This window comes from Cheilinus undulatus, linkage group 8, assembly GCF_018320785.1.
Source record: "Cheilinus undulatus linkage group 8, ASM1832078v1, whole genome shotgun sequence".
Classification (NCBI taxonomy): Eukaryota; Metazoa; Chordata; class Actinopteri; order Labriformes; family Labridae; genus Cheilinus; species Cheilinus undulatus.
Window position 1 is genome coordinate 33,670,986 of NC_054872.1, and position 60,948 is coordinate 33,731,933.

At 40.6% G+C, this 60,948-nt stretch overlaps 1 protein-coding gene across 1 annotated transcript; it reads left to right on the top strand.

Moving 5' to 3' along the window:
* The first annotated feature begins 27,632 nt into the window (after positions 1-27,632).
* pou2f2a (POU class 2 homeobox 2a) lies at positions 27,633-54,903 on the top strand. Its single transcript, XM_041794228.1, has 15 exons — positions 27,633-27,741; positions 33,203-33,268; positions 36,793-36,827; positions 38,369-38,425; positions 39,178-39,297; positions 40,174-40,279; positions 40,392-40,483; positions 40,587-40,736; positions 40,844-40,985; positions 41,079-41,227; positions 44,499-44,696; positions 44,846-45,051; positions 47,697-47,765; positions 48,056-48,129; positions 54,332-54,903. The coding sequence occupies exons 1-15, from the start codon at positions 27,687-27,689 to the stop codon at positions 54,658-54,660; spliced, it is 1,848 nt and encodes a 615-aa protein (XP_041650162.1). The 5' UTR covers positions 27,633-27,686; the 3' UTR covers positions 54,661-54,903.
* Positions 54,904-60,948: the final 6,045 nt, after the last annotated feature.

Sequence of the window (60,948 nt, forward strand, 5' to 3'; positions counted from 1 at the left end):
AGTTGTGTGAGAGAGGCACAGCTGGGAAATGAGAAATGCAACCCCCCCCCCCCCCCCATATACCACCACCTTACACTCACACATACGCACGATCCCCATCTCTTTATCCTCCCCTCAGGAAAGAAGGGGTGGAGGTGGAGGGGGTAAAGGGAGAGGGAGGGAGGGGGGATAGGAAGAGATGGAGAAGGGGACAGATAGGGGCATTAAAATTCATGGCCTTTTTTTTTATTTTCCCTGCTGAAAATCAATAGTGTTTACTATGAATGAGTGGAACAGTGGACAACAGTGGTGCCGGGGGGACAGAGAGAGAGACAGAAAGAAGGAGGAGGAAGAGGAGGAGGAAGAAAAGAGAGAGAGGAGGGGAGGGAGAAGGGGGGACTTTATTGCGATAGGCAGAAGCACCAGAGGCCAAGGTTAAAGACCAGCAGGGGCAGAGAGGCAGAGAGAGATAGAAGCACTAAGTAAATTCAGTTGTCTTCTAAAACAGACATACTACCCTATAAATGCATATTTACTATTGGCTATCATAAGAACGTAATGCAGTATAAATCATAATCTGACCTGCTGTACTATCAACTGCTTGACCGTCTTTACTCTCCCAACTCTCCATCTCTTTTTCCGTGCTGCAGCTGACTTCATCTCCCAAAAGTTGTTTGTGTGTTAATTGGCACAGAGCGAAAACACTTCTCACAAACATATTGGAAATGCTAGCTTCAACTAAAGGCCGGCTCAGACTGCACAAATTCAGCCAGATCGTCACAGCTTATCGTCAAACGTTGAGCCCAATTATGCACATTGGGAACGACAAACAGTCTCTTAGTGTGACATAATCAGCAACACATTGGAGATGCAACACGACTACAATTCAACAAGACTAGCATGGCAAACCTGACGTCAGGGACATGAATCTTGACACTTACCAATAAGTCCCCAATTTTTCCTACCTCTGGAGATTTATGCATAAGGATGTAATGCTATCAAAATCTCACTGTACAATAATACCGTGGTAGAGAGGTTATAATAGTTTAGGATTTTTCGTTACTTTTAATTTTTATTTCGTTTTCACTTTCTGTGTTCGATTTCAGTTTAGTTTTTATTAGTTTTGACTGCTGGTTTGTTAGTGTAGTTTAGTTTTTGTTTTGCAAAAATGCTTCGTTTTAGTTTAGTTTTTATTAGTTTTAGTGTTAGTTTTAGTTTTTTACAGATAGATGTCGGGGCTGAGTGAGCGTAATACATTTTTTTTAAAACATGTTAAAACAGGCTACTCTTCACTCATCATTTTATTTACTTAATGATGATGTTTGAATACAACTCCAGACATAAAACTACCACTGTGTGAAGTCTTAACCATTCAAATCAGGCAATTTTACACTCCCCAGACTTGTGTGTAGGTGTCAGTCAGTATGGTGGTGTCAAAGACTAAAAATAAGGATATGTTGTCTCCATTTTTATTCTATTTTAGTTAGTTTTGTAGTGCATTATACAGTTTTAGTTAGTTTTTGTTTTTTTGGTAAAGCTTAGTTTTTATTTAGTTTCAGTTAACTAAAATGATCTTTGAATTTTAGTTTTAGTTATTCTGTTAGTTTTAGTTAACTATAATAACCTTGGCAGAAAGTCAATGGTTTGATATTTATTGCAGTATTTTAAAAAGACCCAAAAATAACAAATGAAGACTTAAAAAAGTGAAGTCAGCATTTATCAAACAGTTGCTCTTTGGATATTACAGTGGGTGAAAAAGTGCTGTAGGTGTGCAGTAGCATGTTCACTAACCCTCTAAAACCGCCATTGTCCACCACTGAAAATAGCTGCAGGTCTTTGGTTATATATTCAGCGACTCACCTTTTGATCTGCTGAGTTTTTGTGCTGTTGAGTGGAAGTGGGAATGTGAACGCTTCCTGAAGAGTCTTTTGGCCTGGCTGGATTCTGCTCCTTGCATCTTCGCAAATGTTTTCGAGGGGATGATTTGCAAAGTGGCTCCAAAGTGTAACTCGTACTCCCCATCAAGTGTGCCACAGCGGTCTGGCAGTGTCTGCATATTGCTCTTAGTTTGTCCGTCACATTTTCTCCACATGTCAGATTTAAAAATCCCTGGAGCATCCACAATCTCAAAACCTTTGTCACACAGTTGTCCCTCGCCTCCATAGATTGTTAAAGCTTGCCACTCGCAGCATACACAATTTTTACACTGTAAGATCAAGCCAGTGGGTGGAGCACAAGGGCCGATGGTAACTGTAGTTCCCACTTCCCTTCACTCTCCACCACTTAAGAAAACTACACTTTTTGCCCGTCACATATCCATAACAGTATTGAGACATGCCTATTACATCTCTTGTATACATACATGGATTTTATTGACATATCATCACATTCATACCTCAAGTTCTCTTTGAAAGAGAGCCGGTCCATATTGTCCTCCTCTTGATACATAGGGACCAGTCCATAATTTTTTCTTGTTTTCTTTTCCTTCTTGTCAGAGCAAAAGATGCTAGCATCACATAGGGCTCTTCTGTTGTTCACTCTTTACCCCCCACCACCCCAAGGAGCCTAGACAGTGGTAGATAGTGGTGACATGAGCAGTCGGGATCACACTTGTAGTGTGGCCAGGCTGTCGGCCAAGATGGGACAAGTCTCGTTGCGTAGTCTGACATGGTGCTGTCGTGAAAGACCAAAAAAATCATGTAGTCTGAGCTGGCTTTAACTTTGAGCTAATCTAGGAAATGGCGAAGAGTCTTGAGGAGGGATGTATAAATCTCTGATCTTTACAAAAACTGAAGCCTCCCGGTAAACTGCTACAATGCATCACTCATTGGTCATACGCATGATTCTGGATTTTGCCGATATCCGATATGCCAATATTTCCAAACCCATTTTAGCCAATAATGATACCAGCAACAATATATACACACCTTATTTTTTATTGCAAAGCACACTAAGTGCCTCTCATGCAAAGAGAGGCTGAGTCAAGCAGAGCTAAGAGTATGGAAGTAGACAGTCTGGTAGTTGTTTTACATTTGTGGTTTTATTTAAAACGTTCAGAGCTCACAATAGATGTGTGGCGCCCTGAAGCCAGCTCTACCTGATGGTACGAAATAATATTTTGCCAATATTTAAGGCCAATACATGATAAAAACTGCTGATATGTACAACTGCTATATCAGATTTTTTTTTCATATCCACCTATAGGATATTTACCTTTTCAAGGATATATCTGCCGATAACCATGCCGATAGAATCACGCATCCCTAAAATCAGCCATGCCACATATTAATTATTGGCTATCATTAGAATGTAATGCAGTACAAATCCTAATCTGCCCTGCTGTACTATCAACTGCTTGACCATCTTTACTCTCCCAACTTTCCATCCCTTTTTCCCCGCTTCAGCCGACTCCACCTCCCAAAAACTGCATGTGTGTGTTAATTGGCACCCAACGAACAACACTGACATGGTCGCTCACTAACAAACAGCATCCACACACATAAACAAACACTAACTCCAGACCGGTTCACATCACACTGAGTTGTTCAGCGACCCTGACCCTATTTCCTGTAGCTGAAAGCCTAGAAGTTCAGGATGGCTTACCAGTGCTTTGATTAAGCACTGCCTGTGTGTCTCACACCACTTGATCAAAGAAGAAAAACAGTGTGTTTTTATCCCTTTTTTCCAGCTTTTTCTCGATGAGGGGCCTACATGTTTCATAGCAATCAAAGTGTTTGAATCGGTTTTGTCAATTTTCTGCTGGCAAAATTCTGCCATCCCAGAAAATGGATCATTTAAGGATGCCAAACATGACTTCTACATCACAGAAAAAGTTTTTTTTTTTTTCTTTTCTTCTCCACATTATACACTTTTCTGTTGTTCTTTCTCTTCTACATGTACTGTATCAGATTCTCACCATGGAATCTGTGTCTTCAGGGCTTTTTTGTGTTCAGCCGCATGAGTGCCAGCATGTAGGTGTGCATGGCTATCTTGTGCATATAAGCCCCTGTCATTGTGCACTCACTGGTGTGTTCCTTCATGTTGTGCGAGTGGATGTGTGTTTCTATGAGTGAGCTGTGCAGGGGGTGATATATATTCAGGCAGCTCATGCATTATGGAGAGTGTAGGTGAGAGCATCTAAATGTGAACTGCTGGTATGTGGAGGGTTCAGGGCCAATCTCACCGAAGCCTTTTGTATTCGCATAGCATCTCCATTTCAAATCGGCCTGTCAAAAGCCAGCACCATGTTTTATTCAAGCAACAGATATTGATCACTTATTATGCATACATACCAAATCTATATTGCATGCCAAATTCAAGCCTTTGATATGTATATGGTCCAGCTTTTGGAATATCCTGCATGCAGAATTGGGGTGTTTGATATGTGCATAAACTTTGCAAAGCTTTGGTGATGCAAAATATATTTTTGTTTTCCTGCAGCTGCTGTTTTTTTGATGTGGTAATAGTATGCAGGTATGTTAAAGTTAGGAGCTAGGACTGACTTGTTTACCAGTCAAAGAAGAAGACAGATATAGTCAAAGTGCATCCATTCAGCCGCTTTATGTGGACACTGCATCGTCTGCAGGGATGGGGGGAGGTTGCCGAGGTCGGAGTGGCACATCGGTTCTTTCCTTTGGGCTCGGGCGTGTGTGTTCATTACTTCAACGCCTCCGAAGACCAAAGTGCGTGTTGTGTGCTAACTTCAATTTCTCAATCCACTTACAGAGCTTCTAGCTTCTTGCTCTAAATGACCTCCAAGCAGCCATATACATTAACAGCCAACAATTCACTACACCAGCATCTCTTTGTCCATCAACATGTTTTTCCATCAATAGTTCTCCATGTGTTAAAACCGGAGACCCGAGGCCATCTCTGCCTCTCTATCATGTGCCTGTTTTTACCATCATGCTGCACCGATGCTGCACTAAATCTCCCTTCTCTAAATGACTGGAGTGGATGAGAGGTCACAGTATATATGGGGGAGGAGGACAATGCAGGCGTTAGCTGTAATGGAGCTCGCTTTTTCACCCCTGTATAAGCAGAGGTGGCCCTTTAGCTGAGGAAGGTAAACGGAAATTTTCTCGACTTTGTTCTGACTGAGGGTGAATTCAGTGTCTCATTAGCTATCACTCTTGTGCCTCTTGAATTTTTTCAACCATCTTGACCACCCCTTTCTCTCTCTCTGTCAGTACTCTGTTCCCTTAGCGACCGTTTCCAAGGTGCCCATTCCCAAGGGCTGAAGGAGGGGTCCAGTGATGTCATGCATGCATAACTCTACACCTGTAATTCATGTCCTATCCTGCCTTCTCCTCCATCTTTGTCACATTTTTCTTTTACTGCACCCCCCAATATTTCTATAATTTCACAGCATCTCAGATACTTTCTTACATCTTATCCCTCCCTTTCCTCTGTGGCTTTGTTACGTTCATAGACATAGAAAACATGGGTGTAGTGTTTGAAGTTCTGTCCAAAAATTGGAAATGCTAACTGGCTAGTTTAGCTAGTCAAGGAACTGGCACAGAGCTGAAGTTGAGGAGGGCCATACAAATCTCTGATCTTGACTACATTTAGCTAAACTGAAGCTTTGCTTCATTGCAAACTGATTCAATGCACCAACTTATTAGTCAAATCAGCTAGGGATGTATGATAATTTTGCTGATGTCTGATTTCTCCAGACTCATTTAAGCCAATATTTATACACATACAACTTATTTTTACTGTAAAAACACCAGGTATCTCACATGCAAAGAGAGCGGAATAAGGAAGTAGTTGGAGCATCTACAGTGTTCAGGGCTCACAATGGGACTTTTTGAGTGTGTAGCGCCCTAAGCAGCCCCCTGCGCCCAAAGCCACCCATAAGGGGGATAAAGGGGAAAGCGTTCTGTGGCCCAGCCAAATGGGGGACCCATGGAAGTCTGAAAAATTAAGGTCCATTATAAAGTTAATCTGTGATAACTAGAATTTATATTTAACCTTGTTTTTAACCACTCCTACCAAAGCAACAAAATTTAATTTTATTTATTCATGCTAAAGTACAATATAACAATTTTAAAATGTAAACTCCTTTCTATAAACAGAATTACTATTCTAAGGTAATGTCAACAAATTAAACTAAAACAATAGGAAAGTAATGTCAGGCTTCATAGCTAAGGTGTGATGCACACAAAGGTCAGGAAACCAGAGAATAAAGTAGAAGGAAATAATAAAACTTCAAGAGAAAAATAATTGCATAATGCAAAAACTGGAAAACTCAAAAGATGCCAAAATTAACAGAAATAAGTAGTAAAAATGGTTAAATAGTGGCTAAAGTTGGTTAAATGAGGCAAATGTGGAATAAAGCAGCAAGTACGGGGTAAGAAAGGAGAAAAAAGGGCAAAAATGGGAGGGGAAATGGTGAAAGGCGGTTAAATAGTGGCAAAAATGGCTAGAAAGAGGCAAAAATTTGTGGCTAGAGTAATGAAAAGTGGTTACAAATGAGCAAAAATACTCTGAAGGTGGCAAAAATGGGTGTAATGTGAAAATACATGGCATAATGTGCAGAAAAAAGTGGCACAAATAAATAATTTGAACATCAAAACCCAATAATAGGTTGACACACTTTTCAGCACCAAAATGAGGTAACTGTTATCCAGTATGCAAGCACTGAAACAGTGCAACGTAAATGACACAAATGCATTGATATCATCAATAAATCACAACTGGGCAGGGCCTATTCTCTGGGTTTTTTCAGAGGCCCAGCCAATTCTGTTGGCAGGCCTGCCTGTACCTGATGGTACAGCTCCATTTTACTCATATTTAAGGCCAATATGTAAGTTATACATTGATCTTTATGACTCATACACACCTTTTCATATCCCACAATACAATATTCAACTTTTAAAAAAGATTTGTTTGTTAGTGATTGCAAAAAATATAAATAAAATCCACTTTTAGCACATACAGTTTTTGTGTGTATCAAAAAAGAGAACAAGTAAACATATAAGAGGAAAAAATAATATTTAAAAAATTTAAAAAGGATTTCAAAAATACAGTCATGATAATTAATAAAATGTACGTTTACAAGTCACTATAATATTAAAGTGCACAAAAAAGGTTAATCAATTTTGATGATAATGATTATAAAATATGATAATAAAAAATACATAGAACATTTAACTGCTAATAAAAATAAAAACACACATACACATATAAGACCAGTGTCATCTAAAGTCATGTCTTTTGCAGTCAATGTTTAAGCTGTATGAGCCATTCTTAGAAAGAAAATTTCAAAAAGAAAGGGAAAAAGAAAAACACTAATTAAAACATCCCGCCCACCCTACTGATCGCCTAGTTATAACTATAAACCATCTTGTTCCAGAGAGGGTAAAATCCTGAGAAAAGGATCCCAGACTTTAATAAAAATTTCAGGTTTTCTCCTGACATCATCTCATATCTATCAGTGTAGTAGGATGCTAAGTCATTTCACGTCTTAAGCTAACATGCCAATATTATTATTATGCATCCTTAAAACTAGCTGTGCTAATTATGAATGACTGAAAAACAATGAAAATAAAAAACGTATTTTAAAAAATCAGCCCCATACAGAGTTAACTAATGAAGAAATGAGGTACATTAGCCAAAACTATGTTAAAACATGATATAAACATGTTTTTGCTGGAAAAACAATGATTTTAAAGTGGGCACTAATGGTGCTTCCTTCACTTTCAGTTTCAGTCTCTAGTGGCCAGTCAAGGCATTACAGTACTTTGAACTTTGATTGGCTTCAGTTTTCACCAGAGGAGGTTACCGCTTTGTTTCACTTCCAAAATTGCTTCTTCAGCATCTCTCTGCTAGAAAAAAATCAATTCTTATTTCAGAATCACTCTGTTTTGTTATGTAAACTCCACATTTTTAAATGTTTTATTTCAACAGTTCAGGAGCAGGGATGTTTCTCCTTCACAAGCTGCATAAGAAGCAGACAGCTGAGCCACCCTCTGTCCACAGTGTACATGGCTCTCTACATCTGCTCCATGTTTAAAAGGTCATTTGTCAAACCTGACATTTTCTGCCCTTACTAAAGGTTTCCTCAATATCCAAGCTGGCTCTCCCATTCAGAGTTTATGTTTTTTCATTTATTTATTTGCCTGGTATAAACCTTTTCTGACAATATGCTCCTCTTCAGTGTCAAAAGATATCAGGAGAGTGGGAGGCTGAATTCTATCATCTTGTAACGTTCAATAAAGTAAAGAAAGACAGATGTGGTCCCCCGTGCTGCTATGTCCGTGTGCATTTGTGCTTGTGTGTCTCGGTTGCCTGGGTAATGATGCCAGGGAATCCATAAAATGTAAGTTGCAACAGGAAGTGGAGTGGATGGGCACTTGCACACACTCTCAATGGAGTCTGATTGGGGATTAATGCTCGTGCATGTGTGGTGGGCGCGTTTGTGTGTGTGTAAGCCAGCAGGAAGTTTTTACTCAGCACAGGTTGTCACTCTGCTGTTTCCCCGCATGTCCCTTTTGTTCCACCCCTATTCCACCATTTTGGTTTTTGTCCCATACAAAAAGAGGCCCCAGAGCAAGGCCCCCTACCTGAGCACTGCCCCCCTTCTGATAGTTTTCAAAGCTCCCCCAACACACACTCGGCCCCCCTCACATCAGAGCTCTTCTCTTTCAGCTCTCTGCCTCTCAAATTCAAAACAGCCTGGCTGTCATGACCATAATAAAGCCATGCCTGTGAGCGCTCCATAAAACTTACTGTCATACATAACTATGTCAAAAAGAAAACAAAACAGTATTCTTCTCCAGACAACAACATCTCTCTACAATATAGTCTTGTCTATTTATGTTCATACTTATGTTCATATTTATGTCTGTTCATACCACTTCTCCTGTTAGGGGTCACAGCTGGGATGGAGCCTATCCCAGCTGTCATTGGGCAAGAGGCAGGGTACACCCTGGTCTGGCTGCCAGTCAATCACAGAGTCGACATGCACCAATTCAAAACAAATGTTATCTCTAGGCACCTAACAGCCGTTTAAGGCTGGGTGCATGGCAGCCTCTTAACACCTCCATTTAGGCTTGATTCTCATCTCAGCATGCATGTTAACAAGTGTCACTCTCACCTTACAATGGGGGGGAGGGGCAGACCGACGTAGATCACAACTGCCTGTTTATGCTGCCTATGTACTAGACAGAAAACTGAAATAATCCCCTATTCACTATCTATCTATCTATCTATCTATCTGTCTATCTATAATTATTCATGCATGCATGCATGTATAACTTTTTTGCCTTCCTGCCACACCAGGAGTAACTTTAGGACTGTATCATACCAATATTAAGTGTAAAGTTGACCTATGCTGTCTAAGGGCGCACTCACACTAGACCATCCGTACTGTGCCCTAATCTAACCGTGCTGAAGCCCATTAGACCCCCTCCCCTGTCCCCCCTTTGGCCCGCACTCACACTGCTCAACGCATCCAGGCCTGGGCACGGATACATCGTGCGCCGACGTCATCACATTAAGCATCCATCATTGATGAATTTGTACGTGTCGATGACTCAGTATATATAAGTGTTGTTTTTAAGGCTGTAAAATAGCAGCAGATTTATACGATATCTGATCTGACACTGGAGTTATTCCAGCTGACCTGGGATCGGTAGCTACGTTAACTATAAAGATCACGGTGAGGAGAGAGAAAAAGCAGTTCATAGCGGAGAATTATTGCTCACAACATATAATCTTGCACCTGATCAGAGTTCCAAGCCCTTCTTATAAATGAAGCCCGGACTTTTTAACTCGTATGAGCCCCTACAGCCGCTCTTCTGCGTGTCAATATACTATCTGAATCCCCATGGAATTCTTTTACGTGCCATGAACTGAGCCTTTCCTCTGCGTTTGGATGCCTTTCAGGGCTGCACCAAACAAGCTCTCATGTCACAGGACAGCCTGTGTCCAAAGCAGGATTAAATGATCAGATAAAAGATTTTTTAACGGTGACGAGAGCAATTTTAACCATCTGATGAGAGCTGGAGGTGAATACGCCTCAGGATCAATAAACGATGTTCCGTCCAAAAGTCAGCAATCAAGACCACAGTTTCACTTCTTGGTGACATGAAATAGAATTAGAGGTAAGTTAATTCAGTGGATGATAGTTTGGCATTATAATTTTGTAATAAGAGAGGTTAAATCAGGTGTGTGATTAACCCCGGCACACACTTGTCCGCATATTTGGCACTCTCCTTTACGCACGGAGGATGAAGGGTGATTGTTATCCTGTGAGCTGCTGTTTGTGACTAAATCAAGGGAAGAAGCTTTATTTTACAAACCAAAAATCCTCTTACAGTCATTAAAGCCTGACTTTGCCAGAAAAAGGTCAGAAATGTGGACTGGACTGGGATCCTGCTGTCTCAAGCACACAGTTGCTGCCTGGTGGGCTCTCTGAGGCCGGTCCTCTTGTTGTTTCTTCACGCTACGTCACATTCCCGCGCTTGTGCTCCTCAATTTGCATCCGTGCCGGTTGTAGGCCCACCTCGCCCATCCGTGCCGGGGCCGCGAAGCGTGTCACGCCGAAGCACGAAACGATTGCACTCACACTGGCCAAACGTACCAGACTTTAGGCTGAAATGGGCCCAGGCACGGTACAGATGGCTTAGTGTGAGTACACCCTAAAAGGCCTCCCCATGTGCAAATGAGTCTGACATCTGAAAGATTTAACAAATTAAAAACCAAATAATTATTTAAGAATCAGGTTATTGTAACAAATAATATATTTATAATAAGTAAGCTTATGCATTTTGGTAAATGTTCTTTATGATGAAGCTTGTTTGTCCTCCACAGACTTTATCTACTAACTTTCTCTCTCTTCACTATTACTATTCACACCACTGCATGTCTCTGTCTCCTCCTGTTAGCTCTATGCCTGTGATCTTTTGTCAATACTCCTACATTTATAAAGGTTGAAGAGTTTCTGTCATAACCTGTACGTGGATGAGGTTTATTAAAGAGCATAAATAACAATCATAAATATCGCCAATAGCGTCAGGCGCTATGAGAAACATGCATGCAAGGAATAAAAAGACAAAAGGGTCGTCCACCAGTTTATTGATCCTAGATGAATTAATTTGAAAGTGATAAAATGATCATCAGGTGACCTGCAGATGGGCTGCTCAATCTGTATAGGAGCCCCTCACACCTGTCTCCATACACCTGTGAGGGACCTTGCGTATTTCTGCCTGCTGTGGTGAGAAGATCAAGAGGGAGTTGGTGCGTGAGCCCAACTGTCGCTAATTTTAACCACGTTTCCCACCGGTTTGTCAGTTTGCAGCGTGATTTTCAGGAGATTGCAGTATTTTCCTGCACTACAAGTGTCAGACTTGTTCTGAGAATTTTATGAATTACTCACAATTACTGCAGTCTCGCGCCGGAATTCAGCGCTTGTCCAACTATCTCGGACATAAAACAAGCAGGGCATCGGTTCATACACAACTTTAGAGGATAAGTCAGTTACATTAGAAAACTCTCCCTCATGATACTGAGTCAAAGCATCCCAGCACATGTGACCGCAGCTCTGACATGGGGAGGAGGAGGCGGGGCTGTTTGCTCAGTGAGCTTGCTCAGCTCAGGTTATGAAGTCAGCTGCAACAAGCAGAAAACTGGGACTAAGAAACTATATGCATTCTAGATGAATAACATAGACTGCACCCAGTCTAAAATGAATATAAAACATGACAGATTCTACCAAGGTTTAACATTAATCCTCCATGGCACTTGGTAACATTTGGCAAGGTAACAGGGCAGGGAAAACGTTCTTTGAATGGGCACTAACCTCAGGCAGAACTCTAATTTTATTTACTAGCTATCTGTTGTTGAGACTGGGAAGTAGGGAGGAATACAAAATGATATGGTGCCATGAATGAGAAAAAGTCTATTCATAATGGAAAGTTAGTGCAACCTTTTTATTGTCAAGACCTATGAGGAAGTTCTTAAAAAAATGAAAAAACAGCTTTAGGGTTTATGTTAAGACACTTTAGAAAATGAGTTTAGACAATGCACTGTTATATTACAGACCCCACTTACATCCGCCATGAGTACAGCACTTCACAGCATTTATCAAGTAACCATGATAAGAAAAAACTTTCTTTCAACAGGCAGAAACGATGAGCAGAACCAGACTGCAGTGTGTTGAACAGCCTTCTGCTGCAGAGACAAACAAACAACAAAGCTAATCCAGACTCGTGGCTACAGTGTCAGTAAAAGTATGACTTATATGAACAGGAACATTAAGTAATGCTTATGGAAAGTAGGCTTGACTTTTTCAGTACTTAGGGATAAATGGTGAACCAGCAGTTCTCCATGTTCTGTAACTTTTTGTCCAGGTTGCCAGGTTTGTCTCTGTCTCAGTGGTCGGGATGTGGTCACCTTGTGTATTAACTTAATGTCTCTTTCACTGCTCAGCCGTGTGCTGTGGTGATGCCCGGGCTCTGGTGGGCTTGTTGAATGAACTCTGTGGTTGTGCTGACAAATCAATGATAAAGAGTAATGACATCAACAATGTAATGTATCTCCCTGCGCTTTCATTGACTCCCCCCGTCTCCCCCTGAACTCCCCTCTTAACATTGACGCCACCTTGGGTCCTGGAACTTCACTTTGCACTATAAAGTATGATTTTATCTCTTTATGTTTGTCTTTATATGTATCTTTTATCTCTGTCGTTTGTTTCTCTCTATTGGTCTGTCTATCGTCTAACTCCCTCTCTCGCCCCCTCTCCCTCTCTCCCTCCCTCTCTCTCTGTATTGATCCAGTCATAGTTTTCTCAGTCTTCACAGTACTGGGCCGCTCTAATCAATACAGATAATTGTCTGCTCTCTCTCGATGCCAAACATAGTCTCTCCCCTTCTCCCCTCATCCTCCCTTCCTCCCTTTTTATCAATGAACCCCGGTCTACCCTCACCCCTCCTCACCCGCCCCGCCCTCCCCTCCCTTACAGACGGGGATTCCCCCTCCCCTAATGACGGGAGATAACCTGCTTTCTTTACCGATTTTCTCCCACCCGCCTTCCCCCACGCACATCCCTGCCTCGCCCGCTGCCTCCCTTTCCTCCCTTTCCTCCCCTGTTCATCGATTACCGTGAGAGTCAAGGCCCGGGCCGCCCGCCCTACAGATGTAAACACACACGGCGCTCGTGTTGTGGTTTAGTTGTTGTTCGACGGCTCATTGTGTGCGGGCCTTTTATTTAATCAGCAGAATCTAGAGGTTTTCTGATGCTAAATATGCAGACTGGAAGCCATGATTGTTGAAAGGATGGCGTTGTACCTTCATCCACACTTTTGTTTGTGGCACAAAGCAGATGTCTGTATTTACGCAAGGTCCCAATCCAGATTTGACTTGATCCATTTCACTGCTGTCACAACACTTTGTTGTCTTAACAAGTGAAATTGGACATTGCCAAGAATAAGAGCCTCAAAAAAACGCAGCAGAAATCAAGTTGAGTTCATTTTATTTTTATAACGAAATCAGAGATTTCTCTCTGTGGGCTTTGAGATCTGTGCAACATCTGACACGCCATCTTGAAGTACAGACCCCCCCAAAAAACACAAACCTTTAAAAAACAGGAAAGACCTCAGGAGGAGCAACCAAGGAGGGATCCCTCTTTCAGGACAGACAGAGGTCTGTTTGTATACAAAGAAAGCAGAAGAAGAAGTATTAGAATACCAACAAGAAGAAACAGAATAAAAATACAGAGTAAATAAGGTGCCCAGCATATCAAATAAATATTAAGTGCAATAAAAGCAAGGGTAAAATGTAAAAGAGGAAAGTCTGTTGCGAATGTCCACAGCTAGACCCAGAGCAGCATTCATATTCTGTTTCTACATATGAAATCCTGCGTGTTTAATAATGCATCCAGCCAACAAGACAAGTTATAGGCCTGCAGGTTATTGTGCTGTGTGTGAGCGAGTGCATGTGTTTGTATTCTTCTATGAATCAGACGTGCATCCAGCATCCAGGAGAAGTCTCTGATGTATACTCTATCGCCGAACTCAATCTGGAGCTGTGCGTAAACCACACAGGCAATATCAATGACAATATATATACAGTATATGTATCCTATGTTTACACAAATATCTCATATCCACTCACATCTGCTGCAGCTGATAGCCGAGGAATCGCTCTTTCTGTTTGGTCTTTACCACGAGAGGAGTAAGTGAGATGGAGTTGGAGAGGGGAAGAAGCCCTTTTCATCATGATGTCGCCACAGAAATGAAATGATTTCCAGCATTATGGGAAAACAGAAGATAGCACGAGCAAATCATTTGTATTTGAATTGTTAGGGTTGTATTGGAGTTGTATGTATATGTTTGTGCATGGGTGAGCTATCTGTGCGATCGCATGTGTGCATGTTTGTTTTTGGAGCATGTGTGCGTGTGCATGTGCACAACTGAGACAAACAGAGAGAGTCTGGAGGCTAGGCTCAGGTTTACACGTGTGTGATCAGACTAAGCAGAGCTTAAAAGGGCCAGCAGCGGGATGGAGAGGAGAAAAGAGTGGAGGGAAGTAAAGGAAGGGAGGGGGTGTATTGTCCTGGGGGGGGGGGTCGGATGGGAGACAGCAGCAGGGATCCTCTCTGCCCCCTGGGAGTTGAACCAACAACCCCCTAACCTTCCTCTAGCCCTCTGGTCATGGACTTGAACCCTGTAACCCCCTGATGGACAATCTGTTCTTCTCCCCAGCCTGGCTGCAGTGCTGTGCATGCCATTAACGGATAAATAGGCTGTCTGTGCGTGGACATGTACGAGTCAAGTGATTGGTCAGCTGGCTCTGGCTTTGCAGTTGGGTCTTGCCCCCTTTTTATTTAAGGCTTGTCAAACAGAATAGGTAAAAAAGAAGCCTGAAGCAAACTGATATGTTATTTTAACCCCCTGATATTTCTCCCTGCTTCTTTCAGACTTCAGTGTTTGAAAGCTGGTGTTTTTCTTTTTGTAATTATTGTGCAGTCATTGGTTTATTTAAAAGAGCATTCACTGCAAATACCAAATGCCTTTTCTGTCTCTCCTGACTCTCTTAGCTTCCCTCTAACAAGGGCCGAAGCAGCGAGGTTTATGCATGCTCGGACCCGGCTCATTCTTTATCTGTCAACAAAGTCATTCTCACCTCGGGAAAAATGGAGATGCAGCAGTGAGGAGGACAAGGCAAGGGACAGTTAGTGAGAGACGAGAGAGATGAGGAAGAAAAGAAGAGAACGAGGGCTGATATATTCCCCTTAGCCATTTCTTACTCTCTTTTATTTCTCCATTTTTCCCCTTGTTTGTGTTTGTGGGCTCTGCTTATCAGATCTCGGCTCCATTCAGAGCCTCGTCCAGGAGGGGAAGAATCCAGACGCCTCCGTCTCTCTTTCATTCAATCGCTCTTTCTCTCTAGCTTTTCCTCGTGCTCTCCCTCTCCTAACCTTTGAGAATAAGAGCCTTGAATTTGAATTTCAGAGCAAGCTAGCGAGCAAGAGTTGGGTTTGGAAGGAGGAGGAGGAAGAGGAGGAGGTGGAGGGGGTGTGCAATGAGAGGCTAGGGGGGGAGGGAGGTGGGTTGTTGGAGCAGCGGTCGTTGAGAAAGGTCCTGCTCAGAGCGTCCCCCGGCCTCCCCCCGCAGAGGGGCCCCGATCGATACAAACTCGGAGCAATAAAGCTTTCCCCCTGTCATCTCTGCAGAATACAAAGCAGAATAGAGAGAGGGAGAGAGAAAGAGAGGGGGAGAGAGAAAGAGAGAGAGAGAGAGAGAGGTGAAAAGCTGTTCCGCTAGCCAGACCAATTTCCTAACCCCCCTCCTCCTCCTCTTCTTCCTCACTCACTTCACCACCACCACCTCCTCCCCAACACACCATCACCATCACCACCACCTCTATCACCCCCTTTCCTTACCTTCTTCTTTTTATCTATCGCTCTTTCACCTCTCTCCCCAAATGCACACTATATCCCCCTGACTACATAGCTGAGCAGCTATCTCTCCATAATAAATACAGCATGAATAAAGTATACAATAGAATCCCTGTTTCCCCAACTATTGCAGAGGAAAAGCCTGAAAAGGCGTAGATGAGGGAGGAAAAGTGGTGAAAATTGCGGTGCAAGTGCGAAAGAGGTAAAACAACCAGGGAGTATAGAAAACAAAAAGGAAGTATAGTTATATCTGGGGATGAAGTGTGAGTGTTTGTGGAGGTAAGGGGGGAGAAATAAGGGATAAGGTAGGGAGAAGAGGGAGGTACAGGGGCGAGAGGGATTGCACCTAAAGAAAGATGGATGTAGCGATACAGGTAGAGAGGAGGCGGAGGAATATTGATGAGGAGGAGGCAAACTGCTGGGATGGGGGTGAGAGAAAGAGAGAGAGGGGTGAGGAGGTCAAACAGCAATCCCTTGAATTGAGAGCCAATTACTGTAATTGTAATCCGGATTCAAAGCATAGAGACACAGCAGTGACAGGCTCGTGCAGGCTGTACACACACAGGCACAAAACAGACAAAAGAATGTGAGTGTGTTCTGTGTGTATATCTCTACATGCTGTGAAAGTGCAGACGTGCATGCGTTTAGTGTTTATGTGCGTGTGTGAGTCCCTCTCTCCATTCTTCTCCGCTGAATGGTGGAACAGGAGTCAGCCTGCCAATCAACTATTGTACTCTTGTCAATTTAATAATATTTCTGAGCGCTGACCTCCACACTTACAGCCATAGCTATATACGTGATGGTGTGTTTTTGTGTGTGCGTGTTCCTGTATATTTCTCTCTCTCTTTCTCTTTCACCTCAGTCTAACCCCCACCACCTCCCTCTCCTCCCTTTCCATCTCCCTCCCCCGGTCCCTGTCTCTCATTCTCTTCTTTATTAGAAGAAGATAGTGCGAATCCTTCATCTCTCCTCCACTAATTCTCTCCGTTATTGTCCCTTCGTCTCCTCTCACTCCTTCACTTGTGCCCTCCTTTCCTTTCTGGCCTGTGATCTGAAATGCTTGTAGGGATGTTCCTGGCCATTTAACTTCCCAGATCTAACAGAGGTGGGAGGTAACTATTTACATGTACTCAAATTACTGTCATTGAGTAGCTTTTCAAAAAGCATCATTTTAACTGAGTGAAAAAAAAGTCAAATCAAGGAGGTTCTAGTCTTCTGTCAACAGCATGAATCTGACTACAATCATTAGCACATAGCAACAGACTGATGCCACATCATGCCCCAAACAGCTGCTGCATTTTACTTCCTGGTTTCTCAGTGCTTTAGGTCAACTTGAAATGAAATAATTATTGATTTTACTTTAGTTGATATACTGCCCAATAGATTTACTTCTACTTAAGTACGTTTTAAGCAAAGTAACCACTTTTACTAGAGTACAATAGTCGTGTACTCTTTCCACCTCTGTCGGTTAAAGACAAATTATAGTTGCATCTAGCCGACCAGTCTGAAGTCAAATAAATACATTCTGCAAACTCACTTCACTCTGCAGTTGTAAAATGTCACACCTTGAGAGGGAAATTCAAAAATGCATAAAAGTCGGCCACCAGTGTAGCTCAGTGGGTAGAGCAGGTACTCTTCACACTGGTCACGGCATCGATTCCCAGCTTTGCCACGGTTTGGTGCATGTCTTCACCCAAGCTCTCTCCACCCATACAGCATGTCCTGCCTCTCTTTGGCTTTCCTACATAAATAAAGGAAATAAAGGTGCCAAAAATCATTAAAAAATATACACATACGTATGTATGCAAAAAAAGTTCTCAAACATGACCATGGGAGTGATAACTCAAATTTCTTCCTTTATTAATATGCAGCATGGAGAGAGGATCCAAACCTTCATTTAACCATAACATGAGACTCAAAGTTTTTACTTTTTTATTTTTATTTCATAAATAGAAGATTTAAAAGTAAATGCCTTTTTAAAGACATTAACATCACAAGAAAGTATTGGCATAGCCACCCGTATCTACTTGTTTAAACGGGCATCTGCAAAGTCTCCATTTTCTTTTCTAATATTAATCTCTTAAGATGTACATTATGACTCCATTAACCCTTTCCTACAAATATTAATTCAGTATTGTTGAATGTTAAATGGAGCACCACCAGTTAAGTCAGCACCAGTCAAACCATAACACCCACTCCTAAAACAGACAAAATAAATGTTAAAGGTAAATCTTATGGCTGTGTTTGGTTATTTCTTGGACTTTCAAAAGCATTTCAACATGTATTTAAGTATTTTCTGATCACTTAAAACTTCATTTTAATCTTAAATATAATGTTTATGGTTTAAAGGCCCCTCTCGGCCTACCTACGGTACCCTCAGGGTCCAGCAGTGGGCCCTGGCCCACACTTTGGGAAGCACCACTCTACACAAATAGTCCTCTTAGGAACAGATGGAGAAACTCATGTCCCCCAAAATACACGCTATAAATGCCTGTACAACTTTACGTAGCAAAGTTGGTTTGCTGAGTGTGTCAAACGTTAGCAATCCTCTTTGCAGTCAAAGGTCCACACTCCAGAGCTGAATATCGTCACCCAATGAGTTGATTATATATGAGTGTAACCTGGCACAGCCTCTGGACAACTTTATCCCCCAACAACTGTGTTGTTCCTGTGACATGCAAGAGGTGCTAAAGCAGTTAGCTTTAGCAGTTGTTTCTTTGGAAGTATATTGCAATTGGCAGCCAGGCAGGAGTCAACAACTACAGTTGCTACTAGTGTTGGGCAGATGCATGACCGTTTAGAAAGAGCGTTTGACCAGGATTGTGGGCCTGCAATAATGAAAATGTTCATTATCAGTTCAACCAACTCACTGACAACAAAGGATCCATTTAGCCGCATCCTTTACAAGTGCTTTCTCTCTTTCTATCACTTCTTCACCTTATATTCCTCTTTCTTGCTGTTCTCTCCCTCAGACCTCAACCCTCCACCCTTGCATGCTGACTTTCTCACTTTTTCTCCAGGCCAACTCTTCCAGCCTCATTTTCAACACTTCTTTTTTGCTTCTTCATCATCATTTTAGCTCATTTTGTCAACTTCATGTCCCCCTCTCATTGCTCACCCTCCCTGCATCCTTCCTTCCTTTCTTCCTTCCTCATCCCTCTCTCCCTCCCTCCCCTCTTTCGTTCCCTGGGGAGGTCAGTAATAATGGTAGTGATGGAGTGAGAGAGGGAGGTGCGATTATTGTCTTGTCGGGAGTCAGAGGAATCGATCGGCCCAGAAATATGAGGCGCGAGAAAGAGCCGCTGTGTCAGATACAATAACCACCCGCTCCCGGGGGCTTACACACACACATTTAGACACACACACAACATACAGACACATCCACGCATTCCACACCAACGTACACATTTATTTGGCACGACGCAAGTGCAGACGCCGACACGCACGCACATTTGTGGCATCTTTCTTTTTCATTAACGCAGTGCACACACATCCCTCTTCCTCTTCTTCTTCTTCTGTGGTGGAGGACCATGGTGAGGCAACCCAATCATCTACATGCTTTGATCTGAGACAGAGCGCAGAAGTAGATCTGTTCTGATCATTCTTCATGCACAGATAAAGGGCAAGGCGAGGAAAATCGCTCACACACCTTTCACTCCACGTAGCTATAAACAGACATAAACACACACATTCAACGCGCACGCCACACACACTGAGACCTTTCACTGCTGTTGCCTGGCAACGTGGCCGAGTGTCCAATCCGGAGCGGAGAACACTGGCCGGTGATGTCACAGCTGCTGCTGACCAGCAGGTCTGAGAGAGAAAGAGAGGCAGAGAAAGAGGTGAAGAGAAAGTTTAAATCAGAGGAAGGAAAGGAGGAAGGTCGGGGGGAAAATGAGAAGATGATGAGGTGGTTTTAGGGAAAACAGGCAGATCAGATGAGGGGCGGAGGCCCAGGTGAAAGAGAGGATGTGTGGACGGAGAAAGTGCAAAAAGGTTAAGGTTTCTGTAGCCTGGGTACTGAGCGATTAATCAAAATTTAGATTAAATTGTATTATGGCCTACTGAGATTTTCAAATTGCATATAAGGTGCATTATTTCTTCAACCCGAAAGGTGTCAAAATACCAGTTGCAGCAGAGATGTTATGCTCTATTTTTTTTTAATAGTTTGCGAAAAAATTCCACTTTCCTGAAGTTATGCACCCGTTGAGGGGGAAGGTACAGAACAAGATAAAATTTGAAGAAAAAAAAAAAAAGTTCTTTCCCAGTCCCCAAACTAACAAGCAGGGTCAGAATTCAAAATTTACACTAATTTATTTTCAGTCACTCAACAAAAACAGGTTACTTTCAACAATTTAAACAAAAGACTGAATACAAACTAAAGAGGCAATTGTTGCTTTAGAAATAAGAATAATACAAAACATAATCACTGAAAAATACCTACAAAAATGACGACTAATCAACAAGATTAACAAAGTTTTCTGAATTACCCATTTTTAAACAAAAAAACACCTTCTAAAAAACCGAAGTTTAGAGGCTGGAAACAAACAAAGGTGCTGCTGTCAGAGACGCTACCCAATCAACCAAAGGTTGCCGTATTTGAAAGGCAGAAAAAACAATCAGAGCCTTGCAGGCTACCGCCGCCAGCCCCCACTCCAACGACCCATCACCTACCACTGCCAGGATTTTGTAGATGTCTTTCTTGATCAAAATGAGCAAGATGTAAAAATGATCATTTCCCTTCAGTTCAGTTCATACTGAATTTGCATTATGAGTCAAAATAATCACAATTAGATATTGTTTCAAAATCGTCCAGCCCGAGTCATTACTGACTTACATTGTGATCTTACACAACGGTAGTTTGGCTGAACTTTGTCATAATGATTGCTAACAAGGCTGTTAGTTAAACAAATCATTCAATTTGCTACTGTGACTCAAGCAGATGGATAAACTACATCTAATGTCATGCTGGGCCGAGCCCAACCTTTTTCCTGTTGAGGCTCCCTCTCAGAATTACAAAAACCTCAAGTCCCCCCACTCAAAATGAGCTGATAATCAAACCAACATTTGGCATCCCTCTGACTGCCTAGAACTTTGTGCTGTAGATAAATCTCAAAAGAAATCTCTTTGAACAATTAAAATGCCTATATAAGGGGTCATCAACTACATTTATAAATGAGCCAGATTTTGTTTAGACCGACACTGTGGGGCACAGACTTTCAAATGCACAAACATCGATAAATGTTTGGTCTAATTAACATATTATTGTATTGGTATTAGTATTTCCTTCAATTTTAAGGCATTAACAATGAGATCAGCTCCTATCGCCTGTACTGCACCCAGCCACAAGGAAGCAATTGAAATATTCTAGCACCATATTTCTTAGGTTGCCGTGTTGTCCTTCAGTGGGTTTGACACCACTTTGACAACACGAGCAGGGAACAGGTCTTTTGTTCTTTCTAAACCTGAAGATTTAATCAGGACCTGAATGACTATATGTTTATCATATTTACTGATGATGACTGCCAGGAGGATTTCTGTAAAAATGGGTCAAACATAAGGCATTCCTGATAAAAAAAAAAACTATTGATCAATATTAATCATTTTTGGGGTTGATTTAATAGCTATCAGCATATAAGGACAAAAGATCTCCTAAAAACCCTATATTTTCTGATTTTTATAGTCTTTTGGGGGCTGGATGGGAAGCTTTGGAACTGCCATGCAGGCCTTTAGAAACATGCTTTGACGTGTTTTAGCACACTTGCCAAATTGGGGAAATATAAAATACAAGCTTCCTGCACAGTGTGTCCCTGATGCTGTCATGATGTCAGGAAAAGAGACAGTTGCTTTATTTTTGCTGGGATTGCTGATATCTGCATATTCATGAATAATCTTATTTGAATTTAAAGTATTTTGAAGACACCCTGGACGATGCCTGAAGGTGCCCTGGCACCCTGGTTGAGAAAGGCTGGCCTAGCCAACAGGAAAGAACAGTTTATCTAACCTTGTGTTGCTTGTAATATATAATGATTTATTGCCTGTGTTTGCTGAAAAATATAGAAGATGAGGAACAACAAAATAGTCACATATTCAATACATTCACAGTAATGCAAAAAAAAAAAAAGAAAATCCCAATGAGATTATATTTCCAATTTATTCAGCCCTACTCCACAGGTTTTGCATTTGAAGGAGAATATTAGGCTTTGGTTCACACAACAGTTGGTGTCTGAAGTGGCCTTGACACTCCTTGAGCAATGAAGGCCACCAGTCCCTCCCAGTAGACCCTCTGCTCTTGTGTCAGGTGAAGAGGAAGAAGAAGAAGAGGGAGTGATAGGAGTGAAAGAAAAAGATTTGAGCTTCAACCTTGGTTGCGCCGTGGGAGAGAGCCGTGTCTGTCTAGACAAGCCCGGCTCCCCATGGGCTGAGAGATGATATAGAGAGAGAAGGGGATCGGTGTGAGGAGAGAGAGAGAGAGAGTGAGGGGTGGAGGGGCCGGAGGAAAAGGAGCGATTGAGAGGTATTAGGACAGGAGAGGAATAGGTGTTGTAAAGGTGTGGGTGGTTGTGTGTGAGATGGCGCTGGTCCCATGGCAGCCAACAGTGTGAGTGTGTTTTAGCCCCCGCTGCTTCTCATACAAAACCTCAACCTCTGTAGTCGGCACACTGCTAGACCTACTGTTTATAATCCTGCAGCTCCTCATGGGGCTACACCTGCACACACACACACACACACCTATACACCAGGCTGGATTTGAAATCTCTCACCTTGCAGAATAGAGTCTTGCAGTTGGACTTGGTGGCTCCTTTCACTGAGCAGCTCTCTGTCCCCTCTATAAGCAGAGGAATATGATGGATTATATGAATTAGAGCTTCTGTGCGCTCCAGGCCTGAGGCTGCACTAGTTATAGGAGGACCTGAGCCGTAGAGGGGATGCTGAACTGGTTTGGAGACCCCGCAATTGTCCCTGCAATGACCCATTATACACACAGTCTCCTCCCACTCTCCTCACCTCCAGCTGTTTCCAACCTTTCTTTTTTTATTCTTGTCTTTCACCTTCAGTCCTGTCACTTCTTCCTTTCTCTGTTACCCACATCTTTCTTCTTTCTTGACCATTCCACTTTTTCTCCCCCTCAGTAACCCCCCATCCTCCCTGACAGTGGAGTGATTGATGGTGCTCTGGAGGGCCCTGCCTCCCCCCGATCCTCCTCCCTGGGGTCCCACTATCAGATTGTATGTGTGTGTATAAATGTGTGTGTTGATGTGTTTCTTTATTATCCTACAGCCATAACTCTGGCAGTGACCAAAACACACTCGTAAACATATCAGATATTTCTAAAATAAAGAAAATGATACATCAGTTATACACATTCATTAATATTATCTGTGCTGTATCCCCTGCTTAGAAAAAATCAGTGCTCTTCAGTAATATTTGGTTATATTGCAGCTTTTATTGAGACTATTTTCAGTATTGTAATTTAAGTGGCAAAGCAGTAGTGTGGCTGGGTCTGGTCTCCATAGTAACCAAGGCTCAAACCTCCTTGGGGCAGGAAGGCCCCCCATGGCCATGAACCATACAACACATGCACATAAAAACACACATACATGGAGCGCACATAAAGTTCCCCGCTATATAATGGAGCTACCCAAACAAAAACACACACACACACAAAGACACACACTCGTTGGTAGTAATGTGGGTAGATTGAAGTTTGAATAAAGGTCACGGCCAAAGCTAGCTGCCCAGACGACCTCTGACACCGAGAAACGCCTCCTCTCAACCCGCGGTCTGTCACCGTCCTTAGACGGGACGGGCCCATTCACAGCAGACTCTATGTCCTCTGCTGATTTCAGAAAGCCCAACAAACTCGTCCATTTATGTCCACATGAACACCAAAGTTGTCACAACATTAATTTCAAGATTTTTCCTCAGGAGCTGTGACTTTTCAGTGTCCAGGATGAAGCCGTTTGACTCTTTGTTACTTATGGACCTTAATTCAACACAACCTGCTAGAGCTGTAACTAGGAATAATTTCCATTGTCAGTTTAGCCAGATAAACTGGCCGTCTGTGAGGTCTTAAAAAGTATTCAAATTTGACAAATATGTCTATTTTTATTTTTGGACCATTGTAAAGAGGTTGTAGGATTTAAAAATATATTAAAGAGTAGTATATAATCATGAAATGGGCAATTATACCTTGTATTTTTGTTCTCAAAACCTAAATGAACATTGTTCTACTCTTTTTAGCTTTAATAGCAGTGGTAACTTGACGATTGTGGAAGAATTAATTTTAGGCAGCTTAAGAAAATACAAGACATTTCATTGTCAGCTACATTATGGTATCAGATTTTTTCCCTTATAGTTTAGTCAAAGAAATCTCCAAGAAAGCCTCATTTGCACACAGTAATAAGAAATGTTTATATTTTTTTCTGTTGGTACATTTTTGTCCTACCTTTTGTACATAACAAAGCTGTGTTGATAATGTAATGGGTTAGAAATTAAAGATGTAACAGAGTCTTAAAATGTATGAAGAGGGATTTGGAAAAAGTCTTTAAAAAGTATTTATTTTCATGTCAGATATTCTGTATATTCCCTGCATAAAATATTATAAAACAGGGAAAAACTCCCATCAGGATTTCCCAGGATCTAATATTGGGCTTTACCTTCCTTGTTTTACTACCTTATAAAGCCAAAACCAAATGACATTAAATGTATGATTATTTATGATAATAGATGTCAGATATTATGCTTTTGCAAAGCTCTGCACAGCAGTATAAACTTTTTATAATAGCAGGTTAATTTTCAGTTTGTTTAATCTATCTAATATTGTTTTGGTTATAAAAAAAAAACATTTATTACTTGGGTTTGTTAAAATATAAAAGTTGAGATTCTTGAGAAATTGCTTATTGAATTACGAATATATAAAAACATCGCAAATTTTTTTCCGAAATTGTCCAGCCCTAGTACTCAGAGTTTGCGCTTAAAAAGGAGAAAATTTGTCCCTAGTCTGCACAACAGTTGGAGTCTGAAGTGGTTTTGACACTTTTTGAGCAATGAAGGCCACCAGTCCCTCCCAGTAGACCATCTGCTCTTTGTCAGGTGAAGAGGAAGAGGAGAGAGTGAAAGAAAACATGAATGACACCAATTTAAAGATCTGCCTTGATGCATTCTAACTTGTGATTGTCCAGGATGAAGGTGTCAGACACTGATATTAGCCCATTGTTACTTATGGACCCTTACTAAAAAAAATTTAACTAAACATCTCAGGGACAATAATCTGCCAGAGCTCTAAATAGGAATTATTTTCATCATAAATTTATCTACATTAAATATTATAAAACAGTGAAGAACTCTATCAGGATTTCCCAGAATCCAATATTGTACTATATCTTCTTTGTTTCATAACCTTATAAGATATTTAAATGATTAATTAAATAGCCATTTAAGCTTAAAATCAGTGTTAATTTCATTGACTAAGGCTATGACTAAGAATGTTTACTTTTTTAAGAGGACCATTTAAAAGGATGAGTTAAAAATAGATCTTTTGCAATAAAGACTGGAAAAGTGAGTTTAGTTTTTGCCTAGGAGAATAAACCCAGAGACACTTGTATGAAGTATTTAGAAGTGTCATCGTTCATTTTAACAAAGACAGAGCAGAAAAAGACCCCTAATGGGGTCCTGGACCCCAGGTTGGGAACCAGTGAACTAATTATGTTGTGCTAAAATATGAGTGTTTTAGTTGTATGATAATTTTACATTCTGGCTGATTAAATTAGTCCAATGATTACAGACGTTCTTACTAAAAGTCAGTACTAAAACATCAGAACTTTTTATGACTAAAACTATAAAGGGTTAAAATGACTAAAATGAGACTAAAACATTTTGAACAATTAATCTACAGAGTTTGAAATAGCTGCCAAAATTAACACTGCTTCATTCAACTTTTCTAACAGATAAGATAAGAAACACAATAAAACCGGGCCTAAAATCTGAAACAGCTAAAAACTGTACCAATGGGTTAAGTAAAATTGAGGGTCAGGAGACAAGTTTTCCCTCAGCAAGCACATCTTAAATACAAGTGCAGATTTGAAATGCCAACAATTAAGGAAGTGTTGGAAGTCTTAGAACTAGTTTGTCAGTTTGGCTAACAATGACATTTTCATGCTGTGATGAGCAGGGTACATGTGTGTATTACCATCTTTATCTTTGTGTTTATCCATCATAATACTCAGCTGAATCCTAATTTTTTGGCAAGCTTAAAAGATCCAGGGCTTTTGAGAAAATATTCAGGGCTGATTTACCACACCTGGTTAAATAATTTCAACATCTGCCACATAAATGTGGCTTCCAATAAGACTAGAAGTTAGTTTACTTAAATGGCAGTGTAATAGCTTCATGATAAACATGTGTGAGAAGTTAAGTCTTTTGTATGTATGTAAGGCCACATAAAAGACAATAAAAGATGTCTCTCCATATAAGTTAAGGCCCTTCAGTGCAGTATATGCACTTCTCAGTAAGCGTCTCTGCAGCAGTACATTGCCCTGTTGTAAATCACCACATAAAGTATTTATAAGGTTAAACTTGGGAACTCTGCTGCTGTTAGCTTTTGAATTAGTGAACTTGGACCAAGGGAGGAGGATGGGGGGAGAAGGCGGGAGGAGGGGGTGATCAGTGGTCCACCTTGTCTCCTCTCCTGCAGACAGGAGTGTGGCCGGTTTGTCATGATTAAAGAATCAACAGTGCCACCTTGTGGTCGAGTTGGCACACTGTCAGAGCAGCAGCGTGACACCCTCAGATTTCAAACCCGGGCGGTATTTCTGCTGAAACATGCTTCTCTGCGTCCTCCATACCTTTAGAATTCACTTACTTATCATGTTCTTCTTCTGTGGGAGGCACTGATAGCAGCAATGTTCCACTTTCATACGCACCACATGTTGCAACTCTGTGGTGCTTCAGAGAGAGCAGCCCACACTGTGAGGTGGTCAGCGATACAGTGAGGGCTGTGACTCTGTTTTTCTTTCCGCTCTGTGTCAGAGAGGAGCTGTGGCTGGTAAACTTAGCCCAAGATGTCTCACTTATTCTCTTATAGACGCCGACCACCCTCAATAGACCACCTCACGCCCCCCTGATGTCTCACTGACAACCCCCCACAGTCACGCGTCCACACGAAAACCACTAAACAGAAACTCTCATGACTCATTGAAGGCAGAAAAGGCAAAGAGAGATTGTCAAAATAGCTGGAATATGAGGAAAACTCTAAATAGGTGAAATTTTAAGCTGGTTTAAAGGTACATCGTTTCATACTGGGTGTGAATGTATCACACACTCCTCTCTGAGAATGTCAAGCTTGCTATTTTTTTTTTTTTTGTATGTGTGAGTGAGCGTATGTGTGAGTGTGTGTTTCCAGCCGCGCCATCACTTTCCATCAGCACCAGTCATCCCCCTCTTTTTACACCACATCTATCTCTTCAATCTCCTCACTCACTCCTTCACCCACTCTCTAACCTCTTGTGTGTCCCCTTTTCTCTCTCTCTCTCTCTCTCTCTCTCTTTCTTTCTGTCTTTTTGTTGCTGTTATATTTTTCTCTCCTCTGTGTACTGAGTTCCTACTCTTCTGAGGCTTACTTCCTGTTGTGATGCAGGATGTGGGGGAGGAGGCGGGGCTTGGGGGTGTGGGCTATGCATTTGTAACAGCAAGAGAGAGAGAAAGGGAGGGAGAGAGTGATTCTCTCTACCATTAAACACTCCTCCTTCTGGTGAGAGAGGGAGAGTGAGAGTTTTTCTTTACGTTACTCTCACACACAGATATGACCAAGACAGCAGCGATAGCAGCGAAGGACTTCTCCAGTATGTGGTTGCCAGGTGAGTGACTGTCTGTGCAGCTCTCTCTCTCTCCATCGGCCTTCATTTACAGAGGCCAATTAAGCTGGGTGTGAGTGTGTGCAGTAGAGAGAAGTGTGTTTGGGCTGTTGATTAATGCCACCGCCTCTAACAAGCCGGACTAATTAGAGGACATCAAAGAGCGAGAGATGGGACGAAGAGAGAGATGTGGAGGGATGGAGGGATGGATGGACGCCTGTCACAGGCGGAGGGAAAGGTCAGACACCTCAGCCTAACTGACTGCGTGTGTTGACTGTGTGTGTTTTTGTACTTGAACTGAAAAGGCTTATGGGAAAAATGTTAAAACTTTCCTTAAATTTGTAATGAAACCTAATGGAAGTGACAAAGTATCACTATTGCAGCAGAATTTTTTATACTGTGTTAAAATTAAACTCATTTTCTTTATTGTCCAACACTGCAGCAGTGTTAACTTCATGCTCACTTTATAAATATTTAACTGTTTTGGCTTTTTTTTTTTACCCTTGCAACTTTGAGATCAGCTTCAACTTTGTGTGTGTTTGCTGGTGTTGGTGGGCTGCACTGATTAACACTGCTCCCATTTTCAAACTTTAAACCCTGCAGTCTCTGAAAACTAAACTTCAAAGACCTAAAGTACAAAGTTTTCTTTAACGAAAAGGCCAGATAATCTAAAGAGGAAACACCTAAAATAATCATCATTCTCTGCATTTGACTATTAAAAAAAAGCAGAACAAAGTGCGACTCCTCCGGCCCTGCGGCCTTGTTGTGGTGGTCAGCTTAGCTCTCAGAGAACTTTCAGATTAAGACTCAGATTAATTCTCAGATAACTGACGAAGGCTGTTAGAGAAAGTTCATCAAACTCCTCACTGACTCATCAGACTCATCATTACCAGAAATTATGTTTGAAATGTCACTCAGCTCACATTGTCCTTTTAATGTCCTGATATAGTTTATGATAACAGCATTAATCAACAATATTCCTTGCCTTATCAAGAAAGTGAGTAATTTTATAAAAATCACCAAGTCAATTCTGAACCTGATGCGGCCACTGCTGTGACCTGCTGTGACTCCGACCAGACTGACACATCCTCAGCAACCTAACAAGAGCACAGCAAAGCCAGGCACATCAGCATGATGATAGAAAAGCTTGGAATGATATTCAAATATTTATTTTGGTAAACAATTTTTTGTGATGTTCTAGTTTACTTGAAAGTTTGACAGTTCTGCAAATTTACGACAAAATTTAAGGAGGCTAAAAGAGAAATTTTAGGTTTAAGTTTGGCCAAACAGACTTGTTTCTTTAATATGTGGTAACAATAGTTTCCTGACCTTTTTCCTTTATTGTGTTAAACCAGGAATGTCAAGATTTATTGAGTTAATCTCAGTTATTCAAGGTCCAGAATTAGTGCACTAATTTTTTTTAAATCGCAATTAATTCTCAGTGTCTTAATGCAGTCAGAGTGATGTAAAATAACTCCACCACTGCTCTTTAATGTCTTATTTTACTTTTTAAAAAAAGTTCTTTTATGTCATTTTCAATCCATAACAAGTTCCTTTTCCATGGTTAAGTTCATGTTAAATTTTCAATCCACCAATCAAAGCAGGTCTGTATCCAAACAGGAAGTCAATTACCCTTAGTTTAAGGCAGAAGACAAAAAAAATCACAAAAAACAGTCAATATGCAGAATAATGGAAATTTAAAATGCAATAAAGAAAGAATGTGCTTTATCTCAATTAACTACAGAAAATCTGAGATTAATTGTGATGAAGATTTTAAATCCGACAGCCCTATTTTAAACATTGTCTCACTTTGCATAAAGAATAATTCATACGGTAATCCTGAATGAATAATTCTGCATGCAATTTCTGTTAAATTCAAATGCACAACATCGTCCATATCATGTATTAAGTTATCTAATTTTTGTATTAAATAATGGAGGCAGAAAGTGATTAAATTTTGATAAATCTTCTGACAGTGTCAGCTGTGAAGTTTGCTTCAAAAAGAGTCTGAGACAACGGCCGCCACTAAAATATGTTGAGTCCTAAACCTCAGAGGATCTCTGATCATTTCTTAATAGCATCCCATATCAAAACTATAATCCGGTTTTATTCAATTAGCTATATTCTACGTGCCATTGTCTACATGTACTTATTAATGTCATAGTTAGGATCTTCAGAGTAAATTTTAGGGTATTTTAGAGTCTTGAGGTAATATTCGGAATGCTGGTGGAATTTTATTTATAATTGTTTATATTATTGTATTATCCTATCTGTGCCTCTGTGTACAGGCTCCACATAGCTTCTGAGGAGTCCCATTTCACAAATGAGATTTTTCTGAATATCATGATGAATTGTTTTGCATTTTTATTGGTTTTGTATATAAACTGATTGATTGACTGTGGTTAAATGTCGCACACTTGACAATCAGCTGCTGGAACATCTCAACTTTTCCTTTCTTGTTCTTTTCTCCTCTTCATTCCAAATTCTGCCCTCATCTAGTTATCTCCTTCCTTATTTTTGCATGCCCCCATTCCCTCTCCCTCGTACAGATGTGTTAAAGCTGCTGATCAACTCTTTGATGCTTTAATGTAAAATAATAATCTGCAATCAAATTTGGCATCGTCCATGCTGCAAAATCCGCACCCCTTTTGTTGGGTTGTGTCCCGAATCAAGGAAGTAGAGTTTTGGGTGTTGGGGGAGGTCAGTGGGATGTAGGGGTAGTTGCTGCGGAGTTTCATCTCTGCCAAAATACCCAGAGGAGAATAACAGAAACAGTCCAGACTGAACACACGCACTGTTGTTCCTTATTCCTTTTGCGTTGCATCATTTATTCATGACACAGGATTATACAGCATTACATTTGCTCTGTTTAAGATGTGTGTATTGTGTAACTCAGGGTCTCCCTGGGTCATTGATAAACCTAGATCCTTGTTGCGAGATTAGCATATGCTGTAACAGATTAATGATGGGTGAAGCCAGCATAATAATTCAAGCTTGTACTTGTAAATTATCTTTCCAAGATAAATACGGAGCACATTTAAGGCAATTTACCTCAATTTACCTAATTTCAAGCATATTTGCACAAAAATTTTAAATATGTTTATTGCATTTAACTGTGTCTTTGTGAAGTGAAACTTGCTGTTCTTGTGTGTGCAGCAGTGTGTTTCAAAGAGAGGGAGGGTTTCTATAAGACAGAGTGAAAGAGAGGGAGAGAGCAGGCTAATATTAATAGCCACGCTGACAGTAAGTGTTGGGTTTAACACTCTGTGTTCAACCCGGTACAAGGGGAAGTCGGGAGGGGAAGTGAGAAAAAAGACGCAGCATCTTGATATACTGTCCCACTACTGTATTACTGACCACATTATCCACCATGCTTCTGTCTGTAGGCCATTTTGAGCCATGAATCAATACACACCTTCGCCTGCACTGTACAAGAGGCGGCGCTCAGGGAACTTCACCTCGCAGCTGTTTTATGAGATGGACAATCATTTTATATGGTGGATTTGGCTTTGCTGTTCTGCACTGCACATATAACACAACACAGAAATACAAGACAAATATAGTTTCTTTAATATGTTATAGTTTGGGAAAGTTTTGAAGGTGTTCAATCCAAAGTGGAAGACTTCCCAGTTTGGGGCAGATTCAGTGAAAATTATGCAACAATGGACAGGCCTGTAATACAACGAGAAGCCATTTTTAAGTTGGAAAACCACAAGTGGACTCTAATAATACATTAACCAGATGTTTTGCATGCACATGGTGGGTGACCAAATAAGCTTTTTTTTTTTTTTTCTTTTTGCAGAAGTCCGTTTATTTGAAGGAAATCCTGCGGTCATTTAGTATGTCCATGTGTGTGTGTGTTCCCTGACCCCAGCAGCAGAGAGGAGCTTTTCCTGCTAATGCTACTTCTCTCTTCCCCTGTGATGCTGCAGGCACCAAAACACACTGATCTCATGTTTGTTTGAGGGGGGAGAATGTGGGTTTATGTCTCTTTAGATCAGGGAGATTATTATTTATATAGAAAAAAATGTTTATAAAGGTTTTAATACTCAGATTGGAAAGAGTTCTCATTTCTGTGAACTAAAGAGGTCTTTTGGGTGTCCTTGAGAATTTTGACCAAGTCCAGATGCCTCTTGGAAGCAACTTCAGTTTTGAATTTGAATATTTGAATGTTTAGTTAATAGGGGTGATGCAATGTGGCATGGTTTCAATAAAGAACATGAAACTGGTGTGATGCAGGCAGAGTTCATAACTAATTTTAAACTCTTGCCCCTAATTGGATCATTGAAGAAGCTGTGAAAAAAAATACACATTATGCACATTTTTGCTTTAAAAATGCCACTCTGGACTGATGTTTTAGTGTTTGAAACAGGCATCAGGTCAGTGTTGGTCAGTTGTTCAGGTTTGTGATCTCCTCCATGTGTCACTGCTGCCCCCCAATGGTGTAAACAATGCTTGACCACTAACTTGTCCATACTGTTGAGTCAGATATTAGATCTTTCCTTTTTGGTTTGTTTAGTGTCTAATGTTTCATATTTGTAAAGCACAGATTAAGAGAAAATTTGACTGAACTGTAGTTTAATGATAAACAGGATAAAGCAAAGAGGGGATGAAGAGGTGGTGAAAGGCAAGACAGAGAGGAGGAGGAGGGAGACTGAGAGTTTATTATGCAGGTGGCAGATATAATTAGTTGGTCGTTGGGCAGATTTGCATGCTTTCACAAAAGGGAAGTAGCTCCGCGTGCATGTGTGCGTGTCTGCTGGTAAGGGAGTGAGAGAAAAAGAGAGAAAAAAAGGGTTCAAATGGACACAGCGAAAAGTTCTCTAACAGTTTTTGGTATTAGACATTTTTTAAAATGGATTTAAAGGAGATGTTTTCATTGGTTGGCTGCATTCACACTCAAGAATGGAAATACATACTCTTTTAATCCAAAAGATTACTTGGATTAGACATTAGTATATTTTTCCTATCATCCCTTTAATCTCTCCTGCCAACATACCTCAGTCTTTTTATAACAAAGTTTAAATTTAATGCCAGCCGCCCATCATTGCCATAGGTGCTGTCCCAGTACAGTATAATGCAGGAAGTGATGTTGCCTTTTAATGAATGACACACAACATGAGACATTTTTAGCGCCATTTCTCCCACGTAAACACCTTGAGTTAAATTTAGAACAAGCAAACACCTTCTCTATGTTAAACCGCTGATTTGGAAAGTATGAATGAATGTGGGTTGTATTGAACTTGTGAATGATTCAGCCTTGTTGTTTATTGTACAGTGTGTAGGCTTAGGTTTTGACCTGAAAACACTTAGCTCTAACCATCCTGACCTGTATGCTTTTCCCCTTCTGTCATCGAGATTCTGATCACCTGCTTCGGAAACACTTTTCTTTTTCGTCTGACTGTTGTAAGAAACAGCTTTGCTGGATTATTTGTCCTCATGTGTGTGTGTGTTCCTCTTTCAGATATCAGGATGTCAAAGCCAGCAGAGGTGGAGAAAGTGGGGGCTGACTCACCGTTAGAGGGCACAGGTAAGATGAGCTCCTACTATTGAAACAAAGATAGAAATATAGATCTCTATACTGTGCATCTACACTAATACAAAGAATGAATATAATAAGATACAGTACAATCCCATAGAAATTAATATAAAACAATGCAGCTGTAATGCAATGAAGAATCTAATAGAATAGCACATTTCATTCACAGGGAAACACAGTGCTTCACAATTAATCAGTCTTTCTTAGAATAATTTCAAAAAAATATGATCTCCTTTGCAAAAACAGTGTATAGTATTTAAAAAGACCCAACATTAATAAATCAGGGACGCATGCTAATATTGATAAGGGCTGATAATAACCTAAATAAAGTCTGTTATCAGCTTTAATTGACTTTTTTGCCATTGTTTTTGGCAGAATGTACTATGTCTGTAAAGTTGTAATCACAACCATATATTTATCAGGGCCAAAAAGAAGTATTCAGTAAGTTGCAAGGAAAAACACCTTTACCTGAGAAAAACCTCAGGTCAACTCACGTTAAACAGTCAACTGCCATGACTATGGAGAGAGGGAGATAAACAAAAAGAAAAGGACACCTCGAGATAAAACAAGGATAAATCAATGATCCTCCTCTTGTTTTCCTCTGTGTTACAATGCCAGTAATGATAGTAAAAGTATTCGTTATATTAGCAGGAACAATCATGTAGGCTACAACAGACTGATCATTCTAATACTAACATAAGAAACTGTGATGATAATTACCAGAGAGGATTGATACTGGGTATTACAGTAGATGAAGTAAAGCAGCTTTTAGTTTCACTTTAACATTTACAACAATAACACATGTAAGGCTGATAGTGATAGTTTTAGCAATTAAGTCAAATGGCGATAATAGCAGCAATGATGTCAATGGAATAATGAAAAGAATAGAAAACAGTAGGATATGACAGAATAAATTAGAATATAACAGAGAAGAATGCATGATAAGAGCATAAAAAGTCAAATAAGATATGATGGAGTAGAACAGAGGGTTGAAGAAATTTGCCCAAGGCACACCTAAGATCAAGCCAAACCCTCAAGGCACACCATATTCATACTACACCGCCTGTTTAAACGGCGATACACTATCTGTAGTTGTCGTAATAAGGTATGATTCACAAATTCCAACAGCATACCTGGGCTTGCCCCTGGGCACACCATTTGGGGACCACTGGAGTAGAATATGGCAGAATATAATGGAAAATTACAGAAAGTAGGATATGATGGCATAGAAGTTGACAGAATAAGAATGAAGTAGAGTTGAACAAAATGCAACAGATTATGGTATACAATAGAACCTAACATAATAAACAGAAACTAAGGCAATTTGTGTTTGGTACATTATTTCTTTGTTGTAACAATGTGTCTTGGTAATAAATCTTATACCGTTAGAAAGTCTGTTTTTTACCCTTTTAAATGATGCCACATTTGTAAGGAACATGTATTTGTGGGATGAGCAGCAGAGCTGAGTATGTGGGTTGCGCCCATGAAAAATGTGCCAGATCTTCTCTGCCAATGCTAAACAGCTTATTTTGCTGTTGCTATTGACTCTTGTTTTGAGCTTCTGGTACCCCCAGGTGTTGCCAGTCAGGTGCCTGATTGGCAGCGCCTGTGAGCATGGGCCCTGCTACAGTGGTCGGTAGATGTCTGCTTCAAGAACCGGCATGCCACGTTTGACTGATCTGGATAGGGCCCATCGGTTGGGCAACTTCAAGATGGTGTTCCGCAAAACCAAGTTGCGGCATTGTTTGGAGTGAACCCTAGTACCATCTCCAAACTGAAGGCCAAGTTCCATATAATGGGGGGATGTCAGAGACAGGCCGCGAAGTGGGCATCCCAAGAAGAAAATATCCCAAGAATACTGTTTTCTCACCCTGTCAGCAAGAACTCTATCCTCCAAGATGACAACACTCGCCCCCACAGAGTGGGGTTTATCCGAGACTACATCCAGAATTTGGGAGTGAAGATGATGGAATGGCCTGCCAGCAGTCTTGACCTTAACCCCATTGAACACTTGTGGGATCAGCTTGGGCATGCTGTTCGTGCCAGAGTGACCAACACAACCACGTTGGCTGACTTGCGACAAATGCTGGTTGAAGAATGGGATGCCATCCCACAGCAGTGTGTGACCAGGCTGGTGACCAGCATGAGGAGGAGGAGCCAGGCTGTTGTGGCTGTGTATGGCTCTTCCACACACTACTGAGGCTCCTGTTTGGTAAATGAATAAATTGTTAAATTGTCAGTATGTCTTGTTTCTTCAAACTTCAATCATCCAATCCACCAAACACCAAACAAGAGTCAATGGCACAATCAGCTGCTTGGCATTGGCAGAGAAGATATGGCATATTTTTCATGGGCATAACCCACATACTCAGCTCTGCTGCTCATCCCACAAATGCATGTTCCTTACAAATGTGGCACCATTTAAAAGGGTAACAAACAGACTTTCCAGCGGTATAAAATTTTTTGCCGAGAAGCATTGTTAAAACAAAGAAATAATGTACCAAACACAAATTGCCTTTCTTTTTGTTTTAGATTATAATACAATGTAGCGTGTCAATACCTGCACTGTAAGACTGATCAAAAAGGATGTTTAAAAAGGGTTGTGTTAACTTTAAAATCCCAACCAGCTATTTCAGCTCTATTTTTATGAGTTGGTTGAATACATTTTTAGTTTTAAGTAAACAGCACTTGATCACCTTGATTTGACAATCATCCCTTAATCTGCAGAGTTAACCCAGAATGCTTTTGGGTTTTACATTTTTGCACCGTGAGTGCAAAAATGACTCAGATAAGTCCCGCCTGTGGGGAGCAACTTTAACCCAGCAAAGATAATGTACTAAACTCCGTGGAAGACCACGTCACTGGGTCAAATTGCTCCTCTAAGTCTTTGCTACTTGTAGTAAATAAGAGTAGCTCATTTTTGGTGGCATGATTGTTGGAAATTAAAATATGTGAAATACATGAGGGGATGAGTAACATGTGACTTATTTATTCTAACTTGAGTCATACTCAAAATAATTACTTCCAGTACTTTAAAACTTTTACTTAATCAGTTCTGACAAATATTTTGAGTATTTTCGTGTTCAGTTTTACAGTGTATAACATAATAGGATAGAGTAGAATGAAAATAGAATAAAATTAAACATAATACAAAATATATATATGGGATGGTGGAATAGAATAGAATAGCTATGACTACTTTGTGTATAGACATGGTGAAATGTTTTCTTTAAATTTTATGTGTTAATAAAACCAGGGAACCCCATTTACACAAGGTGACAATAAAAAATCATTAAATATGCTCAAAGCACAATAACCCATATTGCATATTATTATTATTATTATTATTATTATTATTATTATTATTATTTTTATTATTATATTAACAAATTGTGTTCATTAGGATTACAGAAAGCATGGCTTTATCCTTTTTTTTTTATTGACACAAAATATGATCAAATCTATTTAATGTAAACGTGATCAATTCGTCACTTTTTCCTCTTCCTCCCACACAGATTCAGAGCGGAATGGACCTGAATCAAATCACCAGGTATGAGACTCCTGTCCTTATTAGCAGAATCTTCCAACCACTTTCACCTACATGACGGATCCACCCAGAACAAACCACAGATAGTGTTGATTTCTTCTGTTGTCTTTCCTTTATATTTCTAATCTTTTTTTATTTCATCGTGACATTTTTATGGTAGAATTTGATGAAAATGTGCATCAACCTTCTCTCTGAAGTAAAGGTGGCCGTTGTCTTCATTACACCTCAAGACATTCGTATTGATACGGTGACGGTGTGATATTACATGTCCCTGTCTGCCAACTCACTTTACATTACAGCTTTACAGGAGAGGGAGAGTGCAATACACAGATGTAGCTCCACATACAAGCTCACAATCAAGCATGCAAACAAACTGCTGCACTCCTGCCGCTTCATCCCTCCTTTATACCGAAGCTAGGTTAACTTGCTTATGTTCAATTAGTCACAAAAAAAACAACAATTTTTAAGAGACAAAAAGGCAAATTCTTGAATTAAAAATGTGATTAAAAATCATATATATATATATATATATATATATATATATATATATATATATATATATACTTACATAATTTGTTTCTAAAAATAAAAAATAAGTGTGAAATAGTTCAAACATACAGAATTCCTTCCCTTCTTTCTCTGTTGTTTATAATTATCCCCTCACCTATAAACCATTTTTATCAGATTTCCTCAGACTTGTGTAAATACATCACATTATTTCCAATTATCGTCACTAAGTCTTCATGTTTTAGTAGTTTAACCTCCTAAGACCCTGCATGTACATATGTACATATTACATTTTAGCTGTCAAACAACAAAGTAATAATTTATGCTATAAGAACTTTGGAGATAATTGTCCCAAATATTCACGTATTCACGAAAATTAAGTCATTTGGTTGAAATGTTGGAAAAACTGTCGTTTTGATATTCTTGGATTTAAATTTGAAAGACATTTCATGGAAAATTCAAGGAATTTGTTTGAATGGGGGATTTTCCATAATTTTCCTAGAATTTTGGGGAATCTATTTGAAGTTGTTTGGGAACGTTAAGACATTTTAAAGGGAATTTGCTTTGAAATTTGGGAATTTGATGTCTAGGCTTTATGATGAAGTTTCACTGAAACATTTGGGGACTATTTGAAGAAATTTGGTGGTACTATTTTAAGGGGTACTTCAAAATATATTTAAGAATTTTTACAGACAGTTGAAGTATTTCTTTGAGGTTTAAGGTATTCATGTGGATTTTGGGAAGGAAAATTCCCAAGGAATCCCTGTCTAAAAACAAGGCTGATGTTTCAACTGATCAAGTTCTGCTTAGTTTAAATAAGTCGAAGAAACAAAAAATGCATTCCCAACAAAGGCTCAGGTCTCAGAAGGTCAAAGAAATGACTAACTTGTATATTTGCAGTCAATTGCTGGATTTTATTAAAAAAGAATGAGGCAGATTAGAATATTTTATTTTTGTGTGAATCTTTAGTAGAAGCAGTTAAGCTCATTTTTGTGTACATTTCTTAACATAAAGTTGTTTTTATTCTCCTCCTGCAGGCTCAGTCAATGAAAGTCAATCCATTTCCTCTTTCACCAAATCTGAGCAGCAGTAAGGTGAGTGTGTGCGTCTGTATTTGTTTGTCTGCGTCTGTGTGTCCATGCCACTTAACTGCTTGTGCATGTCTCTGCATATGTCTGGGCCTCTGTTTGTGCATCTTTTGTGTTTTCACGTCACACAATAGGCTTATTGACAGTATAGCTGCCTCAGCTTTGTATTCACATGTGCATTTAATCGCTCCTTTGTCATGTTCAACGCTGAGGTTCATAATGTGTCGACTCCCCACCCAGAATCCAATGTAAACATATCCTCTGAGAAGAGCTTGGCTATGATGGCACTCTGCCTTCATAAAGCACTCTAAGGTTCCAGAAACGATGATGCTACAACTTTCCAAAATGTGAAATCTTGTTCATTTGCATACCACTGGAGATATGCAAACCAGTTAGCTGGAAGAGCCCCCGTTGCCAGTTCAAACATGCCTGATCCAGGAAGAAACGTTCAGCCCTTTGTGTAAGAATAAGAGGGACCAGTGGGCTTTTCTACCCTGAGAAAAACTTGGTACATTTGTGATCAGCTTACATGTGAGATAATTCTGATTGCCTCTTTATTTCATGGCTGTTTTAACTGTTTCTAGCGGCTGGTAGAGCTGGAGAGAAACAGTGTGAATTCCTTTACAGGGGTGGAGTGGTGGGAATTTTCAGGGGAAACGTTGATGAAACTTTGGATGAAGCCTTGGATGACGGTCTGTTTTTCATTACGTTTCTGTTTTATACGCATATCAATATCTGGTTATCTATTGTCTCTTCAGAATAAGATGGAGGAGTGTGGTGAGATGTCCCCGGCCCTCCCTCTCTCTCATGGCCCAACCCCCTCACAGACGGCTCTGCAACACACACAGCTCATGCTGACCGGCTCCCAACTAGCAGGGGTGAGACAGATTTAGCAAAAAAGCATGCAGACTAACACTTTGCTTATGCTTCTACTCTGCTTGCTTCTCTTTTGCTGCTTTTGAACACTTTGTCTCTGCTTTGTCTCCATTTACTCATCATCTTCTTTTCAACTGCATCTCAATCTTCTCCTCTCCTCTCCTTCCCTTTTTCTTCCTGCCAGCTGACGGCTCTGTTGCCAGCGCAGCAGCAGTTGTTGTTGCAGCAGGCTCAGGCACAGCTACTAGCTGCAGCTGTGCAGCAGTCCAGTGCAGCCCACGCCGCTCACGCTGCCCACGCAGCTGCCCAGGCCAATCAGCAAGCTCAGGCAGCCGCAGCCGCAAATCAGCAAGCCCAGCAGCAGCAGCAGCAGCAGCAGCAACAGCAGCAGGTGGGACAAACAGGGCAGCAGGCCCAGCAGCAGTCCCAGGGACAGGGACAGAGCACACAGGAGCAGACAGCCCAAAGTGTCCCTGTCCCACCTCCTCCACCACAGCTTGCCCTCTCCCAGCCAATCCAGCTCACCGCCCAGGTACTTCGTGTCAATCTCATCCACTTCCTGATGAGCAGCTTGATTGAGGAACCATTTTCAAACCGTGGAACAATTCTTGCATGTCTGCTGTGCATTTAATGATTCACAGTTTCCACCTTGCATGAAAGAGCACATTTTCCCTTTCTCTTCTCATATTTTAGACAATAACAAAGTGGTTCCACCTACACTGGTTGTACATGTTATCTCTGCATCCAAATCAGCAACTCTCCTCCAGTGGAAAAAAACCTTCATACTGAAGCATTTTTGTGCCTCTGATCCCTCTTTCTTTTAAATAGATTAATTAATTCTTGTGTCTCTTATCTGTGAATTAATCTTTGTTATTTAGGACATCCAGCAGCTTTTGCAGCTTCAGCAGTTGGTACTGGTGCCCGGCCACCCACTCCCATCACCTGCCCAGTTCCTCCTCCCACAGGCACAGCAGGGCCAGCAAGGTGGGGACACCTCTTACTAGAATAGGTTTTGTGAATTTGCCAGACATAAATTTGGCTTTTTAATACCAAATCCGTCATGAGTATAACTGATAACTTTTTTCCCTCTGTTCAGGACTCCTATCGACACCAAATCTTATTTCGCTACCTCAGCAAAACCAAGGGAGCTTGCTGTCTGCTCCATCCAGAATGGGACTCCAAGCACAGGTAGAAGGAAACTTTCAAGCTTTAGTCAGTGGAAAAAGCAAACTCTGTAAGTCATAACGATCTTTTCGTTCTCACTTTCAATCCTCTGATGTCACCCCTGCAGCAGCGAGACAAAAGTGTGGAGGTGAGTGGCGGAGGCATGACCACGGTGCCCTCAGTGACCTCTCACCCAGAGGAGCCCAGTGACCTGGAGGAATTGGAGCAGTTCGCCCGCACTTTTAAACAGAGACGCATCAAATTGGGCTTCACACAGGTAGAGAAACAGCTGCTGTGATTGTTAGCATGTGAAAGCGACATTTGCTCTCAGTAGTTTGTTGTTACTTGTGTAAAACTGCTCTTCCTATTTTTTTTCTCCACCAGGGAGATGTTGGTCTGGCCATGGGGAAGCTGTACGGCAATGACTTCAGTCAGACCACAATCTCCCGCTTTGAAGCCCTCAACCTGAGCTTTAAGAACATGTGCAAGCTGAAGCCACTGCTGGAGAAGTGGCTCAACGATGCAGGTGAGAAAAACAGTGCACGGCATTCAGTCTATCACAGGATGGAAGAAAAGGTTTGGAGAGCACTAGGACACACTGTCTGTCTTCCTTCCTCAGAAACCATGTCCATAGACAGCACCCTGCCCAGCCCTAGCTCCCTGTCCTCTCCCACTATGGGATTCGACGGGGTCCCTGGTCGCCGCAGAAAGAAAAGAACCAGCATTGAGACGAATGTTCGAGTGGCCCTGGAACGCGCATTCATGACGGTAAAGATATTAAAGAAGAATAAAAAAACTCAGAAATAGATATTCATATTTTTTAAATTTTCTTTCATGGTGCCTTCGCAAGCCCAAATATTTGAATAACTGTTTATAACATGCTTGGTGATTGGTTATTGAAGGACAAGTATTTAAAAACAGTGAGCATGTGTATCTGCATGAAAAATTGAATAGAATATTTTTTATTTCAAACATGTAAGACAGAGAAATAAAGATAAAATCAAGTAGGCAGATAGACAAAGAAATAATATTAACCAACAATAAAAAGCATTGAACTTGGTGTAAAGCTGAAAAGAGTGAGAAGAGGCATAACTTGTAAAAATTCCACCTTTTTATTATTGTGCAACAGAAAATGCTCCAATAACCACTTACAAGTTTATGAGATTTCAAAGCATCTTTTTTCAAAGCATGCTCCAGTATACTACTTCATTTCCCTGCAAGTTGGGCTTTGAGTCAACTCCCATCTCCTGTCAAAGACTTTATTCATTTTTTTTTTTTTTTTTTGAGAGGAAAAAGGACATAGGTAGGGCTTGATTCAACCTCCTCCTCTTACGCTTGTGGCCTGGATGGCTAATGGGGTACCAAGGATTCCAAAAACACAGGATAAGGGGAAGTATTCAGGGCCCGGATTGACTTTACCTTATTGCCAGAGGTGCACAGTATTATTAGCATTATGTCAGTTTCAGCAAATATTACTTAAAAGTTAACTACCATTAGGCAGATATGAAAATGTCTGATATTTATAACTACTATGTCAGCAGTAATTATCAGCATTATGTATAATTAGGTTTGTGGTGTTAAGGCACTACCAACAGACCTACATGAGCTCAGGTCTTTTTTCTTCATTGTTCCTGGGCTGCACGGTGGCGGAGGAGTTAGCGCTGCTGCCTCACAGCAAGAAGGTTCCTGGTTCGCTTCTCAGTCAGGGCCTTTCTGTACTGAATTTGCATGTTGTCCCCCGTGCATGCATGGGTTCTCTCTGGGTATTCCAGCTTCCTCCCATCACTAAAGATATGCTTGTTAGGTTTATTGGTGACTTTGAATTGGCTGTAGGTGTGAATGTGAGAGTGCCTAGTTGTCTGTCGTCGTATGTCAGTCCTGGGATTGACTGGCGACCAGTCCAGGGTGTACCCCGCCTCTCGTCCAGAGAGCCCCCAGCAACCCCCAATGGGAAAAGTGGTATAAAAAAAGTATGGATTCTCGTCCCTTTAACTTGAAAGGCTAGCTAAAATAATTGAAGGTAAACATCAGTATATCAGATATTGGTAGAGTCTAGTATTGTACTTCCCGAGTTTTTTTTGCATCCAGTATTGCAGCAAATAATAACAATAACTGATATACAGTGCCTATAAAAAGTATTCACCTCCTTGGATGTTTTATCCTTGTATTGATGTTATAAATCAATCATGGTCAATACAATTTGGCTTTTTTGACAAACAATAAAAAAAACTCAATGCCATTGTGAAAACAGATTTTTTATAAAGTAGTATCAATTAAATATAAATAAGTACGATTTAAAAAAAAGTGATTGCATAAATATTCACCCCATTCAAAGTGACTGAAATGGGGATCACCTGAGTGCAGTGAATGTGTCACTAGTGACTGTAGTAAAAAAGACACCTGTGTCTGGAAGGTTCAGTCACTGGTTAACCAGTATTCCTGGCTACCATTACACCATGAAGACAAAAGAACACCCCAAGAAACTCAGAGAAAAGGTTATTGAAAAGCACAAGTCAGGGAATGGATACAAAAAATTCCAAGGGACTGGACATCCCCCCGAGTTCAGTTAAATCCATCATCAAGAAATGGAAGGAATATGGGATGTGTGTAAACTGTACTCACAAACTGAGTGACTGTGCAAGGAGGAGAATAGTGACATAGGCCACCAAGACATCTGTGACTACTCTGAAGGAGTTACAAACTTCAGCAGCTGAGATGGGAGAGACTCTGCATAACTCAACTATTGCCCAGGTTCTTTACCAGTAGACTAAGAGAAAGCCACTGTTGAAGAAAAATCATTAAACCTCAACTAGAGTTCACCAATGTGGGAGACTCCATGGTCAAGTGGAAGAAAGTTATTTGGTTTGAAGAGACCAAAAAGTTGTTCTTTTTGGCCATTTTTTGCACATCGGCACAAACACACCATCCCCACTGTGAAGCACTGGTAGCAGCATCATGCTGTGGGGATTCTTCTCAGCAGCTGGCCTTGGAAGGCTTCTAAAGATAGAGGGTAAAAATGAATGCAGCATAATATAGGAAAATCCTCAAGGAAAAAGAGAACTTGTGAGAAGATTTATTTTCCAGTGAGACATTGACCAGAAGCATACAGCAAAAGCTACACAGAAATGGTTTAAAGACAACAATGTGAATGTTCTGGAGTAGCTGAGTCAAAGACTAGAATTTAATCTAATAGAGAATTTGTGGCTGGACTTCAAAAGGGCTGTTCACGCCTTATCCCCATGCAACCTGACAGAACTTGAGTAGTTTTGCAAAGAAGAAAAGAGTAAAATTGTAGTGTCCAGATGTGCAAGCCTGATTGAGACCTATCCACACAGACTCAGTGCAGTGGTTGCAGCCAACTGTACCGCTTGAAGGGGGTGAATATTTGGACAGTCACTTATTTTACAGTATAGTTTTTAAAATGGCATTATTTTGTGGCATCTGTTTTCACTTTGACAATAATTTTTATATTTTTTCTAATCAAAAAAGCCAAATTATATTGACCATGATTGATTTTAAAAAATCAATTAGAGGGTAAAACATCCAAGGTGGTGAACTTTATATAGGCACTGGACAACTCATTTAAACAAAATTACAAAGTGGTTAACAAAATACATAGAATAAAACAAAATCAAAACATGGGCAGAATAGAAAAAAGCCTCTAAGCTGCCCGTGGCAGGGTACTGTGGTGGATCTTAGATTAGGATTTGGAGCTTGAGGTGTCAGTAACTCTGCAATGTAAGGGAGGCCAGACCATGTTGTGTTTTCAAAGTCATTTAAAGATGCTTAAAACCAATCTTGTATGTTAGCAATGAAGACGAGAAAGGATAAGGGTAAAGTTGGACCTATAATTTGTCTTAGTTAAAATCCAGACAGCAGTACTCTGAGCCTACAAGAGTCAAGCCATTGAGGAATGACTAAGGCAAGTAAAGAGACTATGCAGTAGTCCATCCATGAAAAAACAAAGCTGTGAATAAGCCTTTCTGACAAAGGAGAGCTCATCGTTTCTGAATGCTCTTTTTCTTCCTCCCTGCTGCAGAACCAGAAGCCTACCTCAGAGGAGATCCTACTGATCGCAGAGCAGCTTAACATGGAGAAAGAGGTGATCCGGGTCTGGTTCTGCAACCGCCGACAGAAAGAGAAACGCATCAATCCCACCAGTGCCACCCCTCCATTGCCCAGTCAGGCCCCTACTGCCCCGCCGACGCACAAACCGCCCTGCTACAGCCCTCACATGGTAAATATCCAACCCTCATAACACTCTAGCATGTTTTAGTTTAGTGTACAAGTCCATCACAGTGCGTTTCTGTATGTTGTGAATGCGTAAAGGTTATTGAGCTGTTATCATGCATAAGAAACTGAAACATGTCTCTGTCTCTCTGCCAGATGTCCAGCCAGCTGTCGCAGGCCGTAACCAGTCTCAGCAGCACAACAGTGACCACCATGTCCTCTGTCTGCCCCCTGACTTCCAGCCTCACCTCCACCCACCCTTCTCTCAGCTCCGCACCCTCCCCTGTGACTCCTCCTCCTCCTCCCCGCAGCACGGCCAGCCCTGCCACTCCCAGCCACAGCACACTCAACCTGAACACAGGGTAAGAAAGCAGGACACGCTCGCTCACAGCACACTACCTTTATTCCACTTAAGTGTTACTTCACTAAAGTTGAGGTCATGGAAACATTTAGGATTAATTTTGGAAGTCAATCAAAAAAACAAATATTTCCCAATAGTCTTTGAGGATACGTATCATTCTGGTTTGAATCTGTGTTTTGCCGGGGAACAGATTTGTTCACTATAGCTCAATGGCGTCAGTGTGCTTAGGGACACTTGCCAGGTGGTCAGACAGCTTTCAAAACCCCCTCCTCTCACACTGACTGATATTTAAAGGAGGGATTTAGCTTGACATAGGCTTACTTTCTAAAACTATACTCTCCCCATTAGGAGGACAGAAAGTCAGTGTGGTTCAAGCTGTCTTTTTAATCATTCACACAACTTATCTGTGACTTTTTATGTGTACAAAGATGGTCCAAACTAATTTCCGCTCTTATCCTCACACTGAACAATAGCCAAACCTCTCTGGACAGCTGCTTTTTTTTTTTTTTTTTACATCTTCTCCCTTGTAGTGTAGCCAGTCAAAGCTATTAACACATTGAATTAGACAGAAATTCATTAATCCCAAGAGAAATGTTGGATCACAATTGTTCCAACATTTTCAAACAAATCAAGTTATGCGAAAGAGAATGAAACATGAGAGAAATACTAAAAACAAAAAGTGTATTACAAAGTTTTGAGTGGATGAAATAAACCATGCCTAATAAGGAGAAAAAACCATAATAACCAAAGTATAGACAGTAGAGTTGACGGTTCAGACACAGATCCAGGCTCAAGCTCAAGGCGAGCTTTGGGAAGTAGCAATGCAACGATACAAAACAAGATATTTTTTAAAAACTAGATTTTGAATCAGAGTAGTAATGTGGGCATTTCTAAAATAGGGATTTTGCAAAAGAAAATCTTGCTACCTAGTTTGACAATCTGTCCTAAGTCAGTCTATTAATCACCACTGGCTCTGAGATTTCGGCCCCAAACCCCTTATTTTGTAGAGAAATATTTTTAAGTATGGTTTATAATCTTGGATTATAAACACAAGAGCAGCACTTTTTCTATAAAATAACACATCCTACAGTATACGATATAAGGGAGAGAAACCCCCAATAGAAAACGGAAATAGTCTATTCTGTTTGATTGATAGATTAAAAGGACTCATTAACAAAGTCTTCATTCTCAACTCAAAAATAAAAAACAAGATGTCATGATGCACACTTTTACACAGCATTTCATACATCAGACAAGTATTCACTTCTGTGAACTTTTGCTCTGACTTTTTTTTTTGGGGGGGGGGTAAAAATCATGTATTAGAGAGTAAACTATGTGTTCTCAAAATAAAACAGTGTTTGTTAGAAATTCTAAATCCACTCACTGATCATTTTATCTGGTTTACCTCCTCATCTGCTCAATACCTCAAAAATCAAGTGGCCAATAATTAGTCGTAACCAATGTGTGTAGGCATGATGTCATGATCAAGATGACGTGATGAATTATGGAGCAGAAACGCGATTTAAGTGGCTTTTAACATGCCATAGTTGTTGCTGGTGCCAGACAAGCTGGTCTGAGTGTTTCACAAACCAAAAATAATAAATGAAACATAGAAAAAGGTCAGAGGTCTAATCTAGGATTAAATTATGTATAGACCCATGTAAGAAGTAATTACATGAACAGTGGGCTTGCTTTAGCCTCATAAGCTTACGCTAACATAGTTACACTTGTATATATTTAATGTTACTACAAAAGACAATGTAGCTAAGTTAGCTTTAGCAATGTCATCTTAAGCAAATGTGGGTCAAGATAACGTAGCTACATAGATAACTTAGGTACGTATTTTATGTAGCTGCTTTGTGAGTTTAGCTTTAGCTAAATTAGCTGGACCAGCTACACTGGATCCATTGGATGTTCTCATGGAGGACAAGCATTTTTCTTGTAAACAGACTGTTTACTCTACTTTAGTAAATGTTTTCTAATTAAGTTTTGCAAGTCAGGTTTTTGAATTTAACTTTTGGTATCCTAACCATTAACTTCACTCTTACTCTAACCCTAAACAGCACCTTATTCTTGAGAAATGACTTTATATTAACACTTAATACTATAAAATTACTAGATAATTAGGGCCCACTAAAATAAAGTGTTGTGGAAATAACTTTAAAACTTGAAAGTTGGATGTTGTGAAATCTTGATAAATGATAAGGAACCTGCAGAGTCTGTATCTCTACATCTGTTACATAATAACAAGTCATGATCTAAGTATTAAAGCAGTGGTTGGTTTGATTGATGCAACATTCATCTGAATCATAATATAAACTGAAACCTCACTGTTTCTCTCTGTGTTGGCCACCACAACTCTGTTCATTTAGGCAAAACACATAAACACACACTATGACCACTATGACATTACCTAACCACACATTACCATTAACTGCTCAGCATGACTGCTGCACTGCACCATGCTCGGTTCACCTGCAGTTTGTAGTTTAATGTTTGATACCGTACACACACACACATGCAGTGATTGTTTTTTTACTCACACACACACTGATATCTCAAGGTACCATTGGGTGACACTGCTCCCCCTGTGTGGCAGTGCTTTTTAACCCTGTGTGTGTTTGTGTGTGGTTCTTGTGTTCACAGCTTATGGCGTATGGGTAAAAAGAACGGTGACGTGTCTAACTACATCACCGATTTTGCTGCAAACTTGAGGTGAATACGACAAACATGCACATGCAGCACACTCTTGTTCAGCGCAGTTTCTTCTGTGATGTTGCTGTTTAACAAATACGTTTTGTGTGTCTCTACATATCTAACCTCTTGTTCTTTACATGCACAGGGCTGAATTCGCCCTCTGCTTGTCCTTGCTGCTAAACCTGCTTTTTTCCCTCACCTTTTTCTCCTCTGCCTGTCTGTGTTTGTGGATATGCTCGCACACGTGTGGTGCTGCCTGTGTGTGTGTGTGTGTGTGTGTGTGTGTGTCTGTGCGTGTGACACAACAGGAACACTGTGATGGGAGTTAACACAGGGATGAACCAAGCCCTCCTCGGTAACAATCCCCTGGCCACTATCCAAGGTGTGTGAGAGAGAAAAGAGACACAGTGAAATGGGTTTATTTCTGCAGAGGGGGAGAAAAAAAATGACAAATTTAGCATCGCAGATAAGCTGGGTATAATTCTGGAGGTCATAGAAGAGGTGGAAGAGGGCTTTATATCACAGACTTGTTTGTCAAAGAAAGCTTTAAAACTAGGGCTGTCAAGATTAATCACACTGAAATCTTGACCACAATTAATTAGTCATTTTTTTACCACACTTTAGATAAGACTCTGTAGTATTTCCCCGCAGTCACGAGATGCAAAATAAGTCCACCATTGCTCCTTAAAGCAGTGGTTCTCAACTGGTGTTGACTCAGGACTCACCACCAACTCCCTAACGAACAATCGCAACCCAAATTTCAGATATTTTATTTTCTAATCATATTCATTCAGTGAAACACAGTAATGAGTTTAGACAGCACATAACATGATAAAAAATGAGACTGAAGAAAATAATGCAAAGTTTCCAGGAAAAGTATTTTAGAATATTCCCAATAGTTTCTGGGACACATTACTAATAAAGTCCAAAACATTTCCTGGAAGGTTCCCAATAATTCTCTGATTTTTACAGTAAAAAAGTTCTTTGTAAAATTTCTTTTGGTTTTCGGGAAAACTCCCAGAAAATATTACCTACAGTTTCTGGGAAAACTTGCCCACTCTCAAACTTTTTTGGGGAAACTACTTTAAGTTTTCTCGGGAAGTTCACAATAATTCCTAAAAGATTTTAGATAAACTGACAAGAAAATGACTTGATAATCCTGAAAAAAATTCTGTCAAGCACTTTATTGTTTTCCTTTCTGCTATCAAAAACTTTTACTACCAAAAAAAAAAAAAAAAAAAATCAAAAGCACTTCATAGACAATGTAAATTTTTTAACCTAGCACATATTCACGGCCCCCCTGGAAACAGCTCTGCGACCCACTGTTGGATCCTGACCCACCAGGTGAGAGCCACTGCCTTAAAGGGATATTCTATATTTTTAAAGTTGGGTTGTATGAGCTACTTGGTGATAGAAGTGGCATATAGTAGTGGCCCTTCAAACAGGGGAACCGAGGCTATACAGCACTACAGATGGGTATAGTTTTATTGTGCAATTTATCGAGTTTTAGGTAAAAATGGGACAAAAAAAACCAATGTTGGCTCAATTTTATGCCATATCAGAAAAAATGGGAGCATTTTATCTTTGACCAAGAAAGCCTCTGTGTTTGGCTACGGCTTTGTCTACACGTTCCACTGCCTCAGCATACCCAAACAGCTGTTTTTGCCAAACACAGAGACTTTCTGGGTAAAAATTAAAACACTTCAAAAAAATTTTGATGTGGCATACAACTGAGCCAACATTGTTTTCTGGCGCATTTCTTTCCTAAAACTTGTTAAACTATACAGTGAAGCTGTACCCATCTGTTATGTTGTATAGCCTAGCTTCTCAAAGCAAAACTGAAATCACTGAATGATACCTTATACCATGGGTTCACAACTTTTCAGCCATGACCCCCCATAATAACAGTGCCAGAGGCCGGGGACCCCTACTGTTTCTGGAGTTGGTTAAGCTTATGATGTTGCACAAAGCATCATGTAAAAATGTGTATTTCAAGGAGTTTTTGTACGCATTACTTACATTTGGGCACAAATCTTATTTTAATATGGTTGTATTTTAAACTTAACTAATTTTTAGGATATTCTTTTACAATCATGGGTACATTATAACATATTTGGAGTTTTTCTTTGTTTTTTGTTTTTTTTGCAAGCCCACCTTAGTGTCAAGCAACCATCCAAGAGGTCCCGACCCCACTTTGGGAACCACAGTCTTTTACAACCTAACTTCAAAAATACTGAAATATCCCTTTAATGTTTCATTTCACTTGAAAAACTAACAGACAGCTCAGTGGACAAGTCCAAGGTTGTAGGCACCTTTTGTAATCAGACATTTACCTTTTAATCATCCCTTTAGGTCCCTTTCAATCGGTAACAAGTTATTTTTTCCACTGTGAAGTTGTCATAACCTTTGATCTACTCATGAAAGCAGGTCTGTATCCAAACAGGAAGTTGATTACCCTTCGTTTAAGACAGAAAAAAATGAAAATGACACAAAACAGTTTTAAATAAAGGATGCAATTTATCACCATTAACTACAGGAGTTCTGGGATTAAGTAGAATTAAAAATGTTAATCTTTTGACAGCCCTAATTTAAAAAATCAAAGATAATGGTATTTGTTTGGTGCAAACCTGCCATATTTTTCCTCCCCTCAAACACAAGCTGTTGTCTATGATAACTTCCTACACAAACACACAAATCCTCATCCACACTGCACACTACAGATCCACCCTTACACACCTTCCTACACTTAAACACAACACAAAAATAACATGTGGGGGGAAATACTGCGCACAAAACTGCAAGAATGACCACCAAACAGTCCCAGCAACCGTCAGCAGAGCGAATTCTTAATCATACTCTAAACTATGAGCAGGAGCAGAGAGACGTATGAAAAGAAGAAGTGTGATGATGAGTAATACAGTCATGCATGGTAGGTGAATCAAATCGCACGGGTAGACTGCAGGCTGGAGATATGGGTGAATACACAGAGGAGGGTTATTGCTCATCCACAGTGTGAGGCAGCTGAGACAGACAGAGACAAGAAGAATTTCTCATATGTTGCCATTGACATCCATTAATCCATCCCATCATGTGTGCGTGTGTTTGTGCTCATGGTTGCGTTAATGTGTGGGCTGAGTTTTTGCATGTGCGTCTGTGCTATCTCACACATCTTTCGCCTTTCATCTTTTCATTTTATCACTGATCAAGTTTGGTGATAATTTCAAAGAGAAGTTTTAGTGCCGATTGCTAATGTCGTGTGGGTTGTTTCAGCACTTAATTTAGGAATCAGTTTGTTTTGATCTGAATATGTCCACAACGATGGGAGAAAAATGTGTGAAACTTCAGCTCTAAATGTCACGTTTTCTGCGTCAGACCCCAAAACTAGAGCTCCATTTCTGACTCATCATTTCACACCACTATGAAGCCCAACACACGCCGAGTGATCGATCTCTGAGGAGGCAGAAATAACAGCTTCTTCACCAAAAGTGGCCTCAATAGACCGTAACAAAGTGCACCCACAAGACTTTCTGAGCTAAGAGTAAAAGGGATGCTCGTGCTTTTATTTCAACAAAAAGGGAAACATATTTTTAATCTGTTGCTATGCACTTGAATTATTTATTGCTGCATGAAGCTTGTTCAGAGTTTCCACAATAGACAGTTTATCTGTTCTCTTCTGTATCTGAACCCACTAAATAATCCAAGCTACAAATATCAGTCAATCAGTTACAACAAACTCTAAGTTTTATTGGCAGTGTTTTAAAGCTAAACACCTGTAAGCGCTCACTGACTGACAGGTGCGTGCAGCACTTTTTACAAAGTAACCACACTTTGATCGCCCTGTGGCCGCTCCCTCAGCTCTCCATTTAAAAAAGAGGTGGTGACGGTTATTCCCCACCTACTTCTGCTGAAAGCAACAAGTTCAGGCACTTTGTCTGCATTGGCTGGTTTTATAGGAAATGATTAACTTGTGTGGTGGTAGAGGAGGAAGCCTGAAAGGCAGAAAATGGACAGAAACCACACATGAAAAACACTTTATGAATTACAACAGCTTTTTATGGGTGATGTTTGTCAGATACTCATGCTGTGTTTTTAATAACTTAATCATCAGCACTAACATAGTATCATTTGTTAAATGATGTTTTCATTGGTAATAATCAAGGCAAACAATACAAGCTCAATATATACATTTCAAAGTAATTCAGCTCTATTTATAAAGCACTTAAGACACGACTCTTCAAAGTGCTTGGAAGCAAACAGAAGAAAAAAACAGATGAAGACAAGGGCAAATAGAAGAGTTAGATTAGAGCCTTCTGCCTCACCATATCATTCCCCACTCCATCGACTGTTCTAACTCTACAATAAAGCCAGATAAGCCAACACATAAATCTAAAAAAGTATTTAATGTTTATTCAGCCTCATTGATATTTACAATCTCTTTAAAGCAGCAGGATATTTACCAAAGTTAAAGCCATATAGCTAGGGCTGTCAGCATTAATCATGATTAATTAAGGTCCATAATTACTGAATTTACTTCTTTTAATCACACTCTTTATTGTTCCTTTCAGCACACTTTAGTTAAGCCACTGCTGCGTCTCCCTGCAGCCACAGTTATGGAAAATAAGTCTACCATTGCGCCTCAATGTCTCATCTCACTGTCAAAAAAATCACAATCAGCACAATCAGTCATCTGCAGCTTGTGTAAACATTCACCTTTCTACTGTTTACTTTGTCCTTTTCAATCTATAACAAGCTCCTCTTTCAGTGTTACATTCATGTCATAATCATCAAGCTAGCAGTTTTATAATGTATTTCAAAATAAAAACTTGTCCGTTTCCAGATAGGAGGTCAATTACCCTTAGTTTAATAGAGTACAAAAATCCAGAGTTCAAATGTGAAAAACTGAGATTTATGGCAAATAACGACAGAAATTCTGAGAATAATCACATTTTTGAAGAACAGCCTTTGACAGCCCTCCATACTACATATGTAGACTGAAAACCCAGTCTAAGAAGAAAGTCCTTAGTCGTGACATTGTGATTCATCTTCCTCTGACACCCTCAATCTTCTTTAAAATGATTTCAAAAGACCGGCTCCCCCAGATAAAAATCCTCCTGCGGCTTGACAGCATAACTGAACTCCTTTTCTCCATTTCAGGATGCTCTTTGGGAACAAATAACATGGATATGTTTTAACAACTTGGTTGCAGAGCAAAGACTCTAGCTTCTTTACAAGAATTTTGAAGTCAGTAAAGTGTTTCCTTGTAAACCTAGACATACCAATGATTTAGTCTCTGGGTGATCAATGAAGGCCTACTAGCTGGAGTGTACAGAGTACAATGATGACTCAGGGCTTGAGTTTTGGTATGAATCTCAGTTATACGTGATGTAGACCCTTTTCCAGTGTTACGGGCTAAGCCCAGATAAATAAACAGAGAATCTACTTGCCCTAAAAGTGGGGCAGGCAAACACCAGCCTTGTATGCTCCAAGAGGCACTGCGGTGATTGTGCAGTTCTTGTTTGGCTGGGTTGTAACTCAAAATAATGACTAGTTTCATTCAAGTCCAAGGGTGTAGGTTGTGACACAGCAACAGCACTGCTGGCATGGTGCATTCAAGACTACTGGACAATCCACTGACTTTTCAACACAGCTTAACCCACTGTTTATTCCTTCATGAAAACCAGTCCCAAACAATTTATAAAAAGAGAAGAGAAGAAAAAAAAGAGGAACTCTTTGTTGCTTATCATTCCTAAAAACATCTTATGTCACAGCATTAATGGGTGGCTAACTCTTACCACTAAAAGGTATCAGGCAGCAGAGGAGTCCAAAAGATTTCATCTTGTTTTGTTCCTGGATGCCAGAATAGTGGGGATGATAGTAACAGCTCAAGGATGAAATTTTACTGTATATACCTGCCACCACTGATTGCAGCAGTCCTGTTGGTCCGTGTTCATTTCTCAACACTTTTGAAAACAGAAATTAAGTGATGTATTCAGAGACCCCTGTTATGTTCTGCCACGTCAAAAACAAGCCAAAAAGAACTTGCAAGCCAGCAATGGCTAATACGGATCATTTTGCTAACAGCTAAGCCCTGCCCACTGGGTCACACTTTTAACAAACACGACAAGGGTCTGTACCAGTGTTTCTTAAGTGGTGGGTCGGTACCTAAAAGAGGGTCGTGGAGCTCTTTTTAGAAGGTCACGAATGTGCACCTGGAAAAAAAATGCACAAAAAAGTTGTTTACATTTTTCCAAGATGTGCTTGTTTCGTCCTCTTTTTGATTTGTCACGTATTCTGTACTGTTTGAAGTCCAAACCTTTTCATGAGCTGTATCTGGTCAAAAATGTCAGAAGTTTGAGTCAAAATCTCTCATTGAAGAGTTTATGATGGGTCCAAAGGCTCCACTAGTTGAGAACCACTAATCTATACAGTGTCCAAAGCTTTCTGGCATTGAGAAGATGCATGCATATAAAAACATAAGGCAAAACGTAGAGAATTAAAGCTCATGAAATGAATTTTACTAATGACACTGAAAAATGTAATTAATTCATTTTTGTTAATTTTCTGTCTTCTTTCTCTGTCCTCAGCCCTAGCAGCCAGTGGTGGCCAGCTGCCTCTTTCCAGTCTTGAGGGGGGCAGCAAGGTGATGCTGGGGGCCTCAGGGGGCCAGGCGGGGGGCCTCCCCTCCTCCCTCTTCCTCAACCACCCAGCCCTCCTCCACATGGGTCAGAACCCCGGCGCTGGACTGCTCAGCGCTGCCGTAGCCAAAGCCTCCCAGCCGTCCCCTTTCCCATCAGCCAGCAGCATCAGCCCCACTCCCTGCTCCCCCTCTCCCTGCTCAAGCCCCGCCTCTTCCTGCTCCTCCAGCGAAATGGCACACAGCCCGCCCTCTCTGGGTGGGGCCAAGATTGAGTGACCGCACCAAAGGGCCAATCAGAGAGGGGGAGGAAGGAGGAAACGAGAATCTCGCCTTTCACACCAAAGCTATCTCTTTCTCTCTCTTGAGCTCTTCTTCCGTTATTTTTTCGCAATGTGTCTCTCTCTCTCTTTCTCTCCCAGTCTTTCGATGCCAAAAATACACAGAATGGAAGCGGAGAGAGGGAGGAAGGGAGGTGAAGGAGGGGAGAAGGGAGGGAAAAGGGGAAGATTGAAACCAAAAATCTTTATCTATCCAAACCAATGGAGAGGAGACAGTGTGGGACCTTTGAGTCAATAACACGTGATATCAAAATGGCGCGCGTTCTCTCTGAAGGAAAACAAACCAATGACTCTTTGACGAAGAGGCCCAAGAGACGCATGTCGGAGTGCATAAACCAAAAATGACAAAAGATAACTTTACTATGTGACAAAGGAATGGCGGCAAGGACAAAAAAATGGAGGACTGTGCTTAAGTTTTCCTTTTTTTATCATTTTTGCAAAGCTGCGGGTCTGAAGGAAGAGGAGAAGGGAGGATACGTTTAAACCAAAAATTTTACCTGAGGAGGAGGCGGAGGAGGAATACACAAAAAAAAAAAAAAAAACGACAACCATACCAAAATCCCAAATACCAAAAACCAAAAATACGGAGAGAAAAGCTTTATTCAAAGGACGTGTAAATACTGAAGCTATCCAGGACCAGGACTCTACTGCTACTGCTACTCACACAAACTCAACACACATGAAGAGCCAATCCATCCATCGCTCATCCACTCATCCTGTCTGTCTCTCATATGCTTCCATTCTAGATATTTTGATAATTTTTGTAATGATTGTTAATGACCGAGTGAAAGCTCGTGTTTGAATGATGCCAGTATCTTCATTTGTTAGTCTCTGTACTACCTCTGGTTCTAAGAGCATAGATTAGCTTCAATCTGTCCTTTTTCAGTTCAGATTACCTTAACAGAGGCTTGTAAACCAGTATCTGTTTTTTACACTTTAAGAAGTACAGATGGGGTTTGTTTTTTTACTATTTATTAGTATTATTTGACCGTACAGCTCCTATTTATTGTTGCATCCTTTTTTAGTGTCATTATCATCATCGTCCTCATCATTATGCATCCATGCTGTCCTCATGCATATTTTCTGTTTTCAACGTGACTTTTCTGCAGGAACAGAGATGACGAAAGTGCAAAGACGCATCGTCTCACCAAGTGCCGTAGATCCAAAATAGAGCTGGCACCCAGTGAGTCGATTTCAAGGTGTGAATGAATTTATTAAGACGTAAATATGTGACACTTTGTGCTCTTAATCACTTCAATCTTTCACTCTTTAAAGATATAACCCATTACGGGTAACTCCGTAGCTAAATAAACACGCCCTGGGAAACTTCGCACACAGTAAAACGGGGTTAGTTAAGAGTGGGCGACCATGTTGAAAGTATGAAATAGGGCCGTTATTGGAGATTGAAAGTAATAACCGATGAGGCTGGAGGCTAAATAATTCAATAAAGCCAAGTTTAGTCACAGCCGGCTCTCGCGCCTGCCGACACCTGTCTGTCTAGACATGTTTACTGATATTCGTCTGTTTCCATCATCACTCCATCAATCACATTTCACTGCCATTTTCCACCTCAGACTGCCATTAATTCTCAAATGGAAACCAAAGCATTCTCAAGGCTGGCCTGAGCTCTTCTTCCAGAGCTTCAGCCAAGACGTATGAACACAATAAAGACACAAGGAGGAGGAGGAGAAGGGGGGAGAGCAGGACTTTACCAATGGAAACCCCCACCCTCTTCTGATGTAATCCCCTCCACCTGGCCCGTCCAAATACCCGTAGGGGGAAGCTTTATTTAGGGAACTGTTCCTTTACTCCGAACCCCCAAAACGAGGGTATACTTGGAGGGACAAGCTGTAGTGAGAGGGGAGCAAGGCGTCACACTTTTTTTGTAAGAAGATACCAAAAATAAACGCAAACCAAAAACCCAAGGAATGACCGAAGCAAACCAAAAAGAACCCTTAACCAAATGTGGCTGGAGGGAGGAGGGGAGGAGGACGAAGCGTATCCCTCTCTGTCTGTCTGTCTGCCTGTCTTTCTGTAAGCATTCGCCCCGCTCTGAAACTGTGTAGCACTGATAGATAGACAGGTAGACAGACAGGTGAGTGGAGGCAAACAAAGACAGACAATTCCTCCCCTCCTCTGCCTCTCTCTCTCCAGCTCAGCTCTCTCTCTGGTCCTGGATGGAGCTAAACGCAAATGACCTCACTGAACTGAAATCTTCTTTAAGATGAAAAAAATCTGTTTTTATTTTTCTGTTGGTCGGTTCTGATTGTTTTGATCTCTGCTGTGTCTCTTGATGCCGTTTTATGTACTGTACTTTAGTGCTTATTAACTCATTTGGAAGAACGTGCTCGCTTACTTACTTACAAGAGCTCCTTATTTTTTCGTAGTCGTGCTAGAGATTTTTATCAGGTGGTTGGACAAAAAAATACTGTGAAAATTTAGCGTCCAGATTTTTATTAGATAAAGAAACAGACTGTCTTGACAGAGTAAAACTAGACACACACAAGAAGCCAAAAACAAAGACTTGGATAGCAAACCAAATAGTGAACCAAACCAAACACAGTAGAAACTGCCTTCATCTCTGCGTGGGGGCACACAAATGGGTTAAAGTCGATTGGCCTGAGGTGAAACTGAGCGTTTTCCTGTCTGTGAGTGTTTATGAAAAGCTAAATGGTTAAAAGAAGAATGAAAAGGGTTGTTTTGAGCCCTGTGACAGGTTAATACGCTCAGCGGAGGCCTCAGATTCGACATGAACATATCCAAAGAATATTTGGTTTGATCCACGCCAGAAAAAACAGTCGACACAAACGCGAGAATCGTTTCCCAAACCAAACTTTAGATGTGGAGGGGTTTGACCCACGTCAGTGGGACCTTTACTCCACATTGACTCTTAGACGGAATGTATCTGTTAGTGCTTCTATAGATTTTGTAGAAAAAAAGATCTATGTTCTACTGCTTACTTATCGCTAATGTATTAAAAAGAAAAAACTTACAAAAAAGACTTTGAGAAAAAAAGATCCTAAAAAAAAACATTGATGATAATAACTTGATTTTAGACCAAAAATTTCAACTATCTCTCTTTGGGCTTTTTACATTTTTCCTTTTAAGATGATTTAGACTTTTGATTGTACTATTTATTCAGGGTAGCTTTGATTTGTTTGCTTATCTTGCTATTTATTTCTTAATTTATTTCTAGAGGTGCTTTTTCATATCCTGGGATGTACTTTTATGCTTTTTTTGCCCCTTGCTGACTTTCTTTCTCACTTCTTTAAACCAAATAATAACAGAAATGCAACCAGCGTTCTTGTAAGGACTTAAATCTGGCTGATTGCATTGTCAGCCATAAAGATCTTCTCTTTTTACAGAAAGAGGAATCTCACAGTAGTATGAGGCAGCACTGTGTTGACAAAAACCTCAGAGTTTAAAGAAGCTTAAAATGCTACTTTGACTGGCTTGTTACATTCAAGCTCATACTAACTGGTTGCTTTATTCAGACCTGATGAGTTTAAAATAAAACTAAGGCTAGAGATTTACCTTCTTCGGTTAAACCTGCATTCCCATATACCGCGTCATGAGCATGATTGCAGATATAATTCAATCAATACAACTTCTCCTGCACAGAGTACCCATGCATGAACATGGCATGCGAACTCCACAAAAACCCTAACCCTGCTAAATAGGAATTCAAACCTTTTTGACGTGAGGTGAGATCAGCTCTGCTCAGCACGATGTCAATATTATCCCAACTCTGTTTCTCCTGTATTTCCCTCTGTGCATGGACATAACAGTCCCGGTGTAATGGTTTTATAAGTGACCATGCTAACTGTTGACTTTCAGCCAAATGCACATGTAAGTGTCATTCCGTGCCTATAAAAAGCGTTAACGCCCTTGGATGTTTTACCCTTTTAATGATTTTATAAATCAGTCATGGTCAAAGGTTGGTTTGCAGACTGAGTAACACTTTCCTCAAGGATTTTCAGATATTTTGCTCGATGCATCTCACCCTCTACCTTTACAGGCCTTCCAGGGCCGGCTGCTGAGAAGCATCCCCACAGCATGATGCTGCCACCACGTTTCTTGTGTTTGTGGTAATGTGCAGGGTTTGATGCCCACCAAGCAGAGCATCTTGTGTGATGACCAAAAAGCCCCATTTTGGTCTCAGAAGACCAAAAAACTTTCTAACACCTTACCATGGAGTCTCCCACAACTCTAGTTGAGACTTCCAACTCTTTTAACTTTTTCAGAGTAGTCATAGGTGTCTTGGTGGCCCCTCTAACTAGGCTTCTTTTTGTATGGTCCCTCAGTTTGTGAGAACAGCCTGATCTAGGCAGATTTACACATGGTCCATATTCCTTCCATTTCTTGTTGATAGATTTAACTTAACTCCAGGGGATGATCAGCACCTTGGAAATTGTTTTTTATCCATCCTCTGACTTATACTTTTCAATAACCTTTTCTCTAAATTGCTTGGAGTGTTCTTTTGTCTTCATGGTGTAATGGTAGCCAGGAATAATGATGAACCAGTGACTGGACTTTACAGACACGGGTGTCTTTATAATACAATCACTTGAGACACATTCACTGCACTCATTTCACTAATTGTGAGGCCACTAACACCAAATATCTGGATGTCTGATGAATTAGGTCAGTCACTTTAGAAAGGGTGAATATTTATGCAATCACTTTTTTTATCTTACTTATTTTTACATTACCTTTTAAATCTGTTTTCACTTTGACATTTAGGAGTTTTTTTGTAAAAAAAAAAAAAAATGTAAAAAAGCCAAATTATATTGTCCAGGATTGATTTATAAAATCACTAAAAGGGGTTTAAGACTTTTTTTAGACACTGTATTTATAGCAGCTGCTGAAAACAGAAATAGTCCTTGTGAATATGGTTTACGCACAGCCAAATGGATACAGGAGACCCGGCAGCTTCATGTTTACATGTACCAGTAGTTTTGAAAACAAGTGCATATCTAATTTGATACAAAGGGGGAAACATATTTATTGAGGGAAACATTTATTTGAATTTTGTTCGCATGCAAAAGTAAGTTATTTAATCAATATTTTGATAATGCAATATACATGACTTTCTCATGCCTCCTGAAATTCTTCTTTAGTAAAGAAAGCATGAATATGATGCACGTGTTCTCTATGAGGTGTTCTTAAAGACACAGTGCTGCCTCTGTGCTTCATATTTCTCCTCAAGGAGAACTTACTGAAAGCTTTACAGCTACACAACCAAAAACACAAAAGAGGAAGATCAACGGGGGCAAAGGTTAAAGTTTTTTATATCACAAAGAAAGGAAGAGGGTGATTTTTGATTCCCAGACTGAAATCGCCCTCTGAACTTCTCCCTTATTCTCACCCTTATTTTTATTTTGTCTCATTTTGTTTCCACTTTTCTGTGAGTTGCTTTAAACTTTTTTCCTTCATCCACTGTAGGATGTAAAAGAGAGATAGTTCATCATATACCTCATATTCTTTGATGATAAACCAAATAGATGAATGCTTTAAAATGCGGGGTTGCAGTTGGGATCAGGGAGGCGTCTGTGTGGATGTTTGTGAGGCTTGGAGAAGACACAGTGAGGCTAACCTGATAGAAGTAAGCAGAAGTTTGGGCTTGAGCTGCAAAGTTACAGATCATGGGATAGATTGCCGAGGGAGACATTTGGGGTCAACAGTCTGCGCTGGATCACACTCCTGTCTACACACACTCACACACAGATGCATCCTGTCCCCCTGGAAAACACCCCCCGCTGTCTGTGTTGAGCTTTGAACACGGCCCTCCTCAGATCTGACCCTCGCTGCTCCCTCCCTGTCGCACACTCAGGACTGTGGGTTTAAAGCTGCTCTTTGGCGCACATCTCTGATCAGATCTGGATCACATTTCAGGCTTAAAAAAAGCTGCATGTCTGAGAGCAACTTTAACACCAAGGTCGCCGCGCCCTCTCTCGCCTTTAGGTCTCCTTTTGCCTGATGAGTGGGCGAATTGACCGCTTGATGTCTGAGTGTATCAGGGAGCGTTGGAGGGCAGGTATCCAGGGAACGGCTGAGACCGAGGTAGCTGGGTGACGCACTCTCTTCTCACAACTCTATGTGTGATGAGACTGGAGGGAGAAGTGGGCATGTGAGACCTTTTCCTTGCTTGTGCTTTGCTGTTTTGTTTCTGATTGAACACCTTTTGTGTGGACTTCAGGATTTAAGGGACCGGGTGTAAAGTGCA

What these genes read in the sequence shown, in the direction of transcription:
- pou2f2a (XM_041794228.1), top strand. Translation starts at nt 27,687, where the DNA reads ATGACCAAGACAGCAGCGATAGCAGCGAAGGACTTCTCCAGTATGTGG. An exon ending in GACCTGAATCAAATCACCAG is followed by an intron (nt 36,828 to 38,368) that starts GTATGAGACTCC and finishes CTCCTCCTGCAG; the next exon opens with GCTCAGTCAATGAAAGTCAA. An exon ending in GAAGTGGCTCAACGATGCAG is followed by an intron (nt 40,986 to 41,078) that starts GTGAGAAAAACA and finishes TTCCTTCCTCAG; the next exon opens with AAACCATGTCCATAGACAGC.